A 61,740-nucleotide genomic window follows, 5' to 3' on the forward strand; every position below is an offset into this window, starting at 1 on the left:
ATACAGGTACCTGAAGGTCTATTTTTGCAAGAAGTGTATCTCAAAACAGAAGTCTTTGGAAACGGTCTTGTGTCCAAAAACAATAAAATATTTAATGATTTGTTGAAGTATTTTAAAAATTATATCTTAAAGGCAAATTATTGCTAATGCTTGGAAATGAGGAAGAATTTATGAATTTCCCAAATTAAAGGAATTCAATGAAAATATCTTTGAAGACCTCTTGTAGCCCCAAGTGCTTGTTTTTTAAACTTTTTTAAACTTTATGTTTCAATAAGCACACAATGGAAGACCTTGCTTTTGTTGAAGCTGCCTTTCTTAAAGGGCAAAATATCTGTGGAAAATTAGAAAGTAAAGGTTCTTACTAAAGACTTTTCCTTTAGAACCAGTTTTGCATTTTTAAAACGGATTTAAAGTAATCCAACGTGAAAGCTGGCAAAACTTTTTAGAATTCATTTTTAGATTTTAATATTTTACAGATCATATTTGCAAACTAATATACAATACAATACTGAGCCTGTGGTAGTTGCTCTTTAAGGACTTCTTGAATTGATTTTGAAGATTTTCAGATGTGCTAAAAAAATTTAATGAAAATATCTGGTAAGATACGTGGCGGTCAGTTAGCTTCCCCAATTTAAAAAGGTCATCTCAAAAATTAGGGTGTCACAGATGTGCAAATTTTAAGTGATATAGATAAAATAATTTCTAAGATATCACTGACTTATTTTTTAATTAATGAAAATATCCTGAAATATTTTAAAAGGCATTTTGGACTTTTTTTAATGCAATTTAATAATTGAATTCAGAAGAACAGAAAGGATAGGGAAACCCTGAACACTCAAAATACAACAACAAGAAAAGAGGGAGGCCAGCTGGCTCAGCCAGTAGAGGATGCAACTCTTGATCTCAGGGTAGTGAGTTGAAGCCCCATGTTGGGTGGAGCCTATTAAAAAAAATATGACAAAACAATATTTATTGAACCCTCCCTGAACGCCAAGCTCTATCATAAGTGCCACAGATTGGTTACATCCTTAACTAGTATTTGCGCTACAGTTAACAACCACCAACAACTTGACATCATCTAATATCTAAAAAGATAATGAAAATTCAAATAGCCCAAGAATGAGAAGAAATCCATGTGACTTAAGATGTTTTTAAGATGAACATAATTCTCAATATTCTTTGTTGTCTATAGAGAATAGAGAAGTGACTTCTTGAAGTCACTCCTGAAAGAAGCATTATTCTGCGTGAACTGACCACAAGCAAAGGCTTAGAAAAGTCTCAGCCACTTACTATAAACAGAAAATACAAGTATTTGCTTTAGCATAATATTTATTAAGACTACCATGTGCCAGCTCTGTTCTGAATACTTCCTATGCATTATATTGTTTAATCATGACAACAAATCCACTAGGAAAGTAGCATTAGCATTATTCTCAATATAGAGACAGAGTGAATCTAAATGGATTGATGGAAATCTTAAAGATAAAAATAGCAACACAACTTATTACTCCTGATTGCCCACAAAGGAAAGCCGAGGTGAATAGAGATTTGAAGAGCCACATGGAATTAATTATGAAAGTTGGGGGGTTTTTTTGTTTATTAGAAAAAATGTCAAATTATGAAAGGAAGCATGGACTTAGCATAAATAACAGGAGCAAAAGGGATGGTATATTCCAAGATGTGGAGGCAAGAAACATTAGGTTCTGTGTAGGGGAAATGCACATTGTTTTGATGTTATGAGGGAGCAGGTAAGAAGAGTAGAGAAAAAGAAGCTTCCTAAAGGAGGAAACTTGGTAGGAAGTCTTTGAATGCTAGATTGAAGAGTTTGCAACAAGTAGTAATCATGTCTGTGAATAACAGTAAGATACAATAAAAATGGCTTTGAGTGATGATCACGCACTATTCAAAAAGTAGTGTCTTAGTGTCAAAGCCTCCAGGGTGCTTCTATTTATATTTATATCAGCTTTGAGGTCCTCCTCCATCAAGATTTCATCGCTTTCAAGAAACAGTAAAGCATCTAGAAAATCTTGGGTTCATTAAACTGTAACACTTTGATTATAAGGACCTATATTTTAGTAAAGTGCGAGGTCATTGCTTATGTATCATACTGTTATGATCCATTGTGATGGCGCATTTTCAGTGGAAACCTCATTAAATTTACTATTTGGTAAGCAACTTGATGAAGTAATCTCTAAAACATCTAAATTTAAACAATTACGTAAATATTTTCAGTCAATGAGTCTGGCTGTATCTTCTAACTCAAAAAGGGTGATTTTCAACAAATCGGTTTCTCTATGAATATTTAAAGAGAAAAAGAAAAGTTACAAGTTTAAACTTGTTTCTCACAGAAAGGCTTGAATTATTGTAGGCCTAATTCAATTGTGTTTTGTTTAACTTTCAGTTTAAGTTCAAAACCACTTTTTGACTCGTGCCTAAGAAAAAGACGGCGACAGAGAAATTAATGAGCTTCAGCAAGTCCCTATTTTCCAATTGCAAAGTCTTTGTTATGATTTGGAAATACTTTATTTTGGATAACATGCATTCCTACTTAAAGTCCAGGATTTTTGAAGATTGAAACTTGGAATTTAGCACCATTTAGCTGTGGGATAGATGATAGCTAGCATAGCTACAACCATCTCTTTGCAACAGAAGGAAACCTGGTCTCGCAATGGCTCTGTAAGGTTTTTCTAACAATTTCACTGAAAATTCCCTCAACTTGCTTGTCTACATGGAAATCAGGCTCTGACCTAAAACACGACTTCTCTTGAGTGGCCACTCTTAGAAAACATCACATGGAAATAGATGGCCACCACTATGGATGAAAAGCTGCCAATTTCAAGTGGGTACTCAGCTCTGCCCCCACAGTCTTTCTGTGTTTTTTCCCTTCAGTTCACTCTGATTTTCTTCAATGAATTTTCCTATTTTTTCTTCTCCCTTTAATCCTATATCCTCTTGTCTACAAAGCAGATAATCTTAACTTCTCCACAAATGAAGTAAAACTCATCAGATGAGATATTCTTTAGTCAAATATTACAAGCTTACTCACACATCAGTTCTTTACTTCTTCCATTTGTTTCAAAGGAAGAGATTTACCTCCTCTTAGCCTCCATTCTTCACTGGTTCTCTCCTTTTGCCTTCCCAGGATTTCTTATTTTGATTATCCCCTCTATCATGAATGTATCTTCTCCTTTCTTTCTCTTCTCTCAAAATCTCTCCAACAGCCCCCACCTCTGTCCCATTTTAAAACCAGCAAAAAAAAAAAAAAAAAAAAGACAATAACAACAACAACAACAAGCAAATGAACTTAAAAGCAAACCTCTCAACTCCACAGCCTACTTCAGCAGTAGGCCCTGCCACCTTTTATAACAAAGCTTCATGAAAGAGTTAGGTATAATCACTCTCTCCTGTTCTTTTTATCCACTTTCTGCCCAACACATTTCATTGAGTTTTACACACTGTCCCACTGAAACTTTTTACCAAAGTCAGTTATGACCTCCTTGCCATTAAGGGTCAATAGACATTTTTTTCTGTCTTCCTACTACTTGACTCTCAGCGGCTTTAGGTCCTGTGACCACTCCCTTTCCTTCAAAACTCTCTCCCTTAGTTTCCCTCGCATTACTTAGCTCTGAGATTAATTGGTTGGTTGGTTGGTTGGTTGGTTGGTTGGTTGGTTGGTTGGTTTTCCATTGGCTTTTTTGTTTGTTCATTTTTTAATCTTTTTTATTAGCTACTCTTCCCCTGAACTAGTTTTTGAAATTGGGAGAGTCTCAGCATTCTCTCCTTGAGGCCTTTTTCTGCCTTTTTACTCTCTCAGTTGGAGACCACATCCACATCCATAACTTTATGTATGTCCTACATGCATATGGTTCCCAAATCTGTATGACTAGCCAGGTTACCCTCCTAAGCTCAGACTGAACATCCAACTTCCTACCAGATACCACTGGATGTATAAAGTGTATAAAATTGGCTTCTCTTCCCCTGCCTCCTAATCTTGCTCCTACCCAGGGTTCCCTCTCTCAACATACGGCCTCCTCGCCTTTTGGTGGTTCATGGCAGAAGCCTAGAAGACAGTTGGGGTCCTTGCCTCTCCTTCACCCCTGAAATAACCTATTATTTCAGTCTCGCAAGTGCATCTCCTGTAGGCTTCAATTTCTCTCCAGTCTCATTCCCATTGCTTCCTAGCCTAAGCCAGAGACTGATACCTACCCTCCAGAAATAGCCTGTTTTCTGGTTTCCTTATCCCCCACTGGCTCCATTCTACTCTTCCCAGTGTAATCATAGTAATTGTTTAAAAACACTGATCTGATTTCATCACATTCCCCTGACAATCTCCACTGACTTCCTATTGTCCTTAGAATAAATTTTTTTATAATGTGGCTTACAAGGCCTTCCACATTCTGACTCTCCTCTGACACCCTCCATCTTACACATGACATGTTCCAACCACACTGGATTATTTTCAGTTTTTAAAGAAGCCATCATTTCTTTTGTCACTGCATCTTTAAACATTCTGTTACCTCTACCTGGAACACTCTTTCAAAGTATACATTCTCTTTAACTATGAGTTCCATTGTATAGATAGAAGTCTAGAGATCTAGTAGTTCATTTTCTCTTACATATTTCCAGAGCAGTTTCTACTCCCCTCATTGTTATGAACATCTCACGTGTAATAAAGTATTTGCAAAATGCCTCCTGTATGTTTTACTCATTCATTTTCGGAAACTACTAGGTGAAAGGCACTATACTCAGTGTGAGGAATATAAACAACCCAAACTTTAGCACCCAAGTTTGGGAAAGGTGCTTTACAATACAAATATAATAAGACAAAATGATATTTTTGAAGCACTATGCAAATCCAGAGCAGCTAAAAATCACTTTTACCTGGGAGATCCAACAAAAAATTAAAATATAACACAGACTTTGTAGTAAATTTGAACTATTGAGACAGGGATATGGGGCTCTAAATAAATGTCCATGTGAATGAGTCACATGTGCTAAAGTTTCAAGGTGAGAAAACACAGGTTTGTCCAAGTAAATTCGATTATAGTGCAGGATATGTGTAAGAGTGGAGAAAATAGTATGCTAAGTCAAAAGGGGTGATTTGTCAATTTAATAAACGTCAACCGTATTCTCCATGTAAAGGAGAGTCGAAAGAAATGTTTGGAAAGAAGTGAGAATCAGAACTGTACTTTAGAAAGATTATCCTAAGAGCAGCAAATGGTTGGAGAGGTGGCAGAAAGACCTCTTAGATCCAGAAGAGAAAAAGGAAAGGGAGTCTGAATTGGAGAGTACGTGTAGGGAAGACAGATTCAAGAAACCTGGGGGAAGGAATTCTACAGAGAAGCAAATGAGTTCAAGTTTAATACACACTTTTTACACCTGAGTAAGATTCAGAAAATTTTCACTTGAGATCAAACTTTCTACCTGCTCAAAATAAGAACTACATCAATATAGTTGATTTTTAATGAAAACTTGCTGGTACTTAATAAATTCAAATAATGAGGCACTGATGTGAAGATAAATTCAGATTAATTTTCAGAAGAAAATATAAAGTGACATCTTTATTTTTTATTTATTTATTTTTTAAAGATTTTATTTATTTATTTGACAGAGAGAGACACAGTAAGAGAGGGAACACAAGCAGGGGGAGTGGGAGAGGGAGAAGCAGGCTTCCCGCTGAGCAGGGAGCCCTGATGCGGGGCTCGATGCGGGGCTCAATGTGGGGCTCGATGCAGGGCTCGATCCCAGGACCCTGGGATCATGACCTGAGCAGAAGGCAGACGCTTAATGACTGAGCCACCCAGGCGCCCTAAAGTGACATCTTTAAAACCCCAGATACAAGGTGGAAACAGGCTGCCTCTCTGAGGAGTATATTTAGCCCCTCTAAAATACACAATGACCTCTATAGAATTCCTAAGAGGAGAGGCTTGATCTATTTTAAACCACCATCTTCTTTCTAGCCTCTGAGGACAATGTCAGAGCTCATTAGATATTCAAGTATTTTTGCAGCCATGGTAAAAACACAACCCCAGTTACAACTAAGCAAATACAGAGAGGGGAGCGGGGGCGAGGGGGCGGGGGTGCGGGGAGGGAAGATCACTAGACTTCACTAGCCTCTCTAGAGGAAGCATTAAAGGTAGGAATGCCAATTCCATTAAGAGCTACTTAACTCATGGTACTTGGCTCTGCTTCTCCAGGATATCAAACATTCTCTGACTACAGATAAATTAAGCACAATAATCACAATAAAAGACATTTTGATCCATCTCTCCCATTAGCTCTTACTTATCAAAGCAAGGGTAAAACTGATCAACCCAGCAATAATTTAACATAACCCAGTCAGGCTCGGTACTAGGTAGGCCCTGAAAGTACAACAAGAAATAAAGCCTGGTCCTTTTCATCTTCAAGGATATTAAAATTTACGGATGGGACGAGAGACCCAGAGGGCCTGGACTGGTAGTTGGTTGAGTGAAGGAAACAAAGATGAACTAAGCAGATTTGGGGAAACAACTTTGTAAATAAATGAGGGAAATAAAATATTGTAGAACTCATAAAAATGTTTACAAGGTACAAAGTGGAATTATGTGTGGGAAAAAAATGATTCCATGTGTGAAGAACAGACTTAATAGAAAGAATGCAAGCACATTGTATTTTAAGAAATCAGAACGTAATTTTATCTTCTCTAAAAGAATGGGGTAAGGTTGGATGATCTCTGTGATCACATCTAGCTTCAAAATTCTGCGATACTCTATTGTATCACTTTCATTAAGAGTTTGGGTCTAACCTGAAGGAAGTCTTTGAGAAGAGAGGGGAAACAGTAGAGTTGTTACCCTCTAACTCACTTTGCTGGAAGAAAACACATATTGTTCTAAATTATTTGATGACCACAAATATCGACATGCTTGGCAAGACTACCATATTGTCATGGTGTGTCTGATCTCTTATTCAAAAAAAAGTCTGATTCACATCTTTTTTTCCTGTTCAAAATTGTCACCTTCCCTCTCCCTCTCTTTTCACCCCATTGACCACCACTCCCCGCCTACCCACGCAGGACATCCATCTCTACATAGCAGTTTCACTTTTAAATATAAAAACAGGTACAAGGGATATTATTTTTAGGAAAATTCAGACATCACTGAAGCTCACCCTAGCTAAATAATCTGAACACTAAATCTATTGCTATCTTAGAATCTATTTTTGAAGAAAAATTAAAAGCTTTTATAAATGGGCACTACTGCCATTTGCCAAAAAAGATGTTAACATTAGGAACACAAAAATATTGATTTCAATAACCAAGAGTGAATATTTCTGGTGTTTCAGCAGTACTTTAAATACACTTACTTTAATGGACGTAACACAAATGTATACCTGTGTGACCATATTAAAGCATCCCCAGGCATTGTCTTTCCTATCAGGACCTCATTAACATTTTTTAATTATCAGATTTTTTTTTAACCTTTCTCCTAAAACTTCCCCTTTTCCATCTTCATTCAGAATATCTACTATCCTATGAATATTCAAATATACAATTACTGACCCACATCTTTTTTATTTTTCAAAATTGTTGCTGTCCTCAGAATTTCGAATTTCTTTGAGAATTGTTTTCTCCCAGGGCACATCAGTGTCAATGTCTCTGATTTGTGTTCTAGAGCATTAAGACAGAGGAGGTGATGGGAGCAACACAACTGGAATGGCTATGAGTGAGTCTGTGATAAAATTAAAGTTTGAGTAATGACCAAAACTTGAAAACGTGGCTCTGTATGCATGCTTATCCACAACAGAATGCATTAATCCTAACTTAGGCCTCTGTTTCTGATACCATGCGTAATGAACCATGCTTCTTAATTTTTCCCCTTTCCATTTGCTATTTAGTTTATGAATCAATTATCGGATTTTGAGGGTTTTTATAAAGGACTGGCAATAAAAATCGATTGCAAAGTACTCTGAGAGCCTCTCCTGCTAACTACTCTGGAGAGAAAAACAGGTTTTTTTCTTTCTGTTCCTTCATAACTTTTCCCAGTAGATTATTTATTCCAGAAAGAGTGACATGTAGCATACAGTAAATTCCTAAATTTTCTTAAAATGTAGTTTAAGAATATTGTCCTTTACTCCAGTTAAAAATCTAGTATTTGCCTTGAAGCATTACTACACTGGCAGCTATTAAAAACAGTAAGACCGGGGCGCCTGGGTGGCTCAGTCGTTAAGCGTCTGCCTTCAGCTCAGGTCATGATCCCAGGGTCCTGGGATTGAGCCCCGCATCGGGCTCCCTGCTCAGCAGGGAGCCTGCTTCTCCCTCTCCCACTCCCCCTGCTTGTGTTCCCTCTCTCACTGTCTCTCTCTGTCAAAAAAAAAAAAAAACTTAAAAAAAAATAAGAATGTTGGCAATCATTTTGATTAAACTAAATCACTCCAAGTTTCCAAATAATTACTAATACACAGGGGGCAATCTAATTTTTAATTTAAGAGACTAAAAATAACCTAAGTAATTTCAAAATAAAATTTAAACTCCTACTGATTTCTGGAAGTTTGGCCTGCATAATTATTCAAGAGCGAAGTATTATAAAAATAATACTTGCACACTTTCTATTATGGGCCTATATAATTTATCGACCATTATAGCATACGTGATCACATAACTAATTTGTTCCTCCACGTGTTAATCAACCTTAATTAATAGCTTTCTTAGGCTAATGCAATTTTTATTTAGGTCTTTGAATACTAACAGAAAAAAGTAGTTAAGCCTTTTGTTAGGTCAAGAGAAACTAAGACAATTTTCCTGAGAAGCCGACACATAATAATATAGCACTGATTTAGATTTTAGAAAATCAAGGTCTAGTTATGTGTCTTTAATTGGGAACCATTATCAAAGCCTGTAACTCCTCTGTATATTACATTGTCTATTGAGAGACGCTGGTAATAAATTACAGCTTCCTTCAAGTCATAGTTAAACAGTGAAGTTAATTGAGAGAAATGAGCTACATAAAACAGACACCATGGTTTCTACTTTTCATTTTAAGTCTCGAGCTCCTAATTCCATGAGGTCTGTACCCACCACATCAGAGGACAGCTGTTTCCAATCATTGTTCAGGTTCTTGGTCCCGAACCAACTGCCCTGATTTATACACCGTGTTCCAACCAGTTTCTAACCTTTCTATTACTGATGACGTTTGTCATTCTTCAATTTATAATTTAACTTTGCCTTTCTGCCAGATATCTTGCCCTCGTTTTCCAGTATGACCTTGACTATTGTTTCTGGCCCGATTTTTCTTCTATGTTGCTTCCTTTCCCTGAGTAATGCATTTAGCCCAACCTCCTGTGGGTGGCGCTCCTGCCCGAGTCTCCCCTGCCTGAAAGCAGGCTCCAAGGGCTGCCTCTTTGTTTGCCAGCAGTGCCCTGAAGGAACAGCTTTACCCGCTGGCAAAGGCCATAATACGGTGTGGTGGGAAGGGCGTTAGGCTTGCCAGACAAAAACTCCCCCCACAGCCTACCTGAGATTCCAGCCAAGGATCATTAGTGTTGCTCCTTAAAATAACTTTGTTTTTAGAATCAGTATCCTCCTAGCCCCCACTCCTAACTTTTCCTATTGAAATTATTGTTTTCCTACGTGATTATTGAGAACTCAAGGTTTCTTAAGATTTCAACAACTATGTTATAGCAGAGCAGACGGTGCTTGGTAAGCAAGATTTTTGTGTTTCTTGTAATCTGTCTCCCTTTTATTCTGTTTTAGTACAGAAAAAGAAAGAAGGATTTATGAAAGTTTTCCTCTCATCAACAAGGGACTGTACACACACCAGAGAAGAATGGCCCAGGACTGATGGTAACCGAAGTGATGGAAACTAACCAGAATGAGCAAACTCCAAAGGGACACAGGCAACAGTATCAAGACTGATCCTCACCAGGTGATTCGAATTCCTAAAACCTAGGATGTACTGAGTTTTTGTTTCACTGTGGAGAAGTTTTAACAAGATTAAGCCTTTTTTTTTTTGCCTGCAAAAAAAGAGCACATTATTGGTAAATGGATCATCAAAGATACATTTAATTAATTAAACAAGCTACTTACAGCAGCACAGCACTTTCTGGAACCAAAGGGGACCTAGCCATGTGATTTGGGGTAGTGAGGGATGAGGTGCTCAGAAGGAGAGGGCCCAGTCCAGGTAGGTAGCCCACCGCAGTGGAAGGACTAAGAATAGCCAGTAATAAACATGGGGATATGTTGGGAAGAAATCACCAGTATGACCAAGAGATGAATAAAAAAGGGACAGAGGAGATCTTAACCAACTTGACCATTTTGGCCGGGTTTACAGTTAATTTGTTCTGCAAATGTGTGTTCCTTGCCGAATAGAGGAAGCAACCATGGAAATGTACACAGAGGAGAATGTCTTATAAAGAATAGTTAATATCCACTCCCAGGCCCACAGTCTCAAAATCTGCATGGCCTGGAGTCCACTTTCCCTTCTCCTCCCATTCCTGATGCACACGCTGTGGATGCCCCAGCCTGAAGGTTTAATCTGGCTCTGAGCCCAACCTGACCACCCCATACACCTGCAGTGTGAAGGCCCTGTTAATGGGAAATTCTGGGATCCCAGGTAGCTAAAAGGAAGGGATCCAGGTCTGGGTGGACAGGTTCTTTTGGCCACTTAACTCCTCAAATTGGGAGGGGCAAGAAAAGGCAGGTACCCTTAAGAGTAAGGAGCTCTAGCCTCCTCCTCTCCACCCCCCCCAACAGTGACATTACAGTAGTGCTATGTACACATGGGCACAATATTCGTTTAGAGTGACTTTCAATTTGGTTCAAGACATGTATGAGACTTTATTGCCACCACTTAGAAAAATAGGGACCATCTCAGTGAACGAGAAAGCATTGTATTAAGTGTATAAATAGGGGTAAAAATTGTGATTTTTTTTTTTTTGGAAGAAAAAGGTCAAATGTGTTAACGTCTGCTCTCTGGGTCATAGAATAATCAAATTTGTAGCTTAAAGATCATGTTTCATTCTACAGATGAAAAAAGTGAAATCGAATGAGTTTAGGCTTCTAGACAGTCTCTTGCACGCAGTATCAGCTTATAAATATTTAGTGAAGGATGGAACTATTACCCCAAACCAGAGAAAGAGAGCCAGAAGACTTCTGATTCCCACTCAGTTGTTTGGCCGCCCTCATCCCCATGTTTTCCCTGGCAGTACTCAACAATGCATTAAGACATAATCATAGTCCTATAGGTCCGAAAGCCAGTATGTAAAAGGAGGGGGAAAAACAAAAAGACTCCCCTCTCAATCACAGAAATGTGTCTTTGTGCACTTCTAGTTAAGGGAACTCTAATGCCAATTCTTTATAGGGGTATAACAAAATGACCCTGGAAAAATGAAGCCATTCTAACCATCTGCGTAAAAAGGGTTAGAAAAAGTATTTTAGCTTCTTTAGCCCAGATACACACAAAAAAATACTGAAGTATATCCAAGTGTACCTAAAGCCCCTTTCTTCTAGAGAATTACTAGACAAAAATCTGGCCTACTACCACTTCCTAGGTATCTCAGCAAATGGCCTGTGCTGATTTTATTTTACAGTATCCAATATTTTATCTAAACACAGTAGTTACTTGAGACAGAGGACTGGATTCAGTAAGTCTTTTATTAACAGTCCACTGTTTTTAAAAATAATACAACTACAGATCTGCTAAAAGCATGGAGTCATTCTCTACCAAACCAATGTTCCAAATGTAATTCCATCTGCTTGATACTTTGACATTTTAGGTCTGGAAAAGCACAGGGTGAAAGATGGTGAAGAGCAGGGAAATTTTAGTTCAGAAGTGCAACAGCTCACTTAGAAGAGAGCTTTAGGAAAGCAGAACACAAAACCACTGTGACTAATACATTTTTTCAGATTTATTAAGTAGAAAGGCTGAGAGGCAAAAGAGAGACAAGAGGCAAACACAATTGGCTCTTACACCAGCTCTTCGGGATTCTGGTGTGATGCCTTAAGATTATTTTCATAGCTGGGCAAGAATGATAGGTTGTAAATGTATAACTCGCTGGCAAGACAATACTTTTTGAAAACTTTCTGAAAATAATATTTTCTACTGAGATATCAACAAAAAATGGATATGAGGGTTATAGCAACTGTTTCTCTAGATAGGGTGCACCTGTTTAAGAAAGAAAAATGTCTAAAGAATTTGTTCTCCAATTTCACATCCCTTGACCTTTGCAACCGTTAACTTCACAATGCTAATAAGGGACAAACCATAGTTTAAATGAATCTGTACTTTGAAAGTATATTGGATGTTTATTCATCCAGACCAAATAAAGTTCTCTTCAAAAAACAGTCAAAAATGTTTCCTTATTTTGCACAGATATAACTGGAAAATCCAAATTGAAAGGGCTAGATACTTAATATTAAAAGTGTGTGATTGTTGCTTCAGAAATAATACTTTTGGTACCAGCTTTATTGAAGTATAATTCACATACCATACCATTCACAAATTTAGAGTATATAACTCAGTGGTTTTGGGTATATTCAGAGTTGTGCAACCAATCAACACAATCCGTTTCAGAGCATTATATCACTCACCAAAGAAACCATGTAACCTTTAGTTATCACCCCACCCACCCAGACTCCTACCCCAGTCATAGGCAACCACTAATTTACTTTGTCTCTGTAGATTTGCCTATTCTGAACATTTTATATGAATGAAATCTCATAATATGTGGTATTTTGTGACTGACATTTTGCTTAGCATAATATTTTTATGGTCCATTTATGTTATAGCATGTATCAGTACTTCATATTTCTGGCTTAATAACATTCCACTATATGGATCACACTGCATTTTGTTTTTCCATTCATTAGCTGATGGACATTTGGGTTGTTTTCACCCTTTAGCTATTATGAATAATGTTTCTATGAAAATTGGTGCACGTATCTTTGCATGTATATGTTTTCATTGCTCTTGAATGTACACCTAGGAGTGGAATTCTTGGGTCAAAGGCTAACTCCATGTTTAACTTTTTGAAGAACTGCTACACTGCTTCCCAAAATGGCTGCACCATTTGACATTCCCACCAGCTATGTAATGAGGATTCTGACTTCTTTATATCCTTACCAAGACTTGTTATTATGTGACTTTTTGATTAGAGCCACTCTAGAGAATGTGAAGGGGTATCTCAGCGAGGTTTTGATTTGCATTTCCCTGACAACTAATTATACTGAACAGTTTTTCATGCACCTACTGGCCCTTTTCTATGACTTCTGTGGAGAAATGTCTATTAATATCCTTTGCCCATTTATTAAATGATTGTCTTTTAGTATTGAATTGTAGGAGTCCTTTCTGTAGTCTAAATACCATCCACTTATCAGATATACTATTTGCAAATAATTTCTCTCGTTAATGAGTTGTCTTTTCACTTTTTTGATAATGTCCTCTGAAGTACAAAAAATTTTAATTTTGGTAAAGTTTATTTTTTTGTTGTTGTTGCTTACATTTTGTAGTGTATCTAAGAAACCATTGCCAAATCCATGGTCATGACGATTTATCTCTATGCTTTCTTCTAAGAGTTTCATAGTTTTAGCTTTTATACTTAGGTCTTTAATATATTTCAAATTAATTTTCACTTGCAATATTGAAGTAGTAGCCCAACTTCATTCCTTTCAAGGTGGAAATAGAGTTGTTCTTGTGCCATTTAGCCAAAAGACTCTTTTTTCCATATTGAATGGTCTTGGACACTCATTGAAAAGCAATTGACCATAGATATGTGGGTTGATTTCTAGATTTTCAATTCTGTTCTATGGCTAGATATGTCTATCTTTAGGCCAGTACTAGGTTGTCTCGATTACTGTTGTTTTGTAGTAAGTTTTAAAACTGGGAAATGTAAGTCCTCCAACTTTTTCTTTTTCAAATTTGCTTTGGCTATTTTGGATACTTGGTGTTTCTATATGCATTTTAGAATCAGCATGTCAGTTTCTACAAAGAAGCCAGCTGGATTCTGATAGGGATCGTGTTGAATTTATAGATCAGTTTGGAGAGAATTGCCAATTAATAACATTAATTTTTCCAATTCATGAACATAAAATATCTTTCTGTTTACTTAGATCATTAGTTTCTTTTTAAAATATTTTGCAGTTTTCAGAGTATTAGTTTTGCACATAGTTTGTTAAATTTATTCCTAAGCATTTTATTCTTTTTGATGCTATTTTGAATGATACTGGGTTTTTAAAGAATTTTTTAAAAAGATTTTATTTACCCATTTAGAGAGGTGGGGGGAAGGGCAGAGCAAGAGGGAGAGACAATTCCAAGCAGACTTCACGCTGAGCAGGGAACCCATTGCGGGGCTCAGTCCCACAACCCTGAGATCATGACCTGAGCTGAAATCCAGAGTGGGATGCCCAACTGACTGAGCCACCCAGGCACCCCAAAATTGTTTTCTTGACTTTATTTTTGAATTGGTCATTGCAAAGGTATAGTAGAATATAAGCTCTCATACCCACAATATATTGATTTTTATATCTTAATCTTGTTGCCACAACCCAGCTGAATTTGTTCAGTAGTGCTAATAGTTCCTTAGTGGATTCCTTCACCTTTTTTTTTCCATATACAAAATCATATCATCTCAAATAGAAATCATCTTACTTCTTAGGAATGATTTTTAAATAATAATTTACAATATTTTAACATTAAATGGAACGGCTGACTGTATTATGTCCAGGTGTAAGGACTTAGACAATTATCTGGATTTTTCATTTTTGTCAAAATCCACTTTTCACTAATGCATGATTATCTTTAATAAAACATTCCTTTTCTCCTCTTTTTGTCTTCTGTTCTTCAGTATAAATTGCTTGGACAATTGTTTCTTCTGACCTCTTCACTTCTTCACAGTAAAACTACTGCTTTTCTGCAAAAATAGAAATGTAATACCACTTATTTTGAAAGGATTATATGACTTAATCACAGGGTCAGTAGTCTTTGATTCAATAAAATAAGACAAATTTCTTTATAAAATGATTTTACAGAGATCAAAAGTACAGAAGAGTGATGTCATATCACTGCGTAGTAAATTTGTACTAATATAAATAAGGCAATAGAACATCTGTCCACAAAAGACCAATTAAATTTTTAATGTATGTATCCCTCCATATTTCAAAATGTAAATGCCTGCCACTATGGCTACTTTTCCCTTCTACGTGGGAAACTGCTCCCACAATCACTTTGCAATGCATTGAGTAAAAAAAAAAAAAAAAAAAAAAACCACAGCATCTGGCACAAGACTGATAGCAAAGCAATAACAGTTAGTGAAGAATGATATAAGGGATCCTGAGGACACTGAGGCTTTCAACATGTCTCTCTGTCTCTGTACAAAATCCAGCTCTCATTCACATATGGCTGTCTTCACTAGGATTACGTTTCTGAGGCACTCATTAAAAGAACTCAGCTGAGGGTTAGAGTGTATTACCACAGAGGGAACTGAGTTCAGGGCAACCCACTGACCCCAGAAGGTAGCCTCTAAAACCAAGGAATATTGCAGGGAGAGCGACCATGAAGTTTCCCTAAGAAAATATTCTCTCTTCTAAGGAGTTTTATCTGGAAGTTAGGAGAGAGACAGAGAGAGATGCTGTGCTTAGGGCCAGGTTAAAATCCCTCATCGGAAAGAAATTGATGAATCTGTGACATGTCAGCACTGTGTGGAGATCGCTTGTAATATGTGCTTGTATAAAGAAATATATATAATTGCAGGGAAAGTTTAAGTAATTAGTCTTCTCGTCTGGCTGGCTGTATTTCATATTTTTGACAATTACCCACTCACACATTTTTTAAGACCAAGGTTTAACTGTTATAAAAACAGTTATTGAATGTATATTAAAATTTGGCAGAGCTGATAGCCTATGTTATCATTAATTCATAATAAAGCAAACCACAAGAATGCTTACTTACAAGTGACGTATCTGAACATGCCCCCATAAACTGTATTGAAATGCTGTTGATTTTAATCTCCATGAAGCACTGGAGCATCCTTATTAGTAAAGAGGTAGGAAAATCAAAATAGAATTGACTCCAGAGCCTTAGCGATTATCCAGAATGATCTGAATTTTAATCTTGATCAGACTTTTAATCTTAGATCTACCCTTTTGTGACTATGTCATATGGGGTAAATCACAAAGTCTCTCTTAAGCCTCTTTTTTTAATTTGTAAGCTAAAAACAATAAAAAGTACTTAGTTTATGAAGTATTTTAAAGGATGAGATGAGAAAATGCACATAGAAAAATTTAGCACAGTGCTTGGCACACAGTTCTCAAATAGATTTTGAATCTTTTGGGCGGTGGCGGGGAGGGCAGAGAGAGAATCCCAAGGAGACTCCATGCCCAGCGCAGAGCCCTACAAGCGGCTCGATCTCACGACCCTGAGATCAAGACCCTAACTGAAATCAAAAGTTGGATGTCCAACCTACTCAACCACCCAGGCGCCACAACTTTGAATCTTATTCCTGCTCTTAGCCTATCTGAAAATCTTAATAATTTATATGTCTTATGCTCACATTTAATTATAATTAAGAGCTAAAAAGAAAATACTACAGTTTCCTCATTTACAACATATACATTGATACTGTCTACTAGTAACATTAATGAAACACTTTAAATTTAAAAGATAAATATATAATATAGATATTTTATCTATACAATATATGCTAGAGAGCACATATAAAGCACATATATATTTCATATATACTATATATTTTTATACATAATATAGCATATGTATTTGATGCATATATATTTTATGCATATATACGTAAGTAAAATTTCCAACTTTTATACATTAGCTTTTAGTTTATTATCTCCTTTCCTTCCAGGAGGGCAATACTATCCGGATGGAGGTAGCAGGTAACAAACCACAGCCTATATTGAACCATATGCCCACATTAATTCAAAAGCTGCTATTATATCTAGGGTGTGTATGTCTTTTTCCAGAGGCACTAGGCACACACTAGATGAGCTATGACAAGCCCGATTTTTCTATGTATAACGTAGAGCTCTTAGCATAATACCTAGGAGGTCGTAAGAACTCAAAAGTGTTCAGTGAACAAAAATTACATCCCAGATCTGATGAAAGAGAGGGGAAGATGATAAGGTAAATTAAAAACCTGACTAATATGAGGAAAATGTCCCACTGGATATGCTGTAAATCAATACAAAATGTTTTACTTTATTTTAGTACATATTATTGATAATTATATATTGGTAAAATAGTAATTTTATGCAATTTATAAAGATCTAAAGTTAGGGGTGTGGACTCAAATAAGTTTTTATTAATAGGGTTGATTTCAGAAGGTATGCAGACTTTGAGGGGTGTTCAAGTATTTCTCATCCATATACCTATACTTCTATATACCTATTGATCCATCCATCTTTTTTTTTTTAGCTTGGAATTTCTCCCACTTGAAATTTGTTTATATCCGGAAATGATGGAAGAAAAGAGAACAATAGGAATGATTGAGTGTCAGTGGGCATAAAATGGAATTTGAGAAGTCTCTTAGGTATCTAATTCCCCAAGTCTCATAGGAACCACACAAATTATATCATAAAGGAACTCTACCTGTCAAACTCTTAATATGTATTTGAAATACTTTACAACTCATAGTTGGAGAACTTATTTTGATATATGCCCTTTGCATCTCTCTCTTGCTGAATTAAAGCAATCACCTTATAAGTATTCAATAAGATTTGTAGGGGTTTTCATTTGTCTCTTTTCAAAAAAAAGGACTGTAACTTCCTTTGCTTGTGGATAAACCCAATACCCTAATTCATCTACTTAGGATCTTTTTTGTTACTAGTTTTCTGTTACAGTTTGTCTCCTACATAGGTGGTCTTCCTTTATCAACATGAAATATCAACAGATTTACATAAAATAGATTATATATAACATATAATACATTATATATAATAGATTATATAAAACATATATAATAAATATTATATAATATATATAACATACATTATAAATACACATGAAATGGAGATTGAAAAGGAGATAAAATGTAGTGTGTTTAACAGTGTGTTAAATAATATTTATCAATACTTCAAATAATTTTGCTCTCCCTGATATTAATATTTTAATTGAGAGCAAGAGGATTTTTCTTTAACTTGGTTTAACACTTTGTGGCACAGCAATTCAAGGCTATGGCTTTAAATTCAGTGTGTTTCAATATATGATTTTAAATAGCTGTTATAACTGAAAAATAGTCTTCACAAGCCACATAGACCCAAATGAAAGAGGTGCAGTGTAGGCTGTGCTTACTGAATCACAATATCATTTTTCAATCCCATCTGTCAATTATATAAGATTTTTTTTGAAATCCAGCGTTATAGCTCTATGTTCCCTGAGAACAATCGGTTATTCTTTCGTGCTAGTTAGAAAGTGCTATGCATCTTTAACTAGAGGAGGTCTTGTTTCCTCCAGTCCAGTACTTCCTACTTCACCATCTAGTCCTGGCCCACCTGACTACCTCTAAGACCATGTATCAGTGAAAGAGAAGGAAGTGGTTTTTCTATTGAGGTTGCAAAGGTGTGTGTGTTGGGGGGGTGGTATGTATCTGTGTGCACATGCACATATGAGTTGTATTGATAAACACATATATGTATCAAGGTTTGTTAAAAGCATATGAATGAAAACTGGCATTATTGGTTGACCTGTGTCTCAACAAAAATGAAAGTTTACATGAAACTCTCAAATTAGCTTTCTGATTTAATAATTCTTGGAGATAGGTTAGAGTAAGAGGGAAAGAGGGAAGGTAGGAGGGAAGAGAGAGACGGGAAAAGGGAGAGATCTTTTATCTACAGCGGAAGGAATATTTACAACACTAAAATGTAGAAAGGATAGAGTACAGGAGCAATAAAGGTAGAAGCCATATCTATCTCCTTCCTAAGTACTCCATTTAGAATCTGATCCTTGTATGGTTTCCAAACCCAGCAGTTGAAACCAACCATGATGAATGGACCGTAATAATTGTGTGATACGCTTCATATGGTACTGCTCAGAATTGCATATGATCTGGAGCATCATTAATGGGAGGAAAGGAATGTGCTTCAGCCAAGCCCTTCTCAGCTTATACTTTAGCTCCTAAAAAATAATCATGAAATCAAATGTAAGCACATCTAATAGTAGTCTTAAAAAAAAAAAAAGGCAGCCAGAGAAGCTTCTTTCTATGGCCAATTCCATTTCTTTCATCAAAACTTGATTTTACAGGTAACTTAACAGATTGCATCTGGTGTCATTTGTGACTTTTCAGTTGAAAGAGGTAAAGGGGACATTCCCAGTTCATAGTGTGAACGTAATTCTGGCAATTTCTGCATTTCCCTTAGAGCATCCATCTTATTTATTGAAAAGGGAAAGGTTAACTTTAATAAATGAAAAAGTCAAAGGAAAAAGACGCAAGGATTGAGATCTGTGGTCCATTGGATTATGTAGTCTCTTAATACCGTATAAATGTACAAATGTCCATTTTTCATTTAACAAAAGGAACTATGAGTAAAGCTTTTATTTTAGAGCCGGAAGGAAGCTTAGCAGCAAGGCAGGTGCTCCAATGCAGATTTTCTCACTAGGACACCAAAATTTTGCCCATGGGCTTCACCACCTTCCCCTCACACAGAGGATAGTTACGAAGGGGCAGTGGGCTCGGTTGTGTGTGGCCCAGCAGACTGTAAAGGCTGCCGAAGTTCACACTAGGAACAATGGCAGTGGCTTTGCGACGTACAGGGTCTCCTAACTGTGACAGGTCTGATGACTCAGCTACGGGGTAGCTGTTGTCGTCCAGTCCTGAATTACATTGCGCTTTAAGGAAATATCACTAACTTTCTCTTCTGGTATTTTCAGTTTTGCAGTGTTCCAAACTTGAGTCTCTACAACGGTAGTTCTGACCCCAGGCCACCACATCAGAGTCATCTAAGGAAATGTTAAACATCAGGGACCCTGGGCCCCACCTCAGGACAATGAAAGAAGAATGGCCAGAAGGTAGCACAGAGTGGGGGGTGGTTGTGTGTTGTTTTAGGGGCTTGGGGTTTTTGTTGTTGGTTCAGTGGCATAAACCTCCTTGGAATGGCATTTTTTAAGTGGCCCCAGTGATCCCAATGTGCAGCCAGGGTTGAGAATCACCTGGACTTCTGCCCTCCTGTTGCTTTTCATCGTCCTTAGGAATGACCACAGTGGCCATGTGACAGACCCGTCACAGCTAAAAATCTCAGGCCGATGTACTGTCCACACTTTTTGTTCCTTTCTTAAAAAAACTTGCTCCAGGCCAGGTTTGTCAACCTTTCCGGCTCATCGGAATTCCCTGGAGCGCTTGCTAATCATGTTATTTCCAGAGGTTTCTGATTCAGGAGGTCTGGGGTGAGACCAGAGAATATGCATTCTGTCAAGATCTCAGGTGGTGCTGGTGCTGCTGGTCCAAGGATCACACTTTTGAGAACCATTCCTCTGAGCAGTTGGTAAAAACCCACCAGGTTCCACCCTCCACACCGATCTTTCCCCACCAGAGGCAAGATTCTCTGACAACTAGCTCTCTCAAGTCCGCACCTGCTTCCCTTCTGATTGGTGCCTAACCTAACCTCTAGCAAATGTATTTGCCTCTCACTAGCTATGGTAAGCTTCGAGCAGCTTTTACCAGCTGGACTCTGCCATTTGCTTTTGGTTCTTAAAGAGCAGGTCTCTTTTCCTCGAAGCATTTCCAAAACATTTGAACTGAGTCATTTTCTAAAGAAATGATATTTTCCCATAAATGATGCACAACTGTGGTTACACTACAATGTCATTTGTGCGTGCCACGCAGACATGAGAGGGCACGAGTATCTTACACTTGCTTTTTCACACAGTACAAATAAAGGGGGTAACCCCCCACTCCCAGGACTTTTTTCCCTCTGAATGCATTAATTCAAGGAACCTGCTGCTGGTAAATAGAAACTGATGCCCAAAGCCTGGGGAACACCAGGATAAACTTAAATCAGGAAAATGGAAGACGATTTACAAGTCATAATAAAAAAGAAGACATTTACTGAATGTCTACTATAGGCCTGAGCATTACGCATTTTTAATTCACAAGACAGCAGTAAGCCGGCCAAGTGATTCTCACGCAGACTAACATTTTGAGAACCACTGACCTAAGGAAATAAATGTTTGAATGTTGGCATTTGGGAAGAAAAAAAGCACTCTGGGGTTTTAACAGGTCTGAGGGAGGTCTCCCCTAGAAGAGAAACACCTGATGAGGGAAAGGAGGTAGCTGGGAACTTGGGGCGAATAACCCCGGGGGGCGGGAACAATGTGCAGAGGAGAGATGGAGCAGTCACCTGCCTCAGGCAAGCCCTCTTGTGGGTTGTTCAGACAGAATATGCTAGGGGACCCCTTCTGGAGCAGGAGAAGAGGGATGTTTTAGACACAGCCTTACCGGTGACTTCCAGGAGCCCTTCGTACCCCTGGGATTCCACCGTTCTGAGTGTAGCCAGGACTGCCTCGCAAATGTCCAACAGATAAATGAATTTACGGACGGAGTTCAGAATAAACCAGGCGTGTAGGAGAGGTGGGTGTGACAAAGCAGGGGATGGAGGGAGGGTGCTGCCTGAGTCAGATTCAGACTTAATTCTGATAGTCACTTCCTAGCTGGTGATCTCAGGCAAATTACTTAATCTAACTCAGGTTTTGTCCTTATCTATAAAAGGGGATAATCATACCTACCTCAGAGAACTGTTGTGAGGATTAAAAGAGATAATGACCTGCTTGGCGCTCAGTAGGAGCTCAATTGTCCAAAGGCGGCTGGCAGACCCAGCTCTCCCTCCGGCATAAGGGAAGCGCCCTACCTTTTTTCTTAAGTAGAAGCTTTTCTCCATGGGTTTTTGCTTTTCATTATCTGCTTTGTCTTGTGTGAATAGAAATGACCAGCGTCCTCCCCTGAGATTAGGTGGGAACTGGTTACATTTCAGCTTGTTCTCTCACCTTGGTCCCCAACCTTCCCAGTCTCTCCCCTCCAGCCCGTGTGTGGGTGGGGGTGGCGGTGGGGGCGCTGCCACGGGCGTGTTTATGTACTCCTCCAACACTTGGCCAGCAACGCTTGCAGCATCAGTCTTAATTACTCATTTACCTAGCATAACTCAGCAAATATGTGTTTTCAGCAGACCTATCCTCTTTAGAACTTAATTTCTCTATTTCCCATTGGGCCTCCAAAAGGCGAAATGGACGATTCAGGAGAGAGGAGTTTAGGTCTCATTTTTTTTTTTTTCTTTTCTTCCACCCTGTTCTGGATTTGTGAATTTTAAAAGTAAATACTTATAATGCAGGGATGAGTATAGCAAGAACTCAGCCAGCTACTGCATTAGGTTTTGGTTTAAAGGCACTCTAAATGATTTATTGCTTTTTAAATTATTTATGTGGCATTATTCCTTCCTTGTAAAATGCAAAAGCGCTGTCAGGAAGAGCACAGCAGCAAGGTTGTGGATGGTACTACAAGTGAATCAAGGTAATTAGAGGCTTCAAGTTGCAGATACTGACAAGTTCTCCACCAGCCACCACTTCACTGATGATAATAAAATTTGCATGATTTCCTGACATTATACTCACCACATATTTTCACTGCATGCTCACTGTAATTACTTAGGGCATGATCTCACACTCATGGCAAGCAGAACTCTCACTGAACCCAGCTGTGACTATTATAGATGCTTCGAAATGAAGCGGATGGAATTAAGGGAAGAGTTCCCTACATAGCTTTAGGGATCTGTGATGTATCAACTGAATTTTGACAGCTACAAAAAAGGAAAATATTCTCAACTACTCCTAAGTTACAAGCAGATCAAATTATAGTGAGACTAAACTAGCTCAAAGGCAGGATTTTGGTTTTTGTGACTATTGATTTCTACAATTGGTTTTCTGTTTCTTTGATGTAATAAAAAAAAAAAGTCAAAGGTTATTTTAATCCCTGATATGACAGGACACCTAGGCATAACTCTAGGTGTAATGATGGAAAGAAAACTTCTGTGTTATTCATCAAGGGTCAGAAAGAGATTCGATACACTGAAGATCCCACGGTGCCTCTGAAAGTGTAGGGTAATTAAAGCAGGTCAGTTCAGTATCTGGAATCCATATCCAACTTCTCGTTTTGTCAAGTTATTCCTCAGTGCTTGGTGCATCGCTCATGTATGCCAGCTCACGAATTCATATACTCTCCCTGCGTCAGCTCAGAGAAGCAAATTTACATCTGACCATTCCCTCTTTTCTAAACCCTATAGCACCTCCATAGCTGTCTCATTAGAGAAGGAAAAATTTAGGTTTTGAACTATGTCATGCATAACAGAGTTTCAAGGATGAATATACTGTATAAACAAAAGCTTGGAATATGGGAAAGAAACAAACCCGATTTGGTTCTCAGCTTTGCCTTGTGATCCGAGGAGATTGATATCATCCCTCAGCGTCAGTTTCATCCACTTGCAAAGGGGGACATTCCTCATTCACGTGAAGCAGTTGTGGGGCCTACAGAGATAAGGTGAAATCACTGGGCCTATAAGAAGTAATGGTCAATTATGAAAGAAGAGATAAAATTAATTATCCAGGAGCATCCTAACCTGTTTCATAGATTTTTTTTAGTAAGTCCACATAGAATAGAAAGCGCTCCTATGGAAAGTTAGTGTCTGAGCTAAAAGAAAACTAGGAAATAACAAGAAAAGGAACTTAATTTTCTCGGTTTTAGTAACACTGTCTCAGACCCGAAAAGGAGAATTTTAGGAATGAACCGTGTCTCTCCACACCATGGAAAGCAGCTAGTGGTATAACAATAAGAGCAGCCTTAGTTCCGACAATCAGATCTTAGACTTTGGAAGTTATTGCTCCAAATCATAGTACTCCGAAACCCAAAGTTATCTACCAATAAATCCTTAAAAAGTCGTGAAATTCGTGAAGGATTCCCGTAGCGCCTGGCTCAGGTCAAAGTTACAACCACAGTTACTGATCTCACCTCCTGTAGGACATTTACAATGCAGGTATCTCCTTTCTTTGCATGAATACGTTAGGGAGGGGGTCACTTTTGTAATGGTAAGCTATATGAACTTGTGCAATCTTTAGAAAAATAGAATAAAAGTCCATTGTAAATAGTTTGTGTTAATTACCCTAAAAGATTACATCAAACTCTGCGGTAGGTTTACTCATCTTTAATTATATCCATTTTTAGACCAGTAGTAACTGATGAGATTTCTGGAATGTGTTTAGTAATCCACTGAGGAGACTGACTCAGAGTCACAGAAGAAAGATATTCAGTATGTCCAATTGCCGTGACTGTTGACTTCTATCATTTGTTACCCACACTTTAACATGAATAGGGAATGCGTCAGAAGAACATAGTTCAATTAGCACAATAGCAAGCATGAAGCTATTATGGAGATGTGACATATTTCATGTTGAATCACATGAGTGGTCATAACTTCTGCTAAAAATATGCGTGTCATTTTTCTTAAAGTGCCCTTTCCTTTGCCCCCTACTGTCTTCTGAAGACAAAACAGACCATCTTTTGTAGAATTCAGCAGTTTGCTCATTTGGTTTTGTTGTTGATAACAATAGTGTTCTCATTTCTTCAACTCAAGATATGTGGACAATTAATCCTATCAGCTCTCCCAGAGGCAAGATCTCGAGCTTTCTGAATGAGTACCTTACTATTGAGTGTGTGGCTTATCACTGCAATATTTAAGCACATCTTAAGGTCAGTTCCTGTGAGGGCTATTACCATGGTTTTCCACTTCAGCAAGATTTTGAACAAATGACATAAATTCTAATTTACGATGTAGCAGCTGGTCAATCGACAGGTTTACAACTAGTAAGTTTTACATACTTTGTAAAAGCTTAGATTTGGATGGTGCCTTAGAAGCAATTTAACCCAACTTGCCATATCTTAGTGTATACATTTGTATGTATACATTTATTTATTTGCCTTTTTTTTTTGTCATGTTCGTGTTTATAGCTGTTAGATTTTTTTCTCCCTTTCTTTTCAGAAATTGGGCCCTCAGTGGATTGTGTGATAGAGGGCTGTCTTCTTTACTCAGTAAATTCAGAGAATTCACTCTCAGAAGGAATTAAAGAGTCTTGAAAGAGAAGTGAGTTTATCTATCAGTAGATTAATGGGAGCTACACTAGGATGTGTGATCTATTTTGAGAGAGTCAAGTTGAAAACAAGATTTAAATCTAGTGGGAGTTTAAAGGTTTTGCTTATCTCTACATTGGCATAATCTCATCAGCTCCTTCAACTCGAGAATGGAATAATGTTAAAAGAATCCTTGACAGCTGACCTGGAGCAGCAAAGTAATGTTCATTAATTTTTGTATTCACTCAATTAACTGTACTGATTAAGCTAGCCATGTCTTACTGGCATCCTCTCTTCCCCTCAGTAGTCTGTAACTGTTAGACTGTTAATTCCTGGGTACACCATGTTCAAAAGTTTTAAGAACTAGGTGTTCTTATTCCTCTTTACCCAGAAGTCTCCAGAGTTTTGGTGGAAGGACAGAGTTCTCCGTGATACCATAATCGGTCTGAGCAGAGGGCACCTCCAAATGCAGCCCATTTGGAAAGTGGGCCGAAGAGGAAGCAGCAGAAAACCCAGCTATGATGGTTAATTTTATCTGTAAAACTGACTGCTTAGGGATGCCCAGATAACTGATAAAACATTATTTCTGAGTGTGTCTGTGAGAGCGTTTCTGAAAGACAGTAGCATTTGAATCCATAGACTGAGTAGAGAAGACAGCCCTCTATCACACAATCCACTGAGGGCCCAAAGAGAACAGAAAGGTGGAGAGAGTGTAGATTCAGTCTCTCTGAGCTGGGGCATCTGCCTCTTGCTTGCAGATGGCAGATTATGGGACTTCTCAGCCTTCATGACTACATGAGCAAATTCCTGTAATAAATCTCTTAGATAGATAGAGATAGAGACATATATGTATAGATATTGATATAAATATCTTGTGTTCTGTTTCTCTGGAGAACCCTGACTAGTACACTGGCTCACTTTGCTGAGGAACTTGACGAATCACCAAGTTAAGCTCCATGAATATGTTCAAGCCCTTCCGGTTAATTCATGGCAGGGCTAATGTCAGGACACCGACTTCCATCTGCCAGTCTCAGTTCTTCCCATTACAGAGCACTGCACACAAATGGCTCCCAGTTTTGGAGAACTTTTACAGTGAATGAGACAATATACATGAGACAACCAAAGGAAGAATTAAGACTTCCTTAGTCATTTTTACATATCGGCACATAGTACCTGTTTGAAAAATATTATCTAACCATAAAAGGCATGGTTCCTTAAAACAATAATAAAATGAGTTTTTAGATATTAATCGACTTTATTTTTATTTACGACTGACCCACATGATTTGAAACTGATATTATTTAATAATGAATGTTTTAGTTTTTTTTTATTTGACCAACAAAATGAAATAAAGCATGGAGATCAAGCAACTGTTAACTCAATGTATTGAGTCCAGTAATAAGGATAAACCATTGAAAATTTCAATCCATTCCGCGTTGGTGGTGGTGGACATGGGACCTAAATTATCTAAGTCATATCTTTATTTCTTTTTGCCAAGGCAAATATCAACACAAAAAGACAACTTCCTTTGAACATGATCAGATTAAAGACGGTTGTTAATGCTAAAAATAAGGATTAATATCAGAAGCTACAAGACAGAAGTGTGCCCGGCACAGTAAATAGGAACACATTGTGACTTACGCATAATGCTTCAATCTTTTGCTTCATCTGTAAGATAAACTTTTCTAATTCTAATTTTCTGTGAGGATAAAAGAGTCATTTCTGATGTAACCCAACATATGCATTTCTAAAAATCACTGCAATATGCAGAATTGTGCAAGAAAAACCACAGGACCATGAGAAACTGGGATCGGGAGCATAACACTCCAAACTTCATGAGGAACACATAAAAGATGATAGAAACCGGGCGCCTGGGTGGCTCGGTTGGTTGAGCGACTGCCTTCGGCTCAGGTCATGATCCTGGAGTCCCGGGATCGAGTCCCACATCGGACTCCCTGCTCAGCAGGGAATCTGCTTCTCCCTCTGACCCTCCCCCCTCTCATGTGCTCTCTCTCTCTCTCTCTCTCTCATTCTCTCTCTCAAATAAATAAATAAAATCTTAAAAAAAAAAAGATGATAGAAACCTAACAAAAATGACAGCACAGTTCATACATGGTACATGGCTAAGAAACACTGAATACTATAATAAATGCAGCATTTTACCTTTAAAAAGGTCTTATAGTTGCTTGTACTTAAGCTTCCAGTGTATTCCGTATAACAGAGAAAGAGAAGAAAGGTAGAAAAAAAGTGAGACAAAGCTTTTATCATAAAAGAGATGAAGAAAAAAAGAATAGAGAACAGAGAGGAAGAGCAAGAAAAAGGCAGAGAGGAGAGAGAACATTAAAAGGAGGGAGGGAGGGTGCTGGCTGTGGGATACAGAGTTGTAGCTTCTGAGTTACTGTCAAGTGGTTTGTGTTAGTCGGCTCAGGCTGCCGTAATTGGTGGCTGAAACAACAGAAAATCCGTTTCTCACAGATCTAGAAGCTGGAAGTCCTAGATGGAGGCCCTAGCGGATTCGGTTTCTGGAGAAACTCTCTTCCTGGCTCACATGTTGTCAAAAACTGACCTCTGTGCTCAGGAGCCGACATACCCAACACGGAGACAGAGTTCGCGGATAAAGGAGGAAGATAGTTTATTGCTTTGCTGGGCAAAGGAGGCTACAGCAGCCTAAGGCCTTCCAAAAAACCTGCAAGCCCGCCCCAAGGGAGGGCCTGGGGGGGTATATAGGGAAATACAGGATCTAGCCAGTTTTGACAGGAATTGTGTAGGTGCTGCCAGCCTCCTTAGTTAGTCATTTTCGGGGTGGTACTGGCTTCCTGAAACAAAAGGCTAGGAAGGGAGGAGGGGAGGTTTATGGAAGAGAGGAAAAAGGTTACTTAGTTTAAAATCGAGCCTGGCTGAGGCATCAGTGCAGCCATGTTGGTTTGTTCAACTTTATGCTTTTAAGCAGCTTCATACAGACAAGTGCCTTCTCACGTTGTCCTCCCACGGCCTTTTTCCTCTGTGTATGTGTGGGGAGAGAGAGTGAGCTCTGGTGGCTCTGCCTCTTCTTCTGAGGAATACCAGGCCTATTAAATTAGGGCCCCACTCTTAATGACCTCATTTAACCTTAATTATCTCCTTGAAGTCTCTGTCTCCAAATACAGTCACATTGGAAGTCAGGGCTTTGACATATGAATTTGGGAGGGAGACACAATTCAGTCCATCACAGGGTTGAAAGAGGGTTATCTGAAATCAGGTGGAAAGTCGTAAAACCAGATGAGGACAGGTGCGGCTCACTGACCTCATGAGGTGTGTGTAGTATGTGTTGTGTATTCCTATGCAGCCTGGCTCAGCTAAAATGCCTAGTATTTGTGACAGATGAAACTGCATGTAAGCAAACCCAAAATTCACATCATGCTCAAATTGTTCTCTTCTATATGAATCAAGTTGCAACAAATTAGTGTTTTACAGAACAAGCATTATAGCAGAACTGACTGTTTTCAGTCATTCAGTCAACACTGAGTGCCTTCTACGTGCCAGGCACATTGCTTGGTACCAGAGAAACTGTAGTGAATAAGCCAAACAAGGTGGCTTCCCCTGAGGGGCTTACATTCTACTGGGGGGAGATTTCAACATTGTGATTTATAAGAAACACATACATATATATATTTTTTTATAAGATTTACAAGAAATACTTATATTTATATAAATTTATATATTTGTAAGAAAGATTTATAAGAAATAATATATATATCTTGTCCATGGTTCCTGGCTCGCAGCCCCCCAAAACCCTTGGAATTTCCTGAGCAATAAGAACAGCGGGAGCATCTTTCATTACAATATTTGATCTATTGTCCTCAGTTTTTGAAATCACTTCAGAGCCATAAAGGTGAAAGGAATGTCTTGTTCACAACAGTTTATGTCAATGAGGTGACTTTTGGAAAGCACCTACAGATGGGAGCTGGTTACCAGAAGAACCAACCAGGACTAGAGGGTTGGAACTTTCAGTTCCACACCGCGATTTCCAAGGAGGGGAAAGGGACTAGAGGTTCAAACAATCCCCGAGGGCCAAGGAGTTAATCAATAATGCCTATGTAATGAAGCCTCCATAAAAACCCCAGAAGGAGGGGGTGTGGTTTGCTTCCATGTTGGTGAACCAGAACGCTTCCACGTGCCTTGTGCTGGGCCCCAAACTCCACAAGGACAAAAGCTCCATTGTTTGGGATCTCTTCATGTACATCTTCTATGTATCTCTTCATCTGGCTTTTGATTCATATCCTTTAAAATCCTTTGTAAGATACCAGTAAGCTAGTGATTTAACTGGTTTCTGAATTCTGTGAGCTGCTCTAACAAATTAAGCCAACCCAAGGAAGGGAGTCATAGGAACCTCAGATTTTTGTTCAGAAGCCCAGGTAACAAACTGGGCTTGTGATTAGCATCTGAAGTGGAGGGCATCTTGTGGGTCTGAGCTCTTCACTAGTGGGATCTGATGCTATCTCTGCTCTGGGTAGACAGTATCAAAATTGAATTGAATGGTAGGACAGCATAGCTAGTGTCAGAGAATTGCTTTCCGATGAGAAAAACTCCACTAGCTTACTGGTGGATTGGATGAGGTTTATGAGGAAAAGAGAAGCACAAGAATGATTCCTAGATTTTGGCTCAAGGCACTAAATAAATAAATCATCATGCTGTTTATTAACCTGTGGAAGTCAGGAAGCTTAACCGGTTTGGGAACGAGAGTGGAGCTCTGGACATGCTAGGTTTGAGATTCCTGTCAGACGTGCAAGTAGCGATGTGGAGTAGGCAGCGATCATGAGAACCGGGAACTCTGAGAGAGGCTGAGCCTGGGGATCGAAATTTGGGAGTCATTAGCCTGGAGATGGCACTTAGAGCAGAGGTGAGGTCACAGAGGGAGTGAGTTTAGAGAGAGAAAAGAGCCAGGAACAGCACTGGGATCCCGCATGGTTTAGAGGCCAGGTAGAAGCAGGGTTAGCCGAAGAGACAAGGAAGAAGCAGCCACTGAACTGTCAGAAAGACCAGGAGCTTGGGGCACTTTGGAAAAATGTTCCACGAAGGAGGAAGTGATCAACTTTTAAAGAGACTTTCAGAAATGTGGGTGATGAGTCACAGATTGGTTACAGTCCCTGTCTAATTTTAGGCAGTACAGTCCGTGTGCTTTGGTGTAATACATACAGAAGCCCACAGACCCAGAGCCAATATCCTGTGTGGCAGAGCGAAGAGTTAAAGCCTCAGTATCACACTTGGGATAAATAATCCCAAGGGCCTGTATGGCCACCGAAACTTCTCAATCTGTCTTTGCCTCTAAGTATAAAGGTCTTTTATACTTGAAATATGTCCCCCCCCCCCCAAATGTGAAAGAGATCTTTCTAGATCCTCTTCTTGTTCCCCTCTGAGTTTTCCGTTTAGTTCAGAGTTCTCCTGGTTGCTTACTGACTATATACTTTTTCCTAGTGAATGCGTTTCCTAGAAAAAATCTGTGGCTGAGAGTGGCACATGGGAAATTTATTGGGGAGTGCTCTTGAGAGTTACACCTGTAAATAGGGTTGCCAAATTTGATAAATAAAAATACAGGATGCCCATGAAATATTTAAATATACTAATACTAAAACATTCTGCATTTTTTACTTGGAATTCAAATTTAAGTGAGTGTATTGTGATTTATCTGCATCCTTACCTCTAAGGAAGTGAAGAAGGCCGGGTAGAGAGAGAAGATGATCCAATGTACAGTGACAAGAGGCTTCAGCAGATCCTAGTGCTTTGAAGCTAGTACGGCCCTATATGTATGACAAATTGTAGCAGGTGGGCCAGGCCATTGTATCAGAATCAGCCAGTCATTGGCCTCAGGGTGCCTTTGGGAGTGGGAGTAACCTCAGACAGGGCAGGGTGGTTCCCCAAGGTCCAGGGACACAGTCTTGAGCAGCTGCATCTCCAGTGGCTGGGAATGAGAGTCCCAGGACTGAAGAGCAAATCTGCACAGGGCACTGTAATACCCAAGGTTTAATGCTAACACCTTAGAAGCTATTCATTTCTTTTTAGATGATTTCCTTCTGTATCTAATTAGATAAGGTAGTTAAATATATTCTGCAAACAAAAAGTGCTAAACTAAAACATGCTGTTCAAATGCAAGGTGGTTGTAGTAATTATCATAGTCAAGTTACTAATACTAATATGATTGCCTACAGAGCCCAGCCCCTCCACCCTAGGATGAATGGGGCTTATTTGTTTAATTGTCCATCTTTCCATCTAGACTTTAAGCTGCTGCTGCTTTTTTTTTTTTTTTTTAAGTGGGCTCCATGCCCAACGTGGAGCTTGAACTCACCACCCTGAGATTAAGAGTCACGTGCTCTACCGACTGAGCCAGCCAGGCATGCCTAGACTTCAGGCTTCTTGAAGAAAGAAACCCTGCCTTCTTTATCTCTGATTACCCAATACTTAGTACTATATTTGGCATACAGTAGGTACTCAACCGATGTCCATAAAAAACAAACAAGCAGGAAATAGATAAGCAAACAGTCCAAATTATAATGATAACACCCAGACCCACCCTCCATAAGGTGAGCCGTCATTTTCATTTTTCCTCCTATTTTCTTTAGTGACACAAAACTGGCTCTACTTTCTCTGGCCTTTGAGTCTCTTTATCAGACAGTTAGAAACTTGACCAAACCCTGAATCATTCAGTTCATTAGATATTTACTTGGTGCTTTACTGTTTTGAGGCACAACTCATGGCATGTTTTGAAGAGTTGAGGAGTCATGGATCCCTTTCCACTCGGGTCCCTGGCTTTTGGGAATTTTGAGTGTCCTTCCTAAATAGAAGAAAACATTGTAGTTGCCTCGATGATGAAAGCCGGCTGAGAAGTACAAGAGGCCTCTATTTCTCTCTTAACCTGCAACCTCACCTCTTATGAATGCTTCCTTCCATTAACCCTTGAGTGAGTCACGCTGATGCTTGATGATAATCCTCTGGTGGACATGCTTCTCCTCCCAGAATGAGTGTTGACATGAAGAAGTCTCCAGATCCCCTACAGCCAGACCAGTGATCCCAAATTTTAACCACACTGGATCCTGCCTGTACATCCTGCTTCTGGCTCAACACCCACCTTTACGCCCACAGCGTGAAGCTGTGACCACAGAGGCAGATACTTGCAGGGTGGTCCTCTGAGCACCGCCTCAGGGCAAGAGACATGAAATACTTATTGACTGCAGGCCAACGTTACAGGCACGCTGTCTGAAAGCATGGCAAGGGTGCCTCTATAACACGGAAGGTAGACACAGCAACATTTGCCAACCCCCCTCATTTGTCCTGGGGACGGTTCGCTTGCACTAATCCTAGCAGCCCCCAAAGCAGCAGCTGCTCTCAAAGGGAGTCTGATATAATCCTTTGCTTAAGAAGAACAGTGGGAGGTAGTAGTTGTTTTTTGTTTTGTTTTTTTTTTTAAGTGCTAAATTGTTAACAGTTTTCCAGCTTCCTGCAAACAGGTAGAAAGACAGCTGAAAAGTTAGGGGGCACTCAGGACTACATTCGCACCTTCATTTTTTAATCCACATGCTTGTTTCTATCCTGTGTACATCTTTGTCTTGGAAAATAAATCAGACTTTCGAAAGCACAAGTCAGTTTTCCCCATTTTTGAGCAATCCTGAAATGAGATGGTCACTGATCTCCCAAGCCTAGCTATCAGGCTATGGTCGGTCATAACCGATCGAATTTGAGGTCTCCCTAGAAAAGCCTACATTCCATTTTCCTATGTTCTATCAGACTCCTAATTATCTCTTAATGAACATAGAATTATCTTGCATCTTTGTCAATAACCAGTGGAAAACATGCTATAAATTCTGAAAGGGAGAACCAAAGAAACTGGTGAAATACTTCCAAAGTGTATAATGTAACCTATGGCTTAAGCTTTTGAGTCTATTGTGGTAAGTAGTATCCTAACATATTAAATTCCTTTCACAAGAATAAGTGTCATTTTTAACTAACTGAGAACTGGCTGTAACACACAAAAGATATGATCCATCGCCCTGAAAATATAAGCAAGAATATAAGTACTCCCCCCTCCCAAATACAGGTCCTTTTAGTTTTACCTCTAGAATTCAGAACAATGCTAGAGTGCTGTAAGGGGTTAAATGAACATTGAATGTTTTTATTAGAAATGTATTAGAGATTTCTGCCATAAATTATTAGCAACCAAGAAATCATTATTCTTTTAGTTTGAGTAGGCTCCTTTGGACTGAGTTTGTAAGACGGAGTTGATTTCGCATCATTAAACATTAAACTCCCTTGACTAGTAGAGAGCTTTTGTGGTTTGTGCACTGGGCCAACAAGCTGGGATATGTCTCTTTCTCATTTGGGCTCTTGCTCTCCAGATGGTAAAGGCTGAGAATCTCAGACAACATGATTTCTAAGGTGAAAACGGACTCTCTCGGAGCTGACCCAATTTTATTATCCGGTGATCCAACTAATGTGGCAACGCCAATGGGCATGACTTTCCCTCCTAATCATAACTGACAAGAACGGCAGGTCTCAGAGGGGATTTCGAGTGGGCATTGCGATGACTGCTACTCTGCTTTTCTGCCATTATTTCAACAGACAACACGTGCTCACCTCTTTGTAGTGCATCCTTTATGCGCAAAAAAGCACGGGCTGAGCGCATACAACTTTTATGCTGCTTTTTGTGTCTACAATTTAAACCTATTCTGTCCCATGCTCCATTAGGATGGGACCATTAGGGAGGTCTTTGTATACCCTTGTGGTCCATTTAATATTCTAGTATGCAGTTGCACTTACTCTCAGGGGCCCATTATTGAGGAGAATGTAGGACAACCAGCGAACTTAAAAAAATGTAAATATATCACCTGTGTCGAAGTATGGAGACAGGTTATGGAAGGCACACATCCTACAAAGAGAGCCCTGTGGTAAAATGAATTACTGTTGGGGAAGCAAAGACATAATTGCACTCCAGAGAGTAAAAGACATTGTGTTGCCTCCTCAGCAGAAAGTCACCTCCCTTTATGAAAACCTGATAAATTTCCCAGTTTCCCACAGAGAAAATGACAGAGAATTTAATGAGAAACACATTGGAACCAGACCTGTCACCGTGTGATTACGTATTCACTAATCTCTCTGTAGGGTACAGAGAAAGTCGGTCTTCTCTGAGAGAGTTTATCTGAGTGAAGGGAAGAAACAAATTACCAAAAAGAAATGTCTTCACTCTCCCACTGATACCTACTGACATCCCACTGGACTGCTTGTTTGGCCTCCAAATAGCAAGAGCATCAGGATTTGCATAGTAACCTATTTTTATGGTGACCAATGGCGTTGAAGTTTCATACAATGGGTAATATATTGGTACTTAAATGCAGCTTGCAAGTGCCTGATATTTTTAGTTTGGACTCAGGATTTGTGTTTGAGAAGTCCGAGTACAGTGAGAAGGGTAGCAGGTGTTCTTACTCTTGTAGGAGTATGTGACATTTCGTATGTCGCATGACTTCTGTCATCATTACTTTCATCAAACCTTACCCAGCCACCTATATCCATTCTATAAGCATTTTTGAGTACCTAACATATGCCAGGAAACTATATGTAAATACAATTATATACCAAGTTCTGGAATAAGTAGACTATCCCATAGGCTCCACAAAGTCTTTAAGTCAGAGGGACATGTCATTCAAAATTGCTATCAGCTAAGAGCCTTTCTTAAGTTCTTTCAATTAGCCTGAACTTGGGTTGGGCAATGTACAATGAGGGCAGATATATTCCCTCCAGAAATTCAAACTCTGGGTGTACATTGATGTTAACATTCACAAAGAATAAACCGAACAAGTATTGAGCAAATAAAGGACTATTTCACTAGTTGAATGCCTTGTGCGAAGCAGGACCTCAGAAAATACTTACAGAATAATTGGAAAGTAAGGGAATCACGTATGTCATGAGCTATACTTATTTGGAGGAGTGGTGTCAAGATCAGATTACTCATATTCGTGAATTTCTAGAAGGCTTCATGGAGAAAGTGGGATTTCAGTCAAAACAGATATGTTCAAAAATTACATGTTTAATAAGGTCCTAGAACTATTGATTATCAACAATGATACTACTCTGACCATTCCCCTCTGGATTAATTCAAATTTGCAAAGTCCTTCATAAAATGTGAAGCCCAGAGTTGATCCCTATTTTGTAAATCTCTTGATCCAATCTCACACTTAGTTTATTATTATTTTTAAATCCCAGACAAGGCCTTTAAAAAATATCTATGTTTGGGGCGCCTGGGTGGCTCAGTCGGCTAAGCGTCTGCCTTCGGCTCAGGTCATGATCCCGGGGTCTTGGGATCAAGCCCCAAGTTGTGCTCCCGGCTCAGTGGGGAGTCTGCTTCTCCCTCTCCCTCTGCCCCTCCCATCCCCACTCGTGCTCCCTCTCTCTCTCAAATAAATAAAATCTTAAAAAATAAAAAATATGTTTATCACTTCATTGACCATTTTTTTTCATGTGATTATCCAGTATAATCTGGACATCAATTTTAGTTTTATCTGAGAAGGAACCATGTCCTTTTTTTGGTACGTCAACGTTTTAAGACTCATTCAATCGATGACAAAGCTGGAAATGATGTTAAAGATCATATGGTGGACAATGAAACGAGGCCTAGAGAATGACTTGTGGTAAATATACGGTAGAGTCAGAAAATATGATAATTTAATAAAATAAAAAGTATGTAAGAGCTCTTAATTTCTAATCTACTATTTTTATTACATAAAATTGCTTGAAAACTGGTGGATGATTTGAAGCTCAATTGTCTCATGGTGTATCTGAATGTTGTTTGTGGTTCTTAGATGTAAAAGTGCCTGCACCAACTCAGCTCAGGCTGGGTTCGCCTCCCTTCTCTCCCCTGAAACTTCCCAATAGGCAAAGTAAGATGGAGGAGCTAACTCTTTTCTTTGACTAATAAATTATATGATAATCTTATCTCAAAAGCTGGCTAACACAATTGGACTGACTACTAAAAGAAAAAAACTGATGAGTCATGTTCTTTTATCTAAAAGTTTCCTTCTCTCAAAACTTTCTAAAAAGATCATTGGCTTGGGGTGCCTGGGTGGCTCAGTCGGTTAAGCCGCTGACTTCAGCTCAGGTCATGATCCCGGGGTCCTGGGATGGAGCCCCACATCCGGCTCCCTGCTCTGCGGGGTGTCTACTTCTCTCTCCCTCTGCCTGCCACTCCCCTGCTTGAGCTCTCTCTCTGTCGAACAAATAAATAAAATCTTTAAAATAAAATAAAATAAAAAGATCATTGGCTTAAAAATAGATTTCACATGATCAAAATGTAGATGTAACAATGAAATAAATCTTAAAGGAGGTATAGAATTCCTTTGACAAATTATTTTTGTTTGCTTCCCATTGCAGCCATGCCAGCAATACTGGTTTTATTTTAAAAATTAACTGTACAAGCAATTTTCTGCAACTGTAAAAATGGTGCCAGGATTCAAGGTTTCGGCTTGTGCAATATTTTCATTTTGTTATTGAAAATGTGGAAAGTCCTAGCTTAGTTCCTCTGTCCTTTGGAAGGGTAAAAAATGTTAATGGAAGAAAATTATTTAGTTCTCTATTTCAAGATCAATTTTATAGAAAATTTTCCTACCAGATTTACGGTGTTTTATTTTCAGTGATAAGAAAGAAATGCATCTAAAACAATATAATTATTATATTCAGAAATAACTTTTGGCGTTATCCTTTATTGTCATCACATGATTTTGAACTGCTGGGCCACTATAACTCAGCAAAAGAATGAAGATAATTTATATACACCCACACTCTCAAATTAGTTTCTTTAGAAGGAAGTGACGGTATCATTTGTGAAATAAAAACCACAGTGTTATTACATCTTATTGGAAACCTCTATTTACCTCTATAGATGTTCCAAATAAAGAATTTCTTAAATTAAATTAAACATAATATAACTAATAAAACTGAATTGTCAGTCGGAAGGTATTTGCCATCTCTCTTCTAGGCAAAGTAGGCTCCTAAATTTTAATACCAAATGCATTGACGTTTTTAGATAAATATAATCATGATTAAACAACGTCATTTGATGTGAGATGGGCCAAGTTACTTAAAAATTATAAAAAACAACATGAGCAAGGACCCACCCCATCAAAAGTTCTAGGTATTAGTAAGGAGTTCTATTTATACATGTTTTCTGTACATGAGTTCATTCAATTACTTAATTTAGGTAACTTTAAGCTTCAGTGAACATTAATTAAATGTAATTGTGTATGGCCAGTAAACTGAAGATAAGTGTAATTTACATTTTTTTAAAAATTTTAGCTTGCTTTTAAATTTTGAAATTAATGAGTCCTGACTTGCATAATATATATTTAGTAACTATCCTACTTTAACTTTCATATACTAATCAAATCAAACTAGGAGTACAAGATAAGCTATTACTTTATGGTTTAACAAACTACCAGCAGCATTAACCTAATATAATATATGCATTAATTTAGTTTGTTGTTAATCATCATTACTATCATCTTTTCCTTGCCCATTTAGCAACACATGTCTACTGTTCTGTTTTACAATTTTAATTTTTCATGTGTACTAAGAACTTGATACACAGTGCACAATTCTTAACAATATATTAGAGTAAACTAGAGGGTTATTTTCAGCTGTTTACTGTGCACATAAGGTGATATGCCAGCTGGATAAGAGTCAGACATATTTTGTCTCCAAAATCTTGTTTCATTTAACCCAAGAGAATTATAATGTATAAATTAAAGAAATTTGTGTAGTATTTCATTTTATATTTTTTAAAATCATGCATTAAATGCAAACAATATTTAGTCAGATTATTGGCTTTATAATAAAACATAATACTAGAGTATAGGCATGATGTTTTTGTCGATGGGTGATTTCATATATATTATATGTGTATAATTTGTTTCCATTTAAAGAAAGCAAACTGCTTAAGTAGTAGTAAGTTCAATTGTGATAAATTTCTACTTTGCATTTGTGCACCAAAATAAACCATACTTTTAAAAAGTTTGTCAATATCCTTTAAAAGAAAAGAAGCATGCTTAAATGTAAAACACAAGCTTTCTGTGAACTCTTTTGCTCTTCCTGTGAAAGACATACTGGTAAGCTTTGGCTGTACCTTTTTTATTGGCACATTTCTGAATATAAACACTTACATTTTATAGAACTCCATAGAAATGATTGCCCAAGAAAACAGAAATCATGTAAATTCTCTTAAGTTTTCTGTGGTTCATGCCCAACATTCAGTATTCGGGTTGAGAATTAAGTGCCCTTTTCAATGATCGAGTTCCCAAATTAAATTTCCTATACAGCATGGCCAGCTTTCTAAAAATCTACATCAGAAAGTATCTATTCTAAAGGGCTATCTATTCACCGGAATGGTTACCTTCAGGATAGCAAACTCAAAGGGCGTTAGGCTGAGTAATAAGAATATTTTTGACAACGGGACTCGACGTGCATAACTGTTACACGATTCATCTCCTTCGGGTCTACATGTTTTTCTGCTAAGTGGGCTGCTCCCTGTGGATCTATACAGTGGGGACAGCAGAGGATCGTACAAGAGGTATTTTAAAACGTTCTGGTTTCATAGTGTGTGCTTGATGGACAGAATAAAATGTATTCTTCCAGCTATTCAAGCATGAGGGCAGGAGGGGTAGATAAAAGGAGAAATGAAGGCAAGGCAGAGTTAGATCCCAATAAATGCTGCAAACTTAGTGTACTTGTGCCTCGAATCCTTTTCCTTATCTCCAATTTATAATTCCGTCAAAAAATCCTTATACTCTCCCCTTAGTCCCAACCCATTATAGCCCAGCCACCAAAGGGGTAGGATTCCACATACTGTCCTGAATTTACATACATGCACACACGTGCACACACACACACAGATCTAAGCTGAGCCTTTGGTGCCATTGAAGAGAATTTAAGCATTTTAAGATGAAGAACTAAACTTACGTTATCTGAGGTATGGTAAAAAAAAATAATAAAAATTAAAAAGTGCAATGAATAAGAGAAATGAAAAAAATCCACATGTTACAAATGGGCTATAAACACATTTATATTCATAAACTGCATTCAAATGGTTATGTCATATTAATTAAAATAATAAAAGTAAGAAAATATGCTCAATGCACAGGTACTTTTAAAAAACAAAAAAACAAACAAAAAACAAAAGTTAATAAAATATTTTATCTGCATCAAAATATTCTTTGGAAACCAAAAATAAAAATGTATCATGTATGTTCTTTCAGGTTGAGCTGTAAAAGTCAGAAAAATACATAGTCCGCACTGTTTAACTTTCTGAAAATACCGAGTATGCACTAAGCATAAAGCAAAAGGCTTTCCTCGTCTTCCGGACCTGAAACAGTGTGCCCCCCATACTGGACAAAGAATTCCGATTCGGTTCCTATCAGAAGACATCTTTGTTTCAGTCACACTGAAACCCAGGACCTGACTTCGAGACAGTGTAGTGGAGCTGGAGCTGGATCCAAACATTTTTCTTTTTCAGAGCTGTAAAGACACCCCTGGAAACTCCTGAGGGCAAGGCCTGGTTTCTCACAAGGCCAAGATGAAGATTATCCAAAGCGAAACTTGAGTCTGTATTTCACGGTGTTGGGACTCTTCCGAGGGGCAGACACTGGCACCTTTGGCTTCCCAGGACTGGGTGGCTTTTTCTTCTCAGGAACGGTAACCGTGAAAGAAAGTTCTGGCTGCTCTAGCTGCTTGAATCTTGGCAGAAAGTGGGTGGAGATGTGCTGGGGTTTGACCCGGGGGCTGCAGCCCCGCTTAGCTTTCCCTCTCTTGTTGAGGGCCACATACCACTCCCGGCCCGCTGGCTCAGTTCTGTGTATTGCTGAGGCGTAAGTATTATAGCTGTTTTCCTGAAATCGCTCCCTGAACTTGCAATCATCTGTAAATTTGGCCTGGGGGGAGAAAAGAAGAAGAAACATAAGTGGTAATAATACTTTCAGCATGCAATAAAATGAGGTCTTTGCAATGCTGATTTCGGTTTACTATGTCCTTAGTGAAATAATATCAATGTATATAAAAAGGATAACAAGGAACTCTTAATATATTGAAATTCTGTTGTGGTTTTAAATTTGAGATTGGCAGTGAAAAAAATTAACTTTTAATATTTTAAGATTTTTTTCCCCCTCTTAAGCCATCAAGAAAATAAATGGAACTGAATTACTAAGGAACACTTGCCTGGTAAAACATGAATTCATATTCAGAGAAATGGGGTCATATTATTCCTCTGAAACAAGGATACATTTTTCAATGTTATCAGTGTGATTCATGGTGCTGAGAGAGGGGTAGCATATGGCCCTATTAATATTGCATGTGTTAGAGTTCTTTAGGAAAAAATATATCTTCACACAGAGATACAGGAGAGAATATTCGATGCCAAGAAGAAAAAATTACTTTTGGAGTCACTAGCAATACTTCATCCAGATCTCTCCCTGTCTCTCTCTCCCTCTGTAGACACAGACACACACAGACACACACACACACACACACACACACAACCACACTCAGACACACACAATGTCTGCCCTTGAAATGCTCCCAGAATAGTGGAAAAAGCAGACAAGTAAACACCCATCACGGTGCAGCTGGATACGGGGGCTTATGACAGCGCTATGCAGAGGGTACAACGATAGCATAGAGGAAAGGAATCTAAGAGGATGGGGGTGGCTGGGCAGAGGGCAGGAAGTCTTCCTACAAAAGATGACATTTGAGCTGAGTCTTCAAGATTTTAGTAAGGCAGGTGACACGAGAAAGGGTTCTCAGAGGGGGAACAGTGTGTCCACAGGTCGGCATGACATACTATAGGTAGTAACTTTCCTACAGGGTGTGTGGTGGAAGAAGAGGTAGGGCTGCCAAAGTTGGCCAGGAAGAGCTCTGAAGATGCTTATTTTGCCATGCTTGTGATGCTGATGATTTTCTGTTTACTGTGTCTTAGTGAAATAATATCAATGCATATAAAAATAACAGGAACTCTTAATATACTTAAATTCTGTTACTGGTTTTAAATTACTTTGAAATTTCCAGGTAAACAATTAACTTTTAACAGAAGATTATGTTGAGGAATTGGGGGCACCTGGGTGGCTCAGTCCTTAACCATCTGCCTTCGGCTCGGGTCATGATCCCACCATCCTGGGATTGAGCCCCACATCGGGCTCCCTGCTCAGCGGGAAGCCTGTTTCTCCCTCTCCCTCTGCCCCCTGCTTGTGCTCTCTCTCTCTGACAAATAAACAAATAAAATCTGAAAAAAAAAGAGATTATATTGAGGAATTAAAGGAAAGTGTATGGGGGAAAGCATGAGCATAAAGTCAGACCTGAGATCAAATACCAATCCTGCCAATCGAGGTCTTAGCTTTAGGCTCCTTATCCACAATCATTCATAGGGCTATTGTGAGTACCAAAATATTTTTCTAGGGAAAAGATGGGTAGCTTTCATCAAATGCAAAAGAGGCCAAGGGTCCCAAAGAGTAATAATTCCTGTCCTAGACCAGACCACCACGTTTCATAGTATCAGTGAGCACCATTATCTGGAATTCCTGGGTTTGCGAATACCAGATATGTTGATGTCTATAGAGAAAAACACTACTTATGAGATATCATTTTCATATCAGACCAAGAGGTACTATAATGGAAATAAGAGTTCTTTTTTTTTTCTTGCTTTTTCTAATAGTGCCAAGCTTTTCTCTGCACAACATTGTCATCTGAAAGTCAGAACACCACAAGACAATCTACATAGATCTACTGTTGATGGTCACATGAATTTTTTGACTTGTGCAAAGTACTGACAATATTGGAAGGCAACCAATTTCAGAGCGCTTCCAACAGCACATTGATGTTATGTATGACAGTTTACCCAGGTTATTTACATTCAAGCATAGTTCAATCAATAAGGCTCTTTATTTGAAGGCTAGCAAGTTATATATCTAGAACTTTCACAAGTCTACTGGCGATTCCCCGGATTTGATCTCTAGCACCTGGAAGCGGGTGTTTTAAAGAACCACCACCTATGGCATTCCTCTCATCCTGTCATACCCTACCAGCCTATGTCTAGGCCAAGGGCGCTATGCTGAAGTCACTATAGAAGAGTACATATTTACTGTTCCTATTTTTGTTTTTAAGATTTTATTTATTTATTTGACAGAGAGAGACACAGCGAGAGAGGGAACACAAGCAGGGGGAGTGGGAGAGGGAGAAGCAGGCTTCCCACTGAGCAGGGAGCCCGATGTGGGGCTTGATCCCAGGACTCTGGGATCATGACCTGAGCCGAAGGCAGACACTCAACAACTGAGCCACCCAAGCACCCCCTATTTTCTATTAAAAAGACTTTCTCACAAGTCAAATGTAGATTTTTTATAGTTGCTTAGCTTTTAAAAGGACTTAAATGCTCTCCCATTTCGTTAGATAATCCTAAAGATTTATTTTAAAATAAAAGCTATAGCCATCTGTAATGTTTTCTGCTACATAAAAGGATAAGCAGTTTAGAAAGATATATGGGGTTTCATCAAAGAGAGTAGCAGGTATGTTTACCCTCCCTCATATGTTTTTGTTCAAATGTACTTGAAAAACATTTTTAAAAATATATACATTATCGGGGGGGGGCCTCCCCTCTGGGGGTTGACCCCCTTAACAATCAAAAATATGTCCATTATACCTTGACCTGACTTCTACTCTTGTTTGGCAAAAATCCATTTTCCTGAAAAAGGATAGCAGTGATTGCTTTATTCAATTTTGACAGTTTTTTTAAGTGTACTGTATTATTTAACCTTTTCTTTCCTGACAAGTGTGTGCACACACACACACACACACACACCATGGTGAATTAAACCTATAGCAATTCCATCTTAGAGTCTTCATATGGGTGAAAGCCCACCAACTCTACCTGCTAAAATTATTCCATCTAAAACCTTTCTCTTTTCCTCCTTAAGATTGATGTTCTTAATCTCTTTCTTAAGAGGAAAGAAGGCTCTTTGGGCTCTAGATTTTTCAAGGGTCACTAACTGTCACCTGGGGCAGAGGTGCCCAGAACCTAAGGACCCACACACAACGTGAAGCCCTGTAGCCTTTCCAGCTCCCACATTAGAATAGGAGTAAAGGCAGTCAGACTGTTTTGGCTTTCTTAATTGACTTCTAAATTAATGTTTTGTCTGAAAAATTCTTCCAGCTGCGATGGAACAGAACCATTTGAAACAAACATTTCAATGACTTTTTTCATCAGGAGATCTAGTTTCTTCTTGAGGGACTAACTGCCCCTGTCACTACTCCTGGCCTTGTTCAGATAAGATGGTGACCCTAAGCATGAATTTCTGTCCCTAATATCATGCATGAACCATTTTTATAGCAGAGAGTCAGTAAGCAATATGGGTCTTAGCTACAAGGTATTTAAATATATATACGTTTACCATTACACCATTTCAGATGATAAATTTTCTAGACTTCTTTTAATTTTTTAAATCTCCTTTGAATTATAAGAAGTCCTTTGGCAAAACACATATTTTTAAATAATAGAACTACATTATATTTTCCTAGAAAAAGTGAAGTTGCCAGAAAAACATTTTCTATAGTTAAGGTGTGAAGTAGAGAGGTGAATGAAATTTCCAAATAAGCTACTGAATTCTGGACCCCATCACCGCATCATGCTAGCACCCTCGGCCATTACAAGACCAAACGCAAGAATGTTCCTAAAGAACCCATTTCTTTGTTCCAAATTCATTTTTTACGAGTCTATTCGACAGATGCTTATTGACTATGTATCACATGTCAGGCACTGTGCTAGCTGTCACTTTTCCAATGAGGAACAATACAGACATGTCCTGTCCATGCTCTTTGTTGAGTTAAATGATATGTTTTTCTCCTTAATTTCTCCTTGATCTTGTGTAAAGAGGAGTGTAAAAAAGGAGTGTAAAAACAAGTTACATTCAACACATCATAATTGCAAAACTACAATGAAATGGTCGGCTAATTTTTATGTAATTTAATACAGTCCTAATGTAATTTAATATAGTCTTAATGGACAAAACAAATGAAACTATTTTTTGCTTGAATAGCCTAATTCTTCAGAGGAAGGGAGAGAGCGCAATTAAGGAAAACAAGAAATTTTTGATTAGAAGGACGCTGTGCCTTGATTCTACTCGTCTCTTCCCACAGTGAGAACACACAATGGATGTTTAGGAGAAAGGTCAAATTCAGTTCAAAGAAAGTAAAACTTTGATTAACTGGGATATTTTAGAAAAGACTAATTCTGCTTAATTGAAATCTGAGGGCCAAGTAAGCCAAACAGAAAATTCTTTCTGAAACGTTATTTTTTAAAAGCTTTCTAAAACCTCTTAACATAGTTTTGTTCCTTCGTAAATATCCTGTTGTATCATGATTGAGGATCTTGCGGTGAATGAGCTGAGGCCATGCAAACAGGCACCAATTCTCACTTCGTGCAACGACAGAAGTACATATGCAGTATACGGAAGGTGGATGGAGAAAGGAGTGAACTTGGACCAACACCGGTATACTCTTCGGAGTTTGTGGGGTATTTAATAATTTTAGTTCTTTATTTCACTTTGTTTTCTTTGATTTGCCTCCCTCTTTTGAAAAACTTTGTGAAGAAATAATTAACCAAATACAAATAATTAGAATGTTATTATGGGCTGGAATATTATTAAATAATTAAATTATTATTATAGACTATAATAAAAACAATTATAAACCAAATTGTACTTTAAGCAAAGTTCCCTTGTTGCATGCATCCCTGCTTCTGGTTCCCCTACCTCCTTTTAGTGCTTCTTGGGCTCCATCCCTATTCCCACATATGGGGCTGTCCCTGCCAGGTGCCCTTAGCCTAGGCCGTTTTGTGTGGTTGGGCTGAATGTTCCCTGACCAAAGGCGCCCACCTCTGGTGGTGATTAAAGGCTAAAAGGCAGGCCCTGTTCCAATGCTTCCACGCAGAGTACCCCAGCGCAGGGCAGCACGCACCCAAAGGGCTGCCTTTTACTTTTGACTACAAAGGCTACTTAGAGGTCAGCTGTGGCCATACTGTGCTATCTCCAGGGCATAGCCTACTTCCTGCTTGGCACTGAACATCTGTCCACTCTATATCTCGGTTCTTCATCCTGAGTGACCAAGGGAATATACAAGTTAGATTTAATAATAGACCAACCTGACATAATGTAATGAAGAATACCCACCACAGGACTTCTCCCCCTCCAAACTTTATGAATTGACTTAAAATTACTCCAGGAGCCAGTTCAAAATGCAGACTCCCAAGACCCTATCTCCAGAGGTTGTGTTTTAGTAAATCTAAGGTGAGACCCTGGAATTGCATCATTAACCAGCATCCTGTGTGATTTGAGGCAGGTGAGGTAAGAGTTTTCACTCTGATGCTCTTAATAACTCAAAAAGCTGGGCTATCAAGGGCTCTTATGTGCCAGGGGGCTTTACATCTCTTATTTCACCCTCGCAATAATCCCGTGACGAGCAGAATGCTATTACCTAATTCTCCGGTCAGAGAAGTAAAGAAAACAATTCACTAAAGCCCCATGTTTACCAAGTGCCAGGGTAGGCACCTGTGACTTCAAGCTCCAATCTTCCAACTCCTAGATTCCAGCTCCTTAACACCACACAAACCCAAGGGCATCTCCTAGACTTCCGTCTAGTCCTACCTGTCTTAAAGTTGCTCCATGTTAAAATACTGATGAAAAACAATGCCATTCCCCAAACCATTGCAGAAATAGAACACCATCTCTCACTTTTGGCTGAAATGGATCTCTGAAGCTACAAGTCAATTCATCACACCCAGATTTCCTCAATAAAAGAGGCTCCCTAGCTAGAGTCACATAGTGTGAAATCAAGGGAAAGCTGGCATTTACTGCAAAGGCAGAGCCCTGAGCCCATTTTTGAGCTTGAATTACTGGACATTTGGTTTTACTATGTAAATTGAAAGCCCTTAGAGGGCAAGGGGAATTTCTATTCAAATGCCTTTATAGAGCTCATGGTCTTGACTGGGAGAGTGGAGTGCTTAATAGGTTATCTTTTTTTTTTTTTTTTTTTTTTGATGATGATGCTAACTATTGTCCAAGCCTCCATTTCCCCTTTCAGTAAACATGCCGAGCTCTAGGCCTGCTGACTCCTCCTCACACTGCCCCCAGCGCAGGAAGTCCAGTCCAGACTCCCATCCTGGGCAAGCCAGCTGGCATCCTCCGAAACCAGGAAAGGAAGATGTTCTAGTCCTTGCTTAGGGCTGATCAAGCACACATTCCATGCCTGTTTCGTAAACTCTGCAATTAGCTTTCCTTCCAAACATGATCCCCTAAAGCCCTGAGAAACAAAAATAATTCTACCACATGCTTCTCTCTGGACCTTTAAAACAAGCTAAAATGTTTTTCCCCCAATAGGCAATGCACTATCATGTATACTTTATGAAAAGGCTGAAAAAAACATGATAACCATCTTTTCCAGGATTTCCGTTTTCTTTAGGGAAAAAACAAGATGCAACAGGGCTCTAAAAGAATTATGAGATTATGATCATAAGAAATCCTTGTCTCTTAAGAGCTTGAGCCTGAGAATTTTGCTTTCAAATTAGGTTCTTTGAAAAAAAGCAAAACTCTTGAGATAAGGGGCTACTGTGGACACAAAAAATTTGGACCTACAGAAAAAAAGGTCAATGATAAATAGGATTGGGGGCTGGTCTAAATATCTGAGGGGTCACAGCTGCCTGACCCCCAAAGCAGAAAGTCTTTTTCTGAGAGAGGAGACAGGATCATCATACAGCTGCCTCAGAGCAAATTAAAGAAGATCTTTTTTAAATTAAATGCTGAATACTGGGCGCCTGGGTGGCTCAGTTGGTTAAGCGTCTGCCTTCGGCTCAGGTCATGATCCCAGGGTCCTGGGATCGAGTCCCGCATGGGGCTCCCTGCTCTGCATAGAGTCTGCTTCTCCCTCCTCCCCACTGCTTGTGCACTCATGCTCTCTCTCAAATAAATAAATTTTTAAAAATCTTTAAATGCTGAATACTTTCCAGGCACTATTCTAAGTCTTTTATATGTATTATCTCATTTAAACTGCTCAACTATCACAATAGATTGGTACTTTAGTTTTCCTCCTTTTACAGCTGATAAAACCACGGAGAGAAAGATTAGGTAAAATGACTAGCTTTAATTTAACTAGAATGACACAATCTAACTGTGTTGGTAACCACCACACTCCTACCTCTGGACCCACCTCAGATAAATCTAGAATGGCTCTGTATGGGGATTTCAACAGAGATAATAAACCTGAGGAGAGAGCAAGAACAGAGTGAGGAAGGAACAGGAACAGACAAACAGGCAGAGAGACAAAGACAGAAAAAGAAGCGAGCTCATTTCCACAAGTACCTCAGCCTGGAATGAGTTGAGAAGGAGAGTGGAGGTCACAGCGAAAGCTCTGACTAACCTTCACGGCTCTTGGGGAGGCAGACATCGACTCCAACTCTCAATGATTCTTAGCACATCTTGAGAAGGAGACCAGACACCTTCATCCTTGTAAAGAATGCTGAAAAAACCTGCATGGTAGGAATCTGGCTGCACTGTATATTTGGAGTATACTAGTAAAGATTTTAAGGAGAGCTGCATGTAGGTTGCGACGAGTATGTAGGTTGAATGAGTGCAAGAAGAAGTGCCCACAGAGATGACTGAAGTTCAAACAAAATTTCTCTTACCGAATTAACAAACTTAGCATGAGAAAAACATCAGCACAAATGTTGCCTAAGTGTAACCCATTCTCGGCTCTTTTTTGTCTGCCATCTTTGTGTCTGCTGATAGTGAAGCATTTTCTAAATGAAAAATTTCAGTGAACAAAACAGAGCTCTCTTCTGCTTTGAAAGTTCATCTTGAGAAGCATTCCCTATGCAACACATCATCACATTGAATGACCAACCTGTGTAAAACTCTGTGATAAGCTCTGCGGCGAACACATCCCCTCTGCTTCTCTGGACTTTAAAGTCAAATACTAGAGACACAGAAATAGATGGGGAAAAAAAAGAGTCCAAACAGAGCTTGGGTAAGGGGGTGCACAGCACAAGCAAAATATTGTAAGGATGCACCACAATATTTATTCTTTAACATGTAATATGAAAATACTATTAAACTATGTGATTATTAATTCCTATAAAACAATAGGTGAAAACAATGTAATTGCTTCCAAACAAAACCTAGCATCTTCTTTCAACTAGCTTTTACCTACAAAGCATTATAGCATTTACAGAGAAAGAGAATTTTAAAAGGATGGTTCTGGTTCAATCACTTGTTAACTGTGTTAACCTAGGAAATGATTTAACATTGCTAAGACTCTTTCCTCACCTAATCATGTAATGACATAAAGTGAGTAAAAGAGTTTTTAAAGAACTATGCAAATACATTGTCTGTACCTAGCAACTAATTTTTAATATTCTAATTGTTACTGTAAAAACTAAGTTGAAAATCTACAATTATCCATGAATATTTCTCAATACAGTATGGGCATTACTTTCTCCAGAATTATATGAATGCTATACATTTTTGGTTCATATTTACTCTATAGATAAAATCCTGAAAGTACTCTATTAATTTAAAATTTTTACCAGTTTTGTTGAGGTATAATTGACATATAACATTGTGTAAGTTTAAGATGTACAACATGATTTATACATATACACACATATATATATAGCAAAATGATTATAAAGTACTCTTTAAATGTCTCTGCAGTTATTAATTTAAAGCAGCTCATGAATTACACATTTAATCCTAAAAATATAAAGGTTTTCTCGCCTTTTTAGTGACAAAGCAATTTTGTGAAAATCAAAACTAAAGCAAATAATTATATCTAAAGTTACAAGAACAATTTTCAATGTGTTTAACTAGAAAAAAAACAAGAAAGAAACCATCTGGGCATAAAACTGATAATTGCTAGGATTAATATTATTTCTAAATTCAACTTCCTTAAAAATAAATCACTTTATAATTTAATTAGGTTTCCATCTAGAGAAAAAGTGCTAATAAAAGCTCAGATAAGAGAAAGTGGGCTTGGACAATTGCTTTAAAAAGAATCCACATAATCGCAGGGCTTAATTTTTTATCTACAATTCAGCTCAAAGTCATTAGAATGACTTTTATATCAAAGAGCTTCAGTGAGTGACAAGAGCAAGACTTGCTTTGTACTGTTTAAAAGTCATTATTCCATGAAATAACTTTAGCCTGCCAAGATGAGAAAGAATAACAGATGCTGTTTTTGCATTATCTGCATTATTTCAGCCAGCCATCCTTAGACATTTGGGTCAAATTTCTGGAAATTTGTTACTTGCATTTGACAGGGGAATCATGTATCCTCACCTCTCGGTATGACCTTTCTAATTGGCATCCATTTGCAATAGTTTGAGTTCTGTGGCAATTATCCTTAAGCTGGCCCAAGTTTAGTCTATTTTTTGCATGTACAAGAGCACAAATCAGAACAATTTAGAAGTTAAGGTGCTCACCCAAAACAAACCAATAAGAGAAAGTTTCTTTACATGCACTGCACTTTATTATGATGCTTAGATTCTCAAAGTGTTTCAATTTTTTACAACCTTAAAGTAGACTGGGGAAAAGCTATTGTGTTCAGATGTGTTTGATCATTGTCTTCTATTCTGCATGTGGATTTTTAAAAATCAAATATTATTTTTTTGATTAAATGGCATGTCCATGAGAGACTATGGACTCTGGGAAACAAACTGAGAGTTTCAGACGGGAGGGGGGTGGGAGGAGGGGTTAGCCTGGTGATGGGTATTAAGGAGGGCACGTACTGCATGGAGCACTGGGTGTTATACGCAAACAATGAATTGTGGATCACCACATCAAAAACAAATGATGTATTGTATGGTGACTAACGTAACATAATAAAATAAAATAAAATAAAAATGGCAAGTCCGGGGCGCCTGGGTGGCTCAGATGGTTAAGTGTCTGCCTTCGGCTCAGGTCATGATCCCAGGGTCCTGGGATCGAGTCCCGCATCGGGCTGCCTGCTAGGCGGGGAGCCTGCTTCTCTCCCTCTGCCTCTGCCTCTCTCTCTCTCTCTGACTTTCAAGAATAAATAAATAAATAAAAAATTAAAAAAAAAATGGCACGTCCTACTTGTGCACAGAGATGCAGAACTTTACCCTTTAGAATAAATAATCAAAGAGCAATTACTTTATGAGAACTATATTATAGCTTGCTAGATTACAATAACCACCTCAGAAGATGAAGCAGGTAAATCTTTTCATAATTCTTGCAATCGGTGATTAAAGAGGTTAGCAAAGGTTTTTCATTTATCTTAATCCACTGAGATTTCTATTATATTTAGATTACTGTATAATAATAGATAGTATTTACTGAACACTTACAATGTACCACATACTGTTTTAAAAATTTTAAATGTATTATCTCATTTAATCCTCAAATAACTGTAGAGATAGCTTGAATTCTGCTACCCTCTCCAAGAGGCATTAACAAGTCACTTTTAGAAAAAGGAAAATTAAACGCTAGAAAAAGGAAAATTGAAATTCTTACACATTGAAACAAGTGAAACTCTCAATGAATTTTTTAAAGAACTGTAATTAAAAATCATAAATAGTAAGCTTCAATTGATTACACTCTTAATTAAAATTTCCTATATACTTCAAAAACCAGAAAAGTGGTATTTCTCCAATTTATTTAGTAAAAATTAAAGAGAAAACGAAGTAAAGGACTAACGTTATATAATTGCTTTGTAAAAATGATATAATGTGACAAATCTTAGTACACTACAGAAAAAACATAAATCACTTTTAAGTGCTGTGCATATGTACTAATATAAGTAAATCAAATCTGTGAGTAGAAAAACCAACCTAGACATATTATCTTTAAAATGCTTCCCAAGTAGTGAGCATTTTCAGAAAAAACACAGAAATCTATAATTTGTAAATTGATTATAAAACATATAAGTGGCTTGAAGAAACTTTTGAGTGCAAAATTAGTCTTTGTAATTTTAAGAAGTATTGTTTTTGATGCAACAAAAATACAAAATGAGAGTCCTCAAATGGATAAATTAAATTTCTCTAAGGAAGATCAAAATCTTCTCATTATTGGTTTCTCTCCATACTTATTGATGTGAAAATATGTTATATTACTTAGACCTAATTTTTGACATCATGAATACCTTGTAAAATTGAATAAGAACTTGATCTACTAAATATGCACACACAATCACTATAAATATGGACATTTTAACTGTTATATAATATTATCATTTCCATAATATTTTCCCTCAGTTGAGCCAATTTTAAGAAATAAATAATGGCGATCACTTTGAGAGTGCTATTTTCAAATACATTCATCCTTAAAAATTTTTTGTGGATTCTATATTATCTTTTCAAGTTAATGAAATATAAAAATGATTACTTACAAAGACATCTTGGTTAAAAGTACATATAATTTTAAAAAATTACATCCTTTGAGCAAATTTTTCATCTACCAGTGTGGAAAATCACTTCATTCCATTCTACAAATGTAAAATCTCCATAAGACCTTTAACAAATATAAAGTGGTTCTACTTACACTTGCATGGAGTTTTCCTTTTTTTGACATCGCTAAAAATTTGTTGCTGAAAACTCCTCGTATTCCTACAATCCCCTGAGACACAGCAAATATTTCCAAAATACCTAGGATGACAGAAATCCCAAAATAAAACACAGACTCCTCTACATATCATTGTGAAGAATTAAATTTCTACATAGATTCTTTTCATTCTTTATAGCTGTGATTAAAAAAAAAAAGAACGGTATTTAACATGCTTATTTTTCATGACATTCATTATGTTAAAAAAGAAAAGCTTAGCATGCAAGTGTTCACTTAAAATAACAAATTTTAAGATTCGAAAATTTACTTCTGGTTCATTTGTAATTCTTTTTTTTCTTACAAATAAGTCACTTTTAGTAAGCAATGTTTAACAATAGAATCTTCTCTAGTTGTAAAGGAATCGAAAAGAATTTCTTTAAATGTTTTTCAAAATAATTCTCATCCATTGTTTTCTATCAGAGATAATACACTGCTTTTAATATTAAATCTCATAAAGTCTGGCCCAAGACTAGTATAACCCATGGAAAGCCAGAGATAAATTCTACTTATTTACATGAAATAAATCCCTCTTCTCAAATTATGATAACTATACAAGGACAAATCAATATATACCATATTCAATCATTCAGTGAGTAGTTCATTTAAAGACTACACATAAAAAGATGTTGAAAGCATTATAAATAATTTGGGATTATTGGCTCAATGAGTGTTTAATGCATTACGGTTTGAGACATCTTGCATTTTAAATGGCTTTTCTGGCAAAACATTTAATGAGGTATTTTATTACATTACTGTTTATATTTAGTATTTCATAGTTAGCATTATCAAGTCAATGTCTCCTATAATAATTTGAAAGTCCACATCAACTGTGTCAAGAGAATACCACATACCACAGTTCATAAGAGTATTTTAAGAAGACGAAATTCATAGTCTGTATATAATTGGAATTCCTGCCTGTTTATCATAAATTCATATATAATGTTATATGAACATGAGAAAAGCGTAGTGCTTTTTGTTAATTGCCTACATCAAATTGCCAAAAAATAGGTGGGGGAGGACAAAATAATATAGTTAGAACATGATGCAAAGTTACATTTCTATCGCAATTACAGAATGATATTAAAAACAGCATTAATGATTTTAGATATTTGGAAGATGGGGAAGTAATTGTGAATGCTGCGTAAATGCGTTAAAAAATGAGACATAGAAACATGAGAAATTGTCTATGTGTGGAAAGAGAGAAACAAAAGGGACAATATGGACTGGTAGAAAAGGAGAGTTAGTTGTGTTTTCCCCCAATCTACTCATGGTTCTACATGGTTAGTGTTTTTATTCCATTCTTTGGAAGATTACTTGGTTTTGTAAATGCAAACCTGTGTGTTAGTGAAAAAAATACAGGGTAGCCCCGAAAGATAAAATTCTTATTAAATATATCTGTTTACAGGTTAACATTTGAGAGGTCAAAACAAAGTCTCTATAAATATTTGTTTAATGGGAGCACTGCTTTGCCTATGTAAACTATAGCTTCTGACAAGTAACGTATTCTATTTTGAGAAAAACTCATTTTGAGTCACTTGTTTCCTAACACACTGTATGTACATTCTGTGTATATATGCTATGTAAAGTTTGCATCATAACAAATTACATGGGGAAGATGAAATAATATATGTAAAGGGTTATTATTTTATTATATACTGCTTGGTTTCTTTTCTTGCAAGTTCCGATGTAAAAATAGTATACTGCCTGGGAATGAATGGATTTTATAATTTTTAAAAAATTTTATTTAATTGAAAGCTTAAAAATGTATTTTTATTACATATATTATTCTATTTAAAAGTATGAAGAATGCAGGAAAGATAAAGATGAGATCAGATGAAATAATTATTTTTTCACATAGGCAACTTTGGCATGATCTTCTAAATCTTAATGTAATTATGATGTAATATTGAGAACGGTATTAAGATCATAATTTCCAATGTAATTCAACAGTAATTTCACAATGTCTTTTTTACTAGAATGTTGGAGCAGATTCTACAATTCAACTCTCTGACCTCACCTCCAAGAGATCGCACAATTATTGATTTTACTATGCCAAATCTCAGCAACGCACTAAAGAATTCTATATAATATTTTAAACCCACATGCATTAAATCACACATATATAAATCCCAGAAAACATTTCTCTAAAACTAAATTTTTCTCAATTTCAGTTATTTCCTGACTCCTACTAGAGTCAAGAATAATTAATTTTATGGGAATTTACAATTCACATTATGGATGCCAAGATGGTATCCCTAAGCAAAATTGTGGAAGGCCAAGTGTATCTCACAGATCAGATAGTCAGTGAAATGTCTGCTAAACTGGATTGTTTTCTTTGACCTTCTCACTTCCTCTCTTCCCTTTTTCAGGACACCCCATGTGCACACATGTATGGATACACGTTTACTCTCCAGCGATTTTGGACTTCTGCTTGGGGAGTCAGGCAGGGTAATTATTTCCCATTAGAGTGCTGGTGACAATGTGTTATCTTTCCTAGGGTGTTAACATGTAAGAGGATCAAAAGAAAAAAGCAGTGCTTAACAGAAAAAAACCTATTTTCTCTTGGTGGAATTTGGGGGTTGACATCTAGATTGAAGGAGGCAAGAATTTATACACACATTGTTTAATCCACCCACTTACAAGCATAGGCATGCATTACAAAGTAAGTTTATTTCAGTAAGAGAATATATGTCTAGATTTTTTTTACCTTAGTCCTCTCCAGATTTTTTAATACAACAGGACTCTATTAATGATGGTTGATAAAATCATGTAGACTTTTCCCTTTTCTCTTTTCTTAGTGAATGACATAATAGACACAGATATCCCATGTATTCAGAAGCTTTCAACAGCTCATCTGAAAATCCTCGAAGAAAAATAATTTAAAACTAAAGTTTCTCTACTTGCGTTCACACAGCAACAGATATGCCACATCACTATCAAATCTGAGGCTTGAAATACCCAGTTTAGCAGTTTTCAGTGATTAAATTAGTAACAGAAATCTTCCATTTGAGTTTTTCTATTCAGTAGATACAGATTCTGATTTAGCTAGGCTTGGGGGACTATTTAAAAGGTTGACTCTACATGAAACGAAAATTGATAGTGAATTTAGATTTTTAAAAATTAGTAAAATTGAGGGTTCTGTTTAGTCAGAATATATGATTGGAATTTTCATATTTTATGTGAACACTTTGGCTTTGTGCAGCCACATCCTTCAACTTTTGCTCCCTGAATTGATAATTACTTGACTGCCTATTCTTCAATGGTCCGACATAAGTCAACAGAAGCATTGAAGCTAAACTTGAAAGCGTATACATTAAAGCAAAACTTCTTTTTCTATTCAGTAGTTAGATTATATCATCTGGGTTTTCTTGCCCATCTTTCTTCACCCTTTCCTAGTATTTCTTCATAATAAGAGTGTATCTGCAATGAGCTTTTTTTTTTCTGTCTCCAAACTTGGGATATCTACTGTATAAAAGAAGCTAAGAACATATTAAGTGGTATGCTTTAAGTAAATTGTGTTTCAAAAATCTATGGCCAGAGTACACTCCGGATGGTAAAACTAGAAAATATTCAGTTTGCAGAAATGTTAATGTCAAATGATAGTTGTGAGATATATATTTATATATATGCATCTCTTCTGACAAACATTACAGAAAATTACTGAGCTTAAAAGAACCTGCTAGAAGGGAGTTTGATGGCAAAGTTTTGACTCTTTTATGAAGTAGCATGCTGTAACCAAAGAAATGTAAGTTTTTTATCATTGCTAACTTACAGACAGTAAAATGAGATGATGAGGTAAAACTCTGGTGTATCATCTATGGTCCTCTTTGGTCCCAGCTCTCAGTGTCTCTTGTGAGACTTAAACAACAAATGTTTCCTTATGTACTCTAACCAACAGCCCATGACGAACACCTTAGTTTACATACGTGTCAGGAAACCGTCAAGTGCTGCTTTCAAAGAGGTATATGACCACCCAACAATTAGCAGGCTTCTGTTTTTCTTTCACAGCTCTTTAGGGCAGAGGCTTACTTTAAATTTTTAAATTACATGCTTTCCCACTAAACATGACATATTTCATAAATTCTTCATCCAGCAGTGGTGGCAAAATCATAGTTAGTAGTATTGGACACTCCAGACATCACAAAGAAGAACATCACCATGATTTAAGCATTTAAGTTACGGTTTCCTCTGTGAGAAAAATCTATGGAAGGCAAAAACAAACTAAAATTCCCCCAACTCCCAAAAGTAATCAAAATATCAATCTTGATGATGTACGTAGCCTATTATGGGTGCATGAATGAATGAATGAATGAATGAGTGAATGAGTGAATGAAGGCAAGCCATATGAAAGATACAGACTAAACTCTGAAAGGCTATTCTATACTGGAATGAATTGGGAAAAGTGTTAAATCAAGGAAGTTTCATTTAGGCTACTTAGGCGCTGTTTAGTAAACATCCCTGTTCTTTTTTAGGTATCTTTCAAAGTCGATTTTAAAATAAACTGTACCTTGGAAATAGCAGATATTGGTCAATTGGTCAATTGGTGAATGTATTCTTTGTTGATCTGTTCTCATTTTCCTTCCTATATATGCTTTTCTAGAACTTCCCCTCTGGCAAGGCCTAAGCAGCAAAAATCTTTGTCTTTTCCAAGAGAAGAGGGTGGATATATAGGGAATGAGTCTGGTATTTCAGAGATCCCTAGTACACCCAAACCTCCCCCCCTGAGATCCAACCAGCAGCCTGTTGCATGTTAACTTTGGGTCCTCCCTTGGGAACACAGAAGTTATCTGTGTTGGTGCTGATTTCCTGGATAAACTACAAGAACAGAACAGAAAAAGTTTTCCTGTAAAAGAGAGGTGGAAAGATCACTAGAAGTGCGGAATGAGCTCTGTCTGGTATCTGATGGAGTAAAGAATTGGGTGGGGGGAAATGAGAAGGACCAATGGCAATACTGAAGTAAATGTGACTCTCGCTGTCCCTGAAATCTCAGAAAATTCCCCTTCACCCTAACACACCTTGCCCTTTCTCACCAAAGACGGTGAGTTGTTTGATGAGGGCGAAATGAACCTTAAAACCTAGAAACAGGCTCCTGCATGGAGCGCGTGGGAGGCCCCGGGGCTCGCAAGGGCATACTCGAAGAGCCCTCTCTCCGGTTCAGGGCTCCAGACCACCCAAACGCGTGTAACACGGCCAGCCGGAGCGGCACAGGTCGCAAGAGGAGTCTGGGGCACGGGCGGGCATGGACCCGCTCCTCTTCCCGCGCGAACCGCCAGGTCTTCCACAGCCCGCCTCCTGAAACCCCCGGGAGGAGCGTCGCCAGCCGGCCACCCCACCGACATGCGCACCTCCAACCCTGCTTGGGAGGCGGCTGCCAGATTGCCAGCCCCGCTGTGGCGCCCGCGCCCCTCCGGAGCTTGGGTAAGTAAGAAGCTCAGTGGCCCGTGGGGTTGTTGGTTTGAAACGAAGCAAGTTAAGTACACCTGGGAGCTACCAGGCTGACACTCGACAGCCAGGTGACCGTCCGCAGCGCAATCTCCTGGCCACGTTCCCGCTCTTCCTGAATACCTCACAGGCCCGGCTGTGGGTCTGTCTTTTGGATTAACCCCTGCTGGACGAACGATCTGGCCCTACCGAGGAAGAGCCTCAAAGAGATCGCCCCAGTTCCGCACACACCCCCAAATCCTCTCTCCCCTCAGCTACCTAGAGGCAGTGAGAGGAATCAGAAGAGCGCTAGTGATGGTCTGGAAACGCAGATGGGGGTGGAAGGAAAAGAGGCGATGGGAAGAGTGGAAGAAGAGAGAGCTAAAGAGAAAACTCAGAAAGAAAACGTAAAACTTTGCTTTAAAAAAAACTTACACGATGTGCACCTGTAAGGAATTGAACGTCCTTTGGGTTTCTTCCAAAATAAAGAACTTTTCCTTAATTGTCCTTGGGGACCAAAGGCTGGCCACTTCCTAACAAGGTGCTGTCATGGTCTCAACATACTAAACGTTGCAAACCCAACTCTGAAATTAATCAAATGTCCATCACCTATCTTTCTCTAAACGTGTCCAGTTTTCCAGATCACTGTCTTCTTCCAAGGAGGGGATGTCTGGTCTCCCCTAGAATATACGTAGATATTCTAATGCATATAATGTGCAAATATGTATATACAATAGACACAAACACGGATACATAAATGTATAATATATATTACTCTGGGGTTTATGGTGGCAGTTGGAGGGGCGGCATGTGAGATTTGATTCTTCTAAAATAACTGTTCACTTATGGGCAAGGAATAGGGATGCACTTTGATACCTCTTGAAAAAATGCTTGCCTGGTAAACAGAAGCAGGAGGTAAACAGGAACCAAACGAGCAGAAAGAAGATTTTTGTTTTTTCTCCAGGCACAGACTGGAGGCTCCTCTTTGGGACCCCGGCAAACTGGAAACAAGGTCTACCTGTCTTGTGCACCAGCCTCTGGTAGCCTACACCTCAGGAATCGCCATTCCTCATACCCGCGAGAGGGGTGCGCGTGTGCGTGCCATATAGACGCATCTCCACCCAACCCGCCCGGCCGTTTCGAGGGCCAGCTGGGTCCCAGCGGCCAGGGTTCCAGAAGGTGCTCCCGTGGGCCAGGGAATAACCGCTGTCCTTCCCGAATCCCCCACTGCCCGCTTAGGACGCGCTTGGCCAGGAGAGCGAGCAACTTACTTAACATATTGGCTTCATGGGAGCCATTGACTTTGCCATCCGGGTAGATCTGCAGATGGAAACCGATGCCCACTCTGCAGTAGAGGCTGCCGGTCCGGCGCCCCGAGGGGCTCCACTGGAAACTGCTCTGCTCCAAGCCGCTTCCTTGGTTGCCCAGAGAAGCCCCGGGGGAGGAGGAGACGGAGGAAGAAGAGGAAGACGTCGTGCCACTGCTGCTCCGGCTGCTGCTGGCGCCCCCCGGGTTCCGACCGGCGGCAGCGGGTCCGGGTTGCCCTTTGGGGGCTAGGTGCTTCTCCCCTTGAGCCCAGGCGCTGAGGATTAGGTGGCTGAGGAAGAGGAGGAGGAGGAAGGACAAGCTCATTCTTCCAGCCGCGGGGTTTCTAAGTGCATCTTGTAGGGCTGGTTCTGGGCTCCGTAGCCCCCGCGCGGCTGCGTGCCTCTGGCGCTGCCCCCCTCGCCGCACCGGGTGGACATAGCCTCGGGGAAGAGAGGGAGGGAGAGAGAGAGGCCACTCGAACGGATCTCGGCGCGGGTGCTGGGATATTTATAACGCCAGTGATCTCACTGCTTGGTGCACGCCTGCAAAGCTTCCCCTCACCCGCCGCTTTGTGTACTCTCTGGCCGGTGCGGGGAGGGAGCCTCGCGGTCCCGGGGGCGGGGGGTGTGGAGGAGGGAGGAGATGGGAGAGAGTGAGTGGGAGGAGAAGCCGGGAGGAGAGGCGCTGCACCCCGACGCTGGGCACGCGCAGACCAGGGCCACGCACCCCAGCAGTTCTCACGCGCCACACAGCCGGCTACCCTCCCACCAGAGCAAACGCTGCGCGGAATTGAGCTCGGCGCGAGCGTTTGAGTCCTCCAGGGGCAGCAACCGAGATGGGGGGTCTAAACGTGGAAGTGAGTTCGCGTCCTCGCCAACCTCCGCTGCACGCCTGCGTCCCAGCAACGCACTCTTGCCCACCCAGGACCCAATTTCCAGGGTCCCTTCCCCTCGCCCAGCAGACCCCGCAAGCACAACCCCAGCCCCGGGAATCCCTCGGGAACGAAGTCCGGCTGAGAGATTCCCAGCGCTTCAAAGTGCTTGCAGCCGGGAACCAAACCAGGATTCGCAGTCCAACTTGGGAAGCCTTTGGTGTGGCGCGGCAGGAGGAGAAGGCTGTTGTTGTTTGTTGTTGTCTCTGATTTATTAAACAGCTAAGGAGTGGGTTTATTCGGCATTTAGAGAGCCACTTTGAGCCATTAGGCCACGATTCGAGCCACTTTCCTATTGGAAACTCTGGGTTGCGCTAAACATTATGCCGAATTTGTTTTTCCTTACGGGAAGCTTTCGGTCTGTGTCCGGGAGGGTGAGCGCACACGCACACCGCGCTCGGAGCGGGGCATGAGGGGCAAGTCTGGGCACCAGCACATGTGGCTGACTGTCCAGTTGTCCTCTCTCACCCCAGGATCCTCTTGGCAGGAAGGATTAGCTAAGGGCTCGCTTCGGCTTACTCAGAGCTGCAGTTGACTGAAGGACCGACCCCAATGAATGATTAATGATGCGCGCGCTGGGTTTCAGGAAACCTGAGAACCGAGAATTCCCGTGTATGCAATGCTCCTACTGTCATTTATCTGAGAAATATACCTGACTTGCATTCTTGTAATATTTCTGTCTGAAAACATATTTGGAGCTTTAAACTACACTCTGATACATTATTCATTGGTCATTTTAATGAAAAGGCTGTAATTTTGACCAATAAGGTCAATTGACAGAAGCCAAGGTTGATGTTAAGATATAGCTTTATCCATTACTGAATACCCATTTAAGAGTTCCTGTCTCAATAATGAAAAGCTTATAAAATGCATATCGATTTTTCAGGATTGGAAATATTCCATGACTACAATACTTAAGATCAAGGCAGCTATAAAACAGAAAGTCACCTGTACAGTTCAGTGAAGCCACTGTGGGGGAGAGAGGTCATATCACACATGGATGTGCAGAACTTGGACACATGCCCCTGATACACTACGTAAGATGCTATCCTGGACTGAACACCCCTTCTCTTTACACTGTTCTAGCCTCAGGCTCTGTACTTCTGGCTTTAACTAGTGTGGGCAGGCAGACCCTTACAAGGCAATCCTGAAAGTGGACACTGAGAACAGACAGCAGTCCCTCAGAACAGTGTCCCTGACTGAAGTTGTCTCTTTCCTGAGTGAATGATTGTGGGATGCTAACCTAGGCACTGTGCCTTCTGCAGGTGATGCCCTTGGTTCGGTGACAAAGCTGTCAGAGTTAAAGGCCCATAGGTAGGTGCCACTGGATGCCATCAGTAAGTCCCCTTTCGTGTCACACGGTCTATCCCATGCCTCATGGGGCACAGATTTTCCAAACAAATCCAGTTTCTCCTCTTCCTCTTCCCTAGGAGTCTGCTGAAGGGGCAGGAGTGGCTCCTGCCCCAGACTCACTATCAGCCTCTTCCCCAAACTTGGGAAGCCACAGACCACTTGGCTGAGCTTCTGGAGGCTGAGATTTGGCCCCTTGTCTTTTTCCCTTCTTTCAGCTTCTCAAGTCACACCCCCACTGAAACAACCGTTTTTTTTTTTTGTATCCTTCTCTTCAGCTGCAAGAGTCCAGAGAGGACCAAACTTTTGTCTAGAGATGACCTAGGAAGGCCAAGACATCTGCCTGGGTTTTAGTCCACCTCGACCTGAAGGCTGGCTAGGTGCACTTAGGCTTCCTCTGGGATCCGAGGGGAAGACTTTAGGAAGAGCCGAGTATTCACTAAGACAAGAGAAGTGACCAGCTCTTGTGGGCAGGGATTGAATTTGGCAAACCGGACCCCAGGTTCCTTTTCAACTCAGATACTGGGGCGGGGGGCGGGGAGCGGGGGGAGTACTGTGTGCTTAGAACAGAATCCTCGTGGTGTGCGCAAGGAAGTAGGGTGGAGCCCGCTAAACTTTTAAAATCTATAACAAGAGAGTTAAACGTGTATTTGGTTACTAAAAAAAAAACCCTGCAGAAGCTGAACAGTGAAAGAAGACAGTGCACGTGTTTCGCGCGCGAAGCCTGCAAGCCTGCTCCCTCCGCAGCTTAGCAGAGGCTGGAACGGTCGCCCTGCGCTCCCCGGCTGCCCGCCCTGACCCGCGCCCTGCCTAACTCACTGCGCAGCGGGTCCCGCTGAACCTCTGCTCACCGCAACTGTGCAGTCGGAAAAATTCTCATTTCACCTTCTCGGCTAACCCAGGCTATATACGCCCCTAAACTTCACTCAAAGAGAGCGTGAGCCACTTTTCTCTGGTTACTTCCGGGATCATCGAAAGCCCCCCCCC

At 39.1% G+C, this 61,740-nt stretch overlaps 1 protein-coding gene across 2 annotated transcripts; it reads right to left on the reverse strand.

Moving 5' to 3' along the window:
* Window positions 1–39,420: 39,420 nt before the first annotated feature.
* FGF5 (fibroblast growth factor 5) lies at window positions 39,421–58,839 on the reverse strand. 2 transcript variants are annotated; one of them, XM_021702408.1, is made up of 3 exons: window positions 58,436–58,839; window positions 51,684–51,787; window positions 39,421–40,028 (listed from the first exon to the last, which is right to left on the reverse strand). In XM_021702408.1, the coding sequence occupies exons 1-3, from the start codon at window positions 58,794–58,796 to the stop codon at window positions 39,681–39,683; spliced, it is 813 nt and encodes a 270-aa protein (XP_021558083.1). In that variant the 5' UTR covers window positions 58,797–58,839; the 3' UTR covers window positions 39,421–39,680. The 2 variants fall into 2 exon arrangements, with proteins under 2 accessions (XP_021558083.1, XP_021558084.1); XM_021702409.1 differs by lacking the exon at window positions 51,684–51,787.
* Between the last annotated feature and the right edge of the window lie 2,901 nt (window positions 58,840–61,740).

The sequence above is a fragment of the Neomonachus schauinslandi genome, chromosome 2 (assembly GCF_002201575.2).
Source record: "Neomonachus schauinslandi chromosome 2, ASM220157v2, whole genome shotgun sequence".
Lineage (NCBI taxonomy): Eukaryota > Metazoa > Chordata > Mammalia > Carnivora > Phocidae > Neomonachus > Neomonachus schauinslandi.

Excerpts from the sequence above, each read along its gene's own strand:
- FGF5 (XM_021702408.1), bottom strand. The coding sequence starts at position 58,796 with ATGAGCTTGTCCTTCCTCCTCCTCCTCTTCCTCAGCCACCTAATCCTC. Across the intron at positions 51,788-58,435 it reads CCATGAAGCCAATATGTTAA|GTATTTTGGAAATATTTGCT; the intron begins GTAAGTTGCTCG and ends CTGTCATCCTAG. Across the intron at positions 40,029-51,683 it reads AAGGAAAACTCCATGCAAGT|GCCAAATTTACAGATGATTG; the intron begins GTAAGTAGAACC and ends TTCTCCCCCCAG.